Source organism: Leptodactylus fuscus, chromosome 4, assembly GCF_031893055.1.
Source record: "Leptodactylus fuscus isolate aLepFus1 chromosome 4, aLepFus1.hap2, whole genome shotgun sequence".
Lineage (NCBI taxonomy): Eukaryota > Metazoa > Chordata > Amphibia > Anura > Leptodactylidae > Leptodactylus > Leptodactylus fuscus.
In genome coordinates, this window is record NC_134268.1 from 93,340,445 (window position 1) to 93,412,533 (window position 72,089).

Sequence of the window (72,089 nt, forward strand, 5' to 3'; positions counted from 1 at the left end):
GGAGTCCCCGGGGAGACAAACACCTCCAGCAGGTGGACCCTTGTTCTTTCATTGGGGCCCAAAGGTTACTCTATCACATTCTAACTGGCACAAGGTAGGTAGGGGCCAGGGGCAGATTGGCCATGTATATTACTGGGAAAATTCCTGGCAGGCTGACTGGGATATGCGCTGCTGGGTCGGCAAGCTACCTGCCTGAGGCCTTACCCTTACCCAGGACTGTTGTTGCAGAATGCAGCCTGGTGTCCTCTATTCCTTCAGAGCGGAGGCCTCCAGGCAGCACTGAGAGTTATGTGTTGGATGAATCTCATGAGATTCAGTCCTAACTGAAACTTTCATTATACACCTCGGTCTGTTCTGACCTCAGAGTATAAGGGTGCATTCACACTGAGTAAACGCTAGCTTATTCTGAACGTAAAACACGTTCAGAATAAGCGGCGTCTAAAGCAGCTCCATTCATTTCTATGGGAGCGGGGATACGAGCGCTCCCCATAGAAATGAATGGGCTGCTTCTTTCACTCCGTGCAGTCCCATTGAAGTGAATGGGGAGTGCCGGCGTGTACGCTCCGGCATGAGCAGAGCTTGCCGTATACGCCGGCACTCCCCATTCACTTCAATGGGACTGCATGGAGTGAAAGAAGCAGCCCATTCATTTCTATGGGGAGCGCTCGTATCCCCGCTCCCATAGAAATGAATGGAGCTGCTTTAGACGCCGCTTATTCTGAACGTGTTTTACGTTCAGAATAAGCTAGCGTTTACTCAGTGTGAATTCACCCTTATATGGTGAGGCCCAGGGGAGGTGACAAACATAATAAAGTGTTACTCAGGCTGCGCCAGTGTGTTTCTATTTTTATGTTATACCTGCACCCAGCCCCTTTGGAGTTTGTCCAGATCCTGAAAGATGATAGATGTCTAGCAGTTTAATGGCCACCCTGACCCCACTGACTATAACTTTGCTTACATAGGACTGCTGCCTTTACATATAAAGCAGGCAGCCCTGTGTAGCAGAAATGTCTGATTTACATGGAGTGAGAGGCAGCAGTCCTGTGTAAGCTACAGTTTGTCTGACATGGTAACTTACATAGGACTACTGTCTCTGTCTCCATATAAAGCAGTCCCGTGCAAAATTCCTTTACACAGGACTGCTTTAAATGAAGCGGCTACTTGACTCTGCCTACTTGCACTAAACCGGCTTATGGGGCCACTTTTAAACTTTTTTCCAGGGTCACTTTTAGGTCCCAATCTGACCCTGTTAGGGGCCCTATTACAGATTTTGGACTGGGGCCAGGAGCTTTAAGTTATGTATCTGCTTTGGAAATGCATAAAATTCCTAGGGGGCCACTGTGATATCACATGACCAAATTGAAGACATGAATTTTTAGATAGGAAGAATAGCGAAATTATGTAGCACTAGGTGAATTATAAATTTAATGGGGGAGTAGATATACAATGAAAAAAAACCATCCTGGAGTATTTATTTAAGGACAAAAATGGGCTGCGTGCGTAAAGGGTTAAAAAGTTATCTTTGGTGCTAGATAACATCAAACACCATCCAAGGTTATGTGGAGCGCATGCCCTGATTGGTGCAAACTGATTTGGTATCATAAGGGGGAACTACACAATAATAGGCAATAGGTTTAATTGCTTAGGCTTCTATGATGGTCATAAAAAGTTGTTATTTCTAGACTGCAAATTATAATCATTGGGATATTTCAAGGATTAATGTATAAAGATAAATAGATTTTTTTTCTATGTCTGAAGTGGTTTACTGGCTCTGGCTCATATTATAGGTGGTGTGACACCTACAATTCTGAGTCGTATTGAAGTATTGTCACCTCCTCATACACTTAAAGGGATTATCCAGTGACATTTCGTTTCCACCAACGTCACCACCAACATTCCCCCTCCTCCCCATCATACTTACTTGTCTTCTTCTCCAGATATCTCTTCTGCCGACACCTGCGCAATAGTCCTGGCCTTACACTGTAGTCGTGCACTCCATCTCTACAGTGCTGGCACAGAGGCACCTCCAGCCTGCGTATGCGCCAGCAGAGTTCAAGAAGAGGTGAAGCCATACCCGCAGAGGGGAAGGTTGGAGAGGAAGACAGATAAGTATGATGGGATGGGGTGGGCTGAGTTAGTTAGTTAGTTAGTTAGTTAGTTGGGATGGGCTAGTAGTGGGCAGGATAGCTAGGGAGAATGAGAGGGAGATAGTGTGAGTCAGTCTACAACTACTATGATGCATTGCATTAGCTAAGACAGCAGGAAGCTGCAACAGGTAAACAAATGAAGAGGATGCCAGGAGCTCCCAGAGAAACCCAGAAATCAAAACACTGCTAAAAGTATTTGGGTGCACCTATTAACCCATTAATAGCACTAACAGACCTTTTTTTAAAAGGATTTTAAGATTTTTTTGCCTGGATAACCCCTTTAATGTTAGGTTCACACTTGTTCACACTCACATCGGCTTTCCAGCAGTATATGGAGCTGCCTGTGCCCAATCTGATGAAAGGTCCTCTTTAAGTCCCAATCCCTAATTACATTACCTTTAGAGATGAACAAGTACTGTTCGCATCAGCCGATCCGAACAGCGCGCTCCATAGAAATGAATGGATGCACCTGGTACTTCCACTTTGACAGCGGCCGCTTAACCCCCCACGTGACGGCTACGTTCATTCATTTCTATACGAGCGTGCTGTTCGGATCGGCTGATCCGAACAGTACTCGCTCATCTCTAATTACCTTACATCATCATCTGCAAAGATTGAAACTTTACTCTGTATGCCCATTATAGGGGTATTATTATCTATAGTAAAAAAAATAGAGGAATTAGTAGTGACCCCTAGTGCCCTACTAGTACTGGTGTTGTGACTCAAGATGTAATATGTTGCATTAATGACAATTCTTAGTATATTCCATGCTACAATCTCTGAATGCTACTGTTATGGGGTACCCCGCTCTCTGTGTAAATCTGTGCAAATCTGTCTATTTAAACTTTAGACTGTCTTGGATATTGCGAAGTAAGAATGCAACAGGATATGTATATAGTTACCAAAATATGCCATCATTTTATGTCCTGTTGAAAATAAAATGTATCCAGATAATTACTGTAGTATTTTTATGTATTTTATATCACTGTAAACAACTATATGCAAATGCTTATAGGATTAATCATCTATATACGTATGTTTTTACATTATATTTGCTGATATCATTGGAAACTGCAATACATCAGTTAATATGGCATCACCATGTAAGTGGAAATATCAAGTACCTGCTTCTCTCTATTTATGATTCTGTTTTTCACGAGATAAAAATATACCTTGCTTTTTCAATGGTTATCCTGTCTTCCCTTTTAACGTTTACAGCTATTTCAAGATATTACTTCATAGCCCCTGAGCAGGTTGCATTATTAAAATCTCATTAGGTGTGCGTGAAGATATGCCAAGATACCAGACACTGCTTGCTGTCAAGATGCGGAGGTGTACAGGAAAAACACAAGGGAACAAAATGAAGAAGTAAGTTTTGGGTGGGCGGCTTTGTTCTTTCTGTGCTGCACTTAATTCATTTTCTCAGCAGAGAAGACAAGGCAACAGGACAGTAAAATCAACTGAAAGATAGTAATTAAGCTCTAAGACTGATTTTATCTAATCTTTTTTTTAACTCTCTAGTATACGCTTATTGCTTTTGTTAGATTCTACATAATGATAGATTAGAAAGATAAAGTTGATAGTTGTGAGCTTTTAACTTGAATAAGTAAAAAATAATACAATTCTCATATTTCTGCCGAGGTGCAGAGTCCATTAGTGGGGTTGACCAGAAAAAAAAATCTATGACGGTCAAGAAAGCTTGGGAAGGTATAAGAATGATTGATCATGAATCTTACAGCTGTCCCTGTGTTTAAGGCATGTGCACAACGGTGTATTGCCAGGCCATGATTTAATGGCATGGACAGCACATGGATGACATCTTTGTGCTGCCCATGCGCCACCTGTGCCTCTGCGTTTCCATTCATAGAGGATAAATCCTGATAGTTGGGGGTCTGACCATTTAGACCCCTAAAATCCTGTGAAAGGGAGTATTTCACCCTCAATGCAGTCAGGCTGAATGTAGATGTGCTCGTGCAGGATGGGATGCATCCACACTCCCATTGAAGTGCTATCCTTCGGCTATCACCAGAGCACCCATTAAAGTGAATGGGAGCATTGATGGCTCTTATCCAGCAACCTACATTCTACACCTACATGGTCTGGCTATAGTCAGGCAGAATTCGCAATGGAGAGAAAACACCCCCTTTCTCAGTATCATTGGGCAGGAGTCCCAAATGGTTTTCAAGAGCTTGCTTGTTTATTAAATCTATAATATCAGCAAATTTATTAGCCAATTTTCAAAATGTATTAATCCAACCATCCAATAACTTGAATATAGAGACCTGTGATAAGCCATTGATTATGAAGAATACAATATAATAACACAACATTTTAGGCTAATAAAGCCCTCCAGGCAATATTTCAAGATCAAATATGCGAGTGTGGAATTGACTTTGGGTCCAAAGGAGCCCAAAATGTAGCACAGGCTCCACATTTTAGCCATCCACATTCCACAACAAGCAAGCTCTTTGGTGGCTTGGGACCCAGATTTGTTTCAGGTCAAACAAGTTCAGTTCAAGCAACACCTTAAACTGGCTTAAACACAGTATAGCACTGTTAAGGCTCCTAGGAACTTATCCATCTAGTTTCTAGCTCTCTAAGGGCTCGTTCACATCTGCGCCCGGTCTCCGTTCATACATGTTTCCATTTCCTGCATAAAACTGAGCAGGAGACGAAAAGCTGCAGGACTCTTTCATACCCATTCATTTGAATGGGTTTGAAAGATGTCCGGCCGTGAGCGCCAGTGAGCCTTTTATGCTCTCCGCTGCGAAACCATTTTTTTTAAACCGGACACAGAGTTGGACATGCAGTACTCTGTGTCTGGTTTAAAAAAAAACGGTTTTGCGGTGGAGAGCATAAAACACTCACCGGCGCTCACGGCCGGACCCGGTCTGACAGCTCAGAACGGAGTCCGGGCGCTAGTGTGAACCCAGCATAAGGCAAACACAGCCAGAGTTTTGGCTTTTCAAAAGAAAACAAAAAGTATCCCTTCATGGGATCAGATGTAATAAATTAAATGTTTTTTCTCATGCCAACACACTGGCACAAAAGTTGGGAGGGCAGCATTCCTCAATTTTAAATAGGCCAAATTTTCCAGGTTAAAAGAGTTTTCCAAGCAAAAAAGTATATATTTTTTTAAAGCTCTGTTAGTGCTATTGATAGGATAATAAGTGAAACTAAATACCTTTAGCAGTGTTTCTAATTATTTCTGTGTTTCTCTGTGAGCTCCTGACATCTTATGTATTTGTTTACATGGGCATTTTTCTGTTCAGCTTTCCTACAACTACCATGATGCCTTAGACCACTCAGAGCTGACTCACACTACCTTTCACTCCTTCCCTCTCCCTTTCTCACTCATACCCCTCTCCCTGTTTCCTTAACTATCCTGCCCACTACTAGACCTTCCTAACTAACTCAATTCCTCCCACCCCATACTGCCTTCGGATTTGGACCTTCTGGGCACAGGATGTCACTTCTTGGCATCGGCACTCTGACTCTATTGCTCAGGCATGGGTGGCCAGCAGATGTCAAGAAGAGGAGGAACATCACCAGAAAATCGGAAAATGTGCCTGGGGCGGTCAGTACGTGGTGGTGATGGTAGGGGGGGGTATAGCTTAGATTATAAAGATCAGTTTATCCCAGACAACCCCTTTAAGAGCTGTACTTCATGACAAAGACTGGAAGCAGCTATTGTCAAATAGTGATACAGAAGTTAAGTGGAAAACATATAAAGAGATCTTATCATTCAAACTAATTTTTTTGTCACTAACACGTCGGAACTGCCTTAAGAAAGGCTAAGGACTCGTTCACATCTGCGCCCGGTCTCCGTTCTGCAGGTTTCCGTTTCCTGCATAAAACAGAACAGGAGACGGAAACCTGCAGGAGTCTTTCTCACCCATTCATTTGAATGGGTGAGAAAGATGTCCGGCCGTGAGCGGCGGTGAGCGTTTTAGGATCTCCGCCGCGAAACCGGGTTTTATAATCCGGACACAGAGTCGGACATGCAGTACTCTGTGTCCGGATTAAAAAATCCGATTTCGCAGCGGAGAGCATAAAACGCTCACATGCTCACATGCTCACACGCTCGGCATGCAGAAGACGGAAAGCTCAGAACGGACAGATGAACGCAGGTGTGAACCTAGCGATATCTTCTCCTACCTTTTGATGTCTTTTCCGTGCCGCCGTTCGCTTTTGGTGTCCCCAATGCTATGAGAGAACTCTCTCCAGCACTGTCTCCATCTTCTTCAGCAACAGCCTCTTCTTTCGTCTTCTTCCGATGCGAGGGGGGGTCAAAATTCAACACATGCGCAAGTCGGCTCTGCCAGAGCTGACTTCACATGCTGGCGGCCATTTTTTTGTGGCCGTTTACGCGAGCAGGCGCAGTACGCTCAGTACGCTATAAAACTACAGGAGCGTACTGCACCTGCTCGCGTAAGCGACCACAAAAGCGGCCTCATACCAGCAAGTCCAAGGACGGGGACCTTTTATATGCTTCCAAAACCGCACAAATCTTGGAACCCAGGGAGACCAAGCATTTCATGTGTTGGCACCTTCACTGAACAGATTTCTGGGTGAGTGTAGGGTACCTAAACCCTTAGTGAAGGATACAGCCAGCTACCTTCAGGACACCACAGACCTATTAAATAAACTATCCACTATAGGCCTTCTCCCAGAGGGAACCATCTTGGCCACCATGGATGTAGAATCCTTGTACTCCAACATCTCACACCGGAACGGTGTAAATGCCTGCCAATTTTTCATGGAAAAGCGAGGTATGAACGCTGAATCGGTGGTGAAACTCACAAAATTCATACTCATCCACAATTACTTTTCTTTTGGTGACTGTATCTATCTACAGCAGACTGGCACCGCAATGGGGAGTAAAATGGCGCCACAGTACGCTAATCTTTTCATGGCCAAGCTTGAGAGTGACTTCCTATCCACCTGCACTACCAGACCACGGGCCTACTATCTAGTCTAGCATTATCCTATCCAAGACACAGATATTATGTGCAGAGAGAACATCACAAACATGGTCAATGGTTGTAACCCTAGGCAACTAACTTCAAACAATGAATGTGAAGAGGGAAAAATATCTGACAGGCTATATAATCAACATCAGAAATATCTCTAGGTACATTTGTGTATAATGGAGGTATCTATAGATAAGGTAAACTAAGATAAGATAATCCTTTAATAGTCCCACCATGGGGAAATTTAGCGTGTTACAGCATCATGGATAATACAGCAATATACTACAAGAAAGAACACATACAAGCTCATAGCAGATAGAGAAAGATACTAGGAGTCATAGCAAAGAAAAAGAAAGAGTCAGAATTAGAGATGAGCGAACAGTGTTCTATCGAACTCATGTTCGATCGGATATTAGGCTGTTCGGCATGTTCGAATCGAATCGAACACCGCGTGGTAAAGTGCGCCATTACTCGATTCCCCTCCCACCTTCCCTGGCGCCTTTTTTGCTCCAATAACAGCGCAGGGTAGGTGGGACAGGAACTACGACACCGGTGACGTTGAGAAAAGTAGGCAAAACCCATTGGCTGCCGAAAACATGTGACCTCTAATTTAAAAGAACAGCGCCGCCCAGGTTCGCGTCATTCTGAGCTTGCAATTCACCGAGGACGGAGGTTTCCGTCCAGCTAGCTAGGGCTTAGATTCTGGGTAGGCAGGGACAGGCTAGGATAGGAAGGAGAAGACAACCACAACAGCTCTTGTAAGAGCTAAATTCCAGGGAGAAGCTTGTCAGTGTAACGTGGCACTGACGGGCTCAATCGCCGCAACCCAGCTTTCCCAGGATCCTGAATGGAATACACTGTCAGTGTATTCCCGTATACCCGATATATACCCCCGATACCCGTTCCAACGGTGTGCCCCCCCACCTTCACCCCAGAAATACCCTGCAAGTCCCCTAGCAATAGAATTGGGGCTATATACACCCACTATTTTTGCTACTGCCATATAGTGCCATTGTCTGACTGGGAATTCAAAGAATATATTGGGGTTACGTGCACCCACAATTTTTACTACTGGTATACAGTGCCAGTTTCTGACTGGGAATTCAAAGAATATATTGGGGTTATAAATACCCTCATTTCTTGCTACTGCCATATAGTGCCAGTTTCTGACTGGTAATTCAAAGAATATATTGGGGTTATAAATACCCTCATTTCTTGCTACTGGTATATAGTGCCATTGTCTGACTGGGAATTCAAAGAATATATTGGGGTTACGTGCACCCACAATTTTTACTACTGGTATACAGTGCCATTGTCTGACTGGGAATTCAAAGAATATATTGGGGTTATAAATACCCTCATTTCTTGCTACTGGTATATAGTGCCATTGTCTGACTGGGAATTCAAAGAATATATTGGGGTTACGTGCACCCACAATTTTTATTACTGGTATACAGTGCCAGTTTCTGACTGGGAATTCAAAGAATATATTGGGGTTATAAATACCCTCATTTCTTGCTACTGGTATATAGTGCCATTGTCTGACTGGGAATTCAAAGAATATATTGGGGTTACGTGCACCCACAATTTTTATTACTGGTATACAGTGCCAGTTTCTGACTGGTAATTCAAAGAATATATTGGGGTTACGTGCACCCACAATTTTTACTACTGGTATACAGTGCCAGTTTCTGACTGGGAATTCAAAGAATATATTGGGGTTACAAATACCCTCATTTCTTGCTACTGCCATATAGTGCCAGTTTCTGACTGGTAATTCAAAGAATATATTAGGGTTATAAATACCCTCATTTCTTGCTACTGGTATATAGTGCCATTGTCTGACTGGGAATTCAAAGAATATATTGGGGTTACGTGCACCCACAATTTTTACTACTGGTATACAGTGCCAGTTTCTGACTGGGAATTCAAAGAATATATTGGGGTTACAAATACCCTCATTTCTTGCTACTGCCATATAGTGCCAGTTTCTGACTGGTAATTCAAAGAATATATTGGGGTTACGTGCACCCACAATTTTTACTACTGGTATACAGTGCCATTGTCTGACTGGGAATTCAAAGAATATATTGGGGTTATAAATACCCTCATTTCTTGCTACTGCCATATAGTGCCAGTTTCTGACTGGGAATTCAAAGAATATATTGGGGTTATAAATACCCTCATTTCTTGCTACTGGTATATAGTGCCAGTTTCTGACTGGTAATTCAAAGAATATATTGGGGTTATAAATACCCTCATTTCTTGCTACTGGTATATAGTGCCATTGTCTGACTGGGAATTCAAAGAATATATTGGGGTTACGTGCACCCACAATTTTTACTACTGGTATACAGTGCCAGTTTCTGACTGGGAATTCAAAGAATATATTGGGGTTACAAATACCCTCATTTCTTGCTACTGCCATATAGTGCCAGTTTCTGACTGGTAATTCAAAGAATATATTCGGGTTACGTGCACCCACAATTTTTACTACTGGTATACAGTGCCATTGTCTGACTGGGAATTCAAAGAATATATTGGGGTTATAAATACCCTCATTTCTTGCTACTGCCATATAGTGCCAGTTTCTGACTGGGAATTCAAAGAATATATTGGGGTTATAAATACCCTCATTTCTTGCTACTGGTATATAGTGCCATTGTCTGACTGGGAATTCAAAGAATATATTGGGGTTACGTGCACCCACAATTTTTACTACTGGTATACAGTGCCAGTTTCTGACTGGGAATTCAAAGAATATATTGGGGTTACAAATACCCTCATTTCTTGCTACTGCCATATAGTGCCAGTTTCTGACTGGTAATTCAAAGAATATATTGGGGTTACGTGCACCCACAATTTTTACTACTGGTATACAGTGCCAGTTTCTGACTGGGAATTCAAAGAATATATTGGGGTTACAAATACCCTCATTTCTTGCTACTGCCATATAGTGCCAGTTTCTGACTGGTAATTCAAAGAATATATTGGGGTTATAAATACCCTCATTTCTTGCTACTGGTATATAGTGCCATTGTCTGACTGGGAATTCAAAGAATATATTGGGGTTACGTGCACCCACAATTTTTACTACTGGTATACAGTGCCATTGTCTGACTGGGAATTCAAAGAATATATTGGGGTTATAAATACCCTCATTTCTTGCTACTGGTATATAGTGCCATTGTCTGACTGGGAATTCAAAGAATATATTGGGGTTACGTGCACCCACAATTTTTACTACTGGTATACAGTGCCAGTTTCTGACTGGGAATTCAAAGAATATATTGGGGTTACAAATACCCTCATTTCTTGCTACTGCCATATAGTGCCAGTTTCTGACTGGTAATTCAAAGAATATATTGGGGTTACGTGCACCCACAATTTTTACTACTGGTATACAGTGCCAGTTTCTGACTGGGAATTCAAAGAATATATTGGGGTTACAAATACCCTCATTTCTTGCTACTGCCATATAGTGCCAGTTTCTGACTGGTAATTCAAAGAATATATTGGGGTTATAAATACCCTCATTTCTTGCTACTGGTATATAGTGCCATTGTCTGACTGGGAATTCAAAGAATATATTGGGGTTACGTGCACCCACAATTTTTACTACTGGTATACAGTGCCAGTTTCTGACTGGGAATTCAAAGAATATATTGGGGTTACAAATACCCTCATTTCTTGCTACTGCCATATAGTGCCAGTTTCTGACTGGTAATTCAAAGAATATATTGGGGTTACGTGCACCCACAATTTTTACTACTGGTATACAGTGCCATTGTCTGACTGGGAATTCAAAGAATATATTGGGGTTATAAATACCCTCATTTCTTGCTACTGCCATATAGTGCCAGTTTCTGACTGGGAATTCAAAGAATATATTGGGGTTATAAATACCCTCATTTCTTGCTACTGGTATATAGTGCCATTGTCTGACTGGGAATTCAAAGAATATATTGGGGTTACGTGCACCCACAATTTTTACTACTGGTATACAGTGCCAGTTTCTGACTGGGAATTCAAAGAATATATTGGGGTTACAAATACCCTCATTTCTTGCTACTGCCATATAGTGCCAGTTTCTGACTGGTAATTCAAAGAATATATTGGGGTTACGTGCACCCACAATTTTTACTACTGGTATACAGTGCCAGTTTCTGACTGGGAATTCAAAGAATATATTGGGGTTACAAATACCCTCATTTCTTGCTACTGCCATATAGTGCCAGTTTCTGACTGGTAATTCAAAGAATATATTGGGGTTATAAATACCCTCATTTCTTGCTACTGGTATATAGTGCCATTGTCTGACTGGGAATTCAAAGAATATATTGGGGTTACGTGCACCCACAATTTTTACTACTGGTATACAGTGCCAGTTTCTGACTGGGAATTCAAAGAATATATTGGGGTTACAAATACCCTCATTTCTTGCTACTGCCATATAGTGCCAGTTTCTGACTGGTAATTCAAAGAATATATTGGGGTTACAAATACCCTCATTTCTTGCTACTGCCATATAGTGCCAGTTTCTGACTGGTAATTCAAAGAATATATTGGGTTTACGTGCACCCACAATTTTTACTACTGGTATACAGTGCCATTGTCTGACTGGGAATTCAAAGAATATATTGGGGTTATAAATACCCTCATTTCTTGCTACTGCCATATAGTGCCAGTTTCTGACTGGGAATTCAAAGAATATATTGGGGTTATAAATACCCTCATTTCTTGCTACTGGTATATAGTGCCATTGTCTGACTGGGAATTCAAAGAATATATTGGGGTTACGTGCACCCACAATTTTTACTACTGGTATACAGTGCCAGTTTCTGACTGGGAATTCAAAGAATATATTGGGGTTACAAATACCCTCATTTCTTGCTACTGCCATATAGTGCCAGTTTCTGACTGGTAATTCAAAGAATATATTGGGGTTACGTGCACCCACAATTTTTACTACTGGTATACAGTGCCATTGTCTGACTGGGAATTCAAAGAATATATTGGGGTTATAAATACCCTCATTTCTTGCTACTGCCATATAGTGCCAGTTTCTGACTGGTAATTCAAAGAATATATTGGGGTTATAAATACCCTCATTTCTTGCTACTGGTATATAGTGCCATTGTCTGACTGGGAATTCAAAGAATATATTGGGGTTACGTGCACCCACAATTTTTGCTACTGGTATATAGTGCCAATTTCTAACTGGGAATTCAAAATGCGCAAGGCTCCCGGAAAGGGACGTGGACGAGGCCGTGGGCGAGGTCGGGGGAATGGTTCTGGGGAGCAAGGTAGCAGTGAAGCCACAGGGCGTCCCGTGCCTACTCCTGTGGGGCAGCAAGCATTGCGCCACTCCACAGTGCCAGGGTTGCTTGCCACATTAACTAAACTGCAGGGTACAAACCTTAGTAGGCCCGAGAACCAGGAACAGGTCTTGCAATGGCTGTCAGAGAACGCTTACAGCACATTGTCCAGCAGCCAGTCAGACTCTGCCTCCTCTCCTCCTATTACCCAACAGTCTTGTCCTCCTTCCTCCCAAAATTCCCAAGCTTCACAGAACAATAACCCCAACTGTCCCTGCTCCCCAGAGCTGTTCTCCGCTCCTTTCATTGTCCCTCAACCTGCCTCTCCACGTCACGATTCCACGAACCTAACAGAGGAGCATCTGTGTCCAGATGCTCAAACACTAGAGTCTCCTCCATCTCCGTTCGATTTGGTGGTGGATGACCAGCAACCCACCCTCATCGACGATGATGTGACGCAGTTGCCGTCAGGGCATCCAGTTGACCGGCGCATTGTGCGGGAGGAGGAGATGAGACAGGAGTTGGAAGAGGAAGTGGTGGATGATGAGGACACTGACCCGACCTGGACAGGGGGGATGTCAAGCGGGGAAAGTAGTGTGGATGTTGAGGCAAGTGCAGCACCAAAAAGGGTAGCTAGAGGCAGAGGCAGAGGTCAGCAGCTTAGGCGAAGCCAGGCCACACCCGGAATCTCCCAAGATGTTCCAGTTCGTACCCAGCCCCGAAAAACTCCCACCTCAAGGGCACGTTTCTCGAAGGTGTGGAGTTTTTTCAAGGAATGCGCCGAGGACAGATATAGTGTTGTCTGCACAATTTGCCTCTCGAAATTGATTAGGGGCTCTGAGAAGAGCAACCTGTCCACCACTTCAATGCGCCGTCATTTGGAATCCAAGCACTGGAATCAGTGGCAGGCAGCAACGGCAGGACAAAGGCCGCCTGCCGTTCACGCCACTGCCACTGCCTCTGCCACTGCCACTGCTGACTGTGCTGGCGATGCACTCCAGAGGACGAGCCAGGACACCACTTCATCTGCCTCCGCCACTTTGTTGACTTCTCCCTCATCCTCCCCTGTTCCTGTCTTATCTCCTTCTCCTGCACTATCAAAGGCACCATCAGGCGCTTCTTTACAACAACCCACCATCTCTCAGACATTGGAGCGGCGGCAGAAATACACTGCTAACCACCCACACGCGCAAGCCTTGAACGCCAACATCGCTAAACTGCTGGCCCAGGAGATGTTGGCGTTCCGGCTTGTTGAAACTCCCGCCTTCCTGGACCTGATGGCAACTGCAGCACCTCGCTATGCCGTCCCTAGCCGTCACTACTTCTCCCGGTGTGCCGTCCCCGCCTTGCACCAGCACGTGTCACTCAACATCAGGCGGGCCCTTAGTTCCGCGCTTTGCACAAAGGTCCACTTGACCACCGACGCGTGGACAAATGCATGCGGACAGGGACGCTACATTTCACTGACGGCACACTGGGTGAATGTAGTTGAGGCTGGGACTGCTTCCCAAACTGGCCTGGTGTACCTCGTCTCCCCGCCTAACATTCCTGGCAGGGACACGAGAAGAACACCCCCCTCCTCCTCCTCCTCTACCGCCTCCTCCTCCGCCACCGCCTCCTCCTCCGCCACCGCCTCCTCCTCCGCTGTTAGATTGACCCCAGCTACGAGTTGGAAACGTTGCAGCACTGGCGTTGGTAGACGTCAGCAGGCTGTGCTGAAGCTGATCAGCTTGGGGGACAGACAGCACACTGCCTCCGAGGTGAGGGATGCCCTCCTCGATGAGACGGCAATATGGTTTGAGCCGCTGCACCTGGGCCCAGGCATGGTCGTTTGTGATAACGGCCGGAACCTGGTAGCAGCTCTGGAGCTTGCCGGACTCCAACATGTTCCATGCCTGGCCCACGTCTTCAACCTAGTGGTGCAACGTTTCCTAAAGAGCTACCCCAATGTTCCAGAGCTACTGGTGAAAGTGCGGCGCATGTGCGCCCACTTTCGCAAGTCAACAGTAGCCGCTGCTAGCTTAAAATCTCTCCAGCAACGCCTGCATGTGCCACAACACCGGCTTTTGTGCGACGTCCCCACACGCTGGAACTCAACGTTTCAGATGTTGAATAGAGTGGTTGAGCAGCAGAGACCTTTGATGGAATACCAGCTCCAAAACCCTAGGGTGCCACAAAGTCAGCTGCCTCAGTTTCTCATCCATGAGTGGCCATGGATGAGAGACCTTTGTGACATCCTACGGGTGTTTGAGGAGTCCACAAGGAGGGTGAGCTCTGAGGATGCGATGGTGAGCCTTACAATCCCGCTCTTGTGTGTTCTGAGAGAATCCCTGATTGACATCAGGGATAACTCAGATCACACAGTGGAGTCAGGGATAGCATCCGATCCGTCACAGCTGGAGAGTAGGTCCACACATCTGTCCGCTTCATCGCGTTTAATGGAGGAGGAGGAGGAGGAGGAAGAAGAGTTGTCCGATGATGTGATGGTGATACAGGAGGCTTCCGGGCAACTTCGAATCGTCCCATTGTTGCAACGCGGATGGGTAGACATGGAGGATGAGGAGGAAATGGAGATTGAACTTTCCGGTGGGGCCAGAGGAGTCATGCCAACTAACACTGTGGCAGACATGGCTGAGTTCATGTTGGGGTGCTTTACAACCGACAAGCGTATTGTCAAAATCATGGAGGACAACCAGTACTGGATCTTTGCTATCCTTGACCCCCGGTATAAAAACAACATCTCGTCTTTTATTCCGGTAGAGGGGAGGGCCAATCGCATCAATGCTTGCCACAGGCAATTGGTGCAGAATATGATGGAGATGTTTCCAGCATGTGACGTTGGCGGCAGGGAGGACAGTTCCTCCAGTAGGCAACCAAGTTCTCACCGGTCCACACAAACGAGGGGCACACTGTCTAAGGTCTGGGACACCTTGATGGCACCCCCTCGCCAAAGTGCCGCCACAGAGGGTCCAAGTGTCACCAGGCGTGAGAAGTATAGGCGCATGTTGCGGGAATACCTTTCCGACCACAGCCCTGTCCTCTCCGACCCCTCTGCGCCCTACACGTATTGGGTGTCGAAGTTGGACCTGTGGCTTGAACTTGCCCTATATGCCTTGGAGGTGCTGTCCTGTCCTGCCGCCAGCGTCCTATCTGAGAGGGTGTTCAGTGCAGCCGGTGGCATCATCACTGACAAGCGCACCCGTCTGTCAGCTGAGAGTGCCGACCGGCTCACTTTGATAAAAATGAACCACCACTGGATAGAGCCTTAATTTTTGTGCCCACCTGTGTAAAGCACCCCAACATGAAACTCCATGTCTGTACTCAACCTCTCCAATTCCTCCGCATCCTCATACTCATCCACCATAAGCGTTGCACAATTCTGCTAATACTAGGCTCCCTCCAACATGATTTCCCCCAACTCTGCTGGTTAGAGGCTCCCTCCACCCTGATTTCCACCAACTCTGCTGGTTAGAGGCTCCCTCCACCCTGCTTTCCCACAACTCTGCTGGTTAGAGGCTCCCTCCACCATGAATTGGTCCAAACTGGGGTTTTTAGAGGCTCCCTCCACCATGAATTGGTCCAAACTGGGGTTTTTAGAGGCTCCCTCCACCATGAATTGGTCCAAACTGGGCTGTTTAGAGGCTCCCTCCACCATGAATTGGTCCAAATTGGGGTTTTTAGAGGCTCCCTCCACCATGAATTTGCCCAAACTGGGCTGGTTAGAGGCTCCCTCCACCATGAATTGGTCCAAACTGGGCTGTTTAGAGGCTCCCTCCACCATGAATTGGTCCAAATTGGGGTTTTTAGAGGCTCCCTCCACCATGAATTGGTCCAAACTGGGCTGTTTAGAGGCTCCCTCCACCATGAATTGGTCCAAACTGGGGTTTTTAGAGGCTCCCTCCACCATGAATTGGTCCAAACTGGGCTGGTTAGAGGCTCCCTCCACCATGAATTGGTCCAAACTGGGTTTTTTAGAGGCTCCCTCCACCATGAATTGGTCCAAACTGGGGTTTTTAGAGGCTCCCTCCACCATGAATTGGTCCAAACTGGGGTTTTTAGAGGCTCCCTCCACCATGAATTGGTCCAAACTGGGGTTTTTAGAGGCTCCCTCCACCATGAATTTGCCCAAACTGGGCTGTTTAGAGGCTCCCTCCACCATGAATTGGTCCAAACTGGGTTTTTTAGAGGCTCCCTCCACCATGAATTGGTCCAAACTGGGGTTTTTAGAGGCTCCCTCCACCATGAATTGGTCCAAACTGGGGTTTTTAGAGGCTCCCTCCACCATGAATTTGCCCAAACTGGGCTGTTTAGAGGCTCCCTCCACCATGAATTGGTCCATATTGGGGTTTTTAGAGGCTCCCTCCACCATGAATCGGTCCAAACTGGGGTTTTTAGAGGCTCCCTCCACCATGAATTTGCCCAAACTGGGCTGTTTAGAGGCTCCCTCCAGCATGAATTGGTCCAAACTGGGGTTTTTAGAGGCTCCCTCCACCATGAATTGGTCCAAACTGGGGTTTTTAGAGGCTCCCTCCACCATGAATTGGTCCAAACTGGGGTTTTTAGAGGCTCCCTCCACCATGAATTGGTCCAAACTGGGCTGGTTAGAGGCTCCCTCCACCATGAATTTGCCCAAACTGGGCTGTTTAGAGGCTCCCTCCACCATGAATTGGTCCAAACTGGGCTGGTTAGAGGCTCCCTCCACCATGAATTGGTCCAAACTGGGTTTTTTAGAGGCTCCCTCCACCATGAATTGGTCCAAACTGGGGTTTTTAGAGGCTCCCTCCACCATGAATTGGTCCAAACTGGGGTTTTTAGAGGCTCCCTCCACCATGAATTGGTCCAAACTGGGGTTTTTAGAGGCTCCCTCCACCATGAATTTGCCCAAACTGGGCTGTTTAGAGGCTCCCTCCACCATGAATTGGTCCAAACTGGGTTTTTTAGAGGCTCCCTCCACCATGAATTGGTCCAAACTGGGGTTTTTAGAGGCTCCCTCCACCATGAATTGGTCCAAACTGGGGTTTTTAGAGGCTCCCTCCACCATGAATTTGCCCAAACTGGGCTGTTTAGAGGCTCCCTCCACCATGAATTGGTCCAAATTGGGGTTTTTAGAGGCTCCCTCCACCATGAATTTGCCCAAACTGGGCTGGTTAGAGGCTCCCTCCACCATGAATTGGTCCAAACTGGGCTGGTTAGAGGCTCCCTCCACCATGAATTGGTCCAAATTGGGGTTTTTAGAGGCTCCCTCCACCATGAATTGGTCCAAACTGGGCTGTTTAGAGGCTCCCTCCACCATGAATTGGTCCAAACTGGGGTTTTTAGAGGCTCCCTCCACCATGAATTGGTCCAAACTGGGCTGGTTAGAGGCTCCCTCCACCATGAATTGGTCCAAACTGGGTTTTTTAGAGGCTCCCTCCACCATGAATTGGTCCAAACTGGGGTTTTTAGAGGCTCCCTCCACCATGAATTGGTCCAAACTGGGGTTTTTAGAGGCTCCCTCCACCATGAATTGGTCCAAACTGGGGTTTTTAGAGGCTCCCTCCACCATGAATTTGCCCAAACTGGGCTGTTTAGAGGCTCCCTCCACCATGAATTGGTCCAAACTGGGTTTTTTAGAGGCTCCCTCCACCATGAATTGGTCCAAACTGGGGTTTTTAGAGGCTCCCTCCACCATGAATTGGTCCAAACTGGGGTTTTTAGAGGCTCCCTCCACCATGAATTTGCCCAAACTGGGCTGTTTAGAGGCTCCCTCCACCATGAATTGGTCCAAATTGGGGTTTTTAGAGGCTCCCTCCACCATGAATTGGTCCAAACTGGGGTTTTTAGAGGCTCCCTCCACCATGAATTTGCCCAAACTGGGCTGTTTAGAGGCTCCCTCCAGCATGAATTGGTCCAAACTGGGGTTTTTAGAGGCTCCCTCCACCATGAATTGGTCCAAACTGGGGTTTTTAGAGGCTCCCTCCACCATGAATTGGTCCAAACTGGGGTTTTTAGAGGCTCCCTCCACCATGAATTGGTCCAAACTGGGCTGGTTAGAGGCTCCCTCCACCATGAATTTGCCCAAACTGGGCTGTTTAGAGGCTCCCTCCACCATGAATTGGTCCAAACGGGGGTTTTTAGAGGCTCCCTCCACCATGAATTTGCCCAAACTGGGCTGGTTAGAGGCTCCCTCCACCATGAATTTGCCCAAACTGGGCTGTTTAGAGGCTCCCTCCACCATGAATTGGTCCAAACTGGGCTGTTTAGAGGCTCCCTCCACCATGAATTGGTCCAAACTGGGTTTTTTAGAGGCTCCCTCCACCATGAATTGGTCCAAACTGGGGTTTTTAGAGGCTCCCTCCACCATGAATTGGTCCAAACTGGGGTTTTTAGAGGCTCCCTCCACCATGAATTTGCCCAAACTCTGCTGGTTAGAGGCTCAATCCACCCTGATTTTCAAAACAAATGTTGGTGCCAACCTCAACTTACTACAAGGGCCAAATTCACTGCTGGTGACAAGCTCTCCTCACTGCAAGTGCCAAATACACATGTTTCAAGGTGTTTTCCTACTGTCAGAGAGGTGGTATTGAGTGTGTAAAGTGTGTAGTTGTTAGGCTGTGATGTTGGGGTAATAGAGGGTCTTTGGTGTGTTAGATGCCCCCAGACATGCTTCCCCTGCTGTCCCAGTGTCATTCCAGAGGTGTTGGCATCATTTCCTGTGGTGTCATAGTGGACTTGGTGACCCTCCAGACACGGATTTGGGTTTCCCCCTTAACGAGTATATGTTCCCCATAGACTATAATGGGGTTCGAAACCCGTTCGAACACACGAACAGTGAGCGGCTGTTCGATTCGAATTTCGAACCTCGAACATTTTAGTGTTCGCTCATCTCTAGTCAGAATCATTTAGTTATCTGTGCGGCGTGATCTCCGCTTAGCCTGATGTTGATTATACAGCCTGGCTGCGGTTGGGAGGAAGGATCTCCGATAGTGCTCCTTCTCACACTTGGGGTGAAGCAGTTGGTCACTGACAATGCTGCCCAGTGCTGTCAAGGTCCCATACATGGGCTGGGGGTTGTTCTCCAGCATGGAGCTCACCATGAACAGTATCCTTCTGTCACCCACAACCTGTACTTGGTCTAGGGAGCTCCCCAGAACAGAGCTGGCCCTTCTAACCAACATGTCAAGTCTATTTCTGTCCCTATAGATTTAATGATGTGTTTCATATGAAACATGTTTGCCTATATGAGAAAAAATAATTATTTAACTGCAACTTTTCCCTGTCTTTCCATGCAAGAAAACTATGCTCTGTCTTTTCTAGAGACCACTCAAGCTCCACTTATCCAGATCATTGACTAGACTGTATGTATAGTCTGCTTTCCTATATGTTATATGAAGAAAAGATAATTATAAGTTACCTGCCTGCTGGGCTTTTATTTAGACTGTTTTCCTGTTCCTTCTGCTAATGTGTATTAAAGAAACTGTGCAACCAGTTTCCTATCCAGAAGCTCGGTGTCTGTGGGTGGGAAATTCATTCAGTAACAAATTCTATTTTATGCAACATGTACGACTCATCGCTAAAAATACACTGTACATGCCTGTAAAAAAAAATCAATGACATTAGAAGTTCAGAATAGACCTATGGTTTCTTGTTAGCTATTCTGTAAATAAATTTTTATGCTTATATTATTGACCATGTCAAGCTGCCACGTCTTCATATCTTTATTCGTAGTGGTTATGGAATGCTTAGAAAAGACAATCATATTTGTCATTAGGAATGCACAATAGTTAGAGAGCCGCTTAATAATTCACTAAGAAAGAAAAATGTCAATTGGAAATATATGTAATAATGTGATCAGAGAGACAGTTTTTTTTCCAGATTCAGGCAACTACCAGCTTTATATGAAGAACAAAGTAAATGTCAAAGTTAAAGTCATTACAGTGAAGCCACTTTTGAGGCAGTATCTCTCTCATACAGGTCAAGTGATGTCAATGCTCATTATACATAATTTGGCAAAGTAAAGTTACAATAAATCTAGTTGCATTCAAAATCAAAGCTTTGACTCTTTTCCTGCACAGTGGCGCTCCCGTCTATGCCGTGAATGGCAAACTCCAAATTAATGGGATTATAGTGCAGTTTCCTGTTCACTGGGTGAATGGGAGTGTTGTTGTGCAGTATAGGGACATTATACTGTGTGGAGGGGCCACTATGTAACATTATACTGTATGGATGGGTTGCTATGAGATATTATTCTGTGTGGAGGGGCCGATATAGGACATTATACTGTGTGGAGGGGCCACTATGGGATATTACACTGTGTGCAGGGGCCACAATAGGACATTATACTGTGTGGAGAAGCCAATAAGATAAGATAATCCTTTAATAGTCCCACCATGGGGACATTAAGTGTGTTACAGCAGCATGGATAATACAGTAATATATTACAAGAAAGAACACATACAAGCTCAGAACAGCAGATAGAAAAGATACTAGGAGTCATAGCAACTAAAGAGAAAGGAAGGACTTCAGATCATTTAGCTCTCTGTGCGGAGTGATCTTCGCTTTGCCTGATGTTGATTATACAGCCTGACCGCGGTTGGGAGGAAGGATCATTAATAACGCTCCTTCTCACACTTGGGGTGAAGCAGTCAGTCACTGACAGTACTGCCCAGTGCTGTCTCACACATGGAATGGGAGTTGTTCTCCAGCATGGAGCTTATCATGCACAGTATCTTTCTGTCACCAAAAACCTTATTGGGTCAAGGGGGCTCCCCAGGACAAAGCTGGCCCTTCTAACCAGCCTGTCAAGTCTATTTCTGTCTCTGGCTGGTATATTTCTCCCCCTGCAGGCCACTCCGAAGAAGATGGCTGATGCTATGACAGAGTTGAAAAAGGCCCTAAGAAGTGCCACCTGGACTCCAAAGGCGCTCAACTTCTGAGCAGTTAGAGTCTGCTGTGGCCCTTTCTGTACAGTGCATGCAGTCCAGCTTATTATTGAGGAGCACACCCAGGTACTTATATGTCTTGACTATCTTAATGCCTGTCCCCAGGATGTCTACCAGATTCAGGGCATTCCTCCCCTTACTAAAGTCCACCACCATCTTCCCAGCATTAATTCTGAGGTAGTTCTGCTGACACCATTCCATAAAGTCCCGGTTTAAGTCTCTGTACTCCCTGTCGTCTCCATCTGTGATGAGGTCTACAATTGCAGAGTCATCAGAATACTTTTGCAAGTAACAGTTAGATGAGTTGCACCTAAAGTTAGCAGTGTACAGTGTGAAGACGAAGGGGGCAAAGACTGCACCTTGAGGTGCCCCCGTACTACAGATCACAGTGTCTGACGTACAGCCCCGGGCTCTCACATACTGAGGGCGGTTTGTCAGGTAGTCTAGGATCCAGTTGGACAGGTGATGGTCCACTCCAACAAAGTCCAGCTTGTCCCTCAGTAGCCCTGGCTGTATGGTGTTAAAAACACTTGAGAAATCAAAGAACATTATTCTCACAGTGTTACCAGGTTTCTCCAGGTGAGACAGAGCTCTGTGAAGAAGATGGATGATGGCTTCATCCACCCCAATACCCGGCCGATAGGCAAACTGGAGGGGGTCCATAGCAGAACTCACTAGAGGTCGGAGATGTATCAGGAGGGGGAAGGAGCCGCCCTGCAGGCTGCAAAGAGATGATAAATTATGATCATCATCTGTGCATAACCTGTATGTGACCCAATCCCTGTCCTGTGCATACCTGATCTTTCTAGAGTAAAATAGGCTTCTCTCGCGATATCTGTTACATGCTAAAATAATAGCAATAATGATTATCACTAGAGATGAGCGAACACTAAAATGTTCGAGGTTCGAAATTCGATTCGAACAGCCGCTCACTGTTCGAGTGTTTGAATGGGTTTTGAACCCCATTATAGTCTATGGGGAACATATACTCGTTAAGGGGGAAACCCAAATCCGTGTCTGGAGGGTCACCAAGTCCACTATGACACCCCAGGAAATGATACCAACACCCTGGAATGACACTGGGACAGCAGGGGAAGCATGTCTGGGGGCATAAAAGTCACTTTATTTCATGGAAATCCCTGTCAGTTTGCGATTTTCGCAAGCTAACTTTTCCCCATAGAAATGCATTGGCCAGTTCTGATTGGCCAGAGTACGGAACTCGACCAATCAGCGCTGGCTCTGCTGGAGGAGGCGGAGTCTAAGATCGCTCCACACCAGTCTTCATTCAGGTCCGACCTTAGACTCCGCCTCCTCCGGCAGAGCCAGCGCTGATTGGCCGAAGGCTGGCCAATGCATTCCTATGCGAATGCAGAGACTTAGCAGTGCTGAGCCAGTTCTGCTCAACTACACATCTGATGCACACTCGGCACTGCTACATCAGATGTAGCAATCTGATGTAGCAGAGCCGAGGGTGCACTAGAACCCCTGTGCAAACTCAGTTCACGCTAATAGAATGCATTGGCCAGCGCTGATTGGCCAATGCATTCTATTAGCCCGATGAAGTAGAGCTGAATGTGTGTGCTTAGCACACACATTCAGCTCTACTTCATCGGGCTAATAGAATGCATTGGCCAGCGCTGATTGGCCAGAGTACGGAACTCGACCAATCAGCACTGGCTCTGCTGGAGGAGGCGGAGTCTAAGATCGCTCCACACCAGTCTCCATTCTGGTCCGACCTTAGACTCCGCCTCCTCCAGCAGAGCCAGCGCTGATTGGCTGAATTCCGTACTCTGGCCAATCAGTGCTGGCCAATGCATTCTATTGGCGTGATGAAGCAGTGCTGAATGTGTGTGTTTAGCTCAACTACACCGGTGGAGTAGTTGAGCTAAGCACACAGATTCAGCTCTGCTTCAATCAGCGCTGGCCAATGCATTCTATTAGCTTGATGAAGCAGAGTGTGCACAAGGGTTCAAGCGCACCCTCGGCTCTGATGTAGCAGAGCCGAGGGTGCACTTGAACCCTTGTGCACCCTCGGCTCTGCTACATCTGTGCACCCTCGGCTCTGCTACATCAGAGCCGAGGGTGCGCTTGAACCCTTGTGCAGCCTCGGCTCTGCTACATCTGTGCACCCTCGGCTCTGCTACATCAGAGCCGAGGGTGCGCTTGAACCCTTGTGCAGCCTCGGCTCTGCTACATCTGTGCACCCTCAGCTCTGCTACATCAGAGCCGAGGGTGCGCTTGAACCCTTGTGCAGCCTTGGCTCTGCTACATCAGAGCCGAGGGTGCGCTTGAACCCTTGTGCAGCCTCGGCTCTGCTACATCAGAGCCGAGGGTGCGCTTGAACCCTTGTGCACACTCTGCTTCATCAAGCTAATAGAATGCATTGGCCAGCGCTGATTGAAGCAGAGCTGAATCTGTGTGCTTAGCTCAACTACTCCACCAGTGTAGTTGAGCGAAAACACACACATTCAGCACTGCTTCATCACGCCAATACAATGCATTAGCCAGTGCTGATTGGCCAGAGTATGGAATTCGGCCAATCAGTGCTGGCTCGGCTGGAGGAGGCGGAGTCTAAGGTCGGACCAGAATGGAGACTGGTGTGGAGCAATCTTAGACTCTGCCTCCTCCAGCAGAGCCAGCGCTGATTGGCCGAATTCCGTACTCTGGCCAATCAGCGCTGGCCAGTGCATTCTATTGGCGTGATGAAGCAGTGCTGAATGTGTGTGTTTAGCTCAACTACGCCGGTGGAGTAGTTGAACTAAGCACACAGATTCAGCTCTGCTTCAATCAGTGCTGGCCAATGCATTCTATTGGCGTGATGAAGCAGTGCTGAATGTGTGTGTTTAGCTCAACTACGCCGGTGGAGTAGTTGAACTAAGCACACAGATTCAGCTCTGCTTCAATCAGCACTAGCCAATGCATTCTATTGGCGTGATGAAGTAGTGCTGAATGTGTGTGTTTAGCTCAACTACGCCGGTGGAGTAGTTGAACTAAGCACACAGATTCAGCTCTGCTTCAATCAGCACTGGCCAATGCATTCTATTGGCGTGATGAAGCAGTGCTGAATGTGTGTGTTTAGCTCAACTACGCCAGTGGAGTAGTTGAACTAAGCACACAGATTCAGCTCTGCTTCAATCAGCACTGGCCAATGCATTCTATTGGCGTGATGAAGCAGTGCTGAATGTGTGTGTTTAGCTCAACTACGCCGGTGGAGTAGTTGAACTAAGCACACAGATTCAGCTCTGCTTCAATCAGCACTGGCCAATGCATTCTATTGGCGTGATGAAGCAGTGCTGAATGTGTGTGTTTAGCTCAACTACGCCGGTGGAGTAGTTGAACTAAGCACACAGATTCAGCTCTGCTTCAATCAGCACTGGCCAATGCATTCTATTGGCGTGATGAAGCAGTGCTGAATGTGTGTGTTTATCTCAACTACTCCACCGGTGTAGTTGAGCTAAACACACAAGTTCAGCACTGCTTCATCACGCCAATAGAATGCATTGGCCAGCACTGATTGGCCAGAGTACAGAATTCGGCCAATCAGCGCTGGCTCTGCTGGAGGAGGCGGAGTCTAAGGTCGGACCAGAATGGAGACTGGTGTGGAGCGATCTTAGACTCCGCCTCCTCCAGCAGAGCCAGCGCTGATTGGCCAAAGTACGGAATTCGGCCAATCAGCGCTGGCCAATGCATCCCTATGGGAAAAAGTTTATCTCACAAAAATCACAATTACACACCCGATAGAGCCCCAAAAAGTTATTTTTAATAACATTCCCCCCTAAATAAAGGTTCTCCCTAGCTATCCCTGCCTGTACAGCTATCCCTGTCTCATAGTCACAAAGTTCACATTCTCATATGACCCGGATTTGAAATCCACTATTCGTCTAAAATGGAGGTCACCTGATTTCGGCAGCCAATGACTTTTTCCAATTTTTTTCAATGCCCCCGGTGTCGTAGTTCCTGTCCCACCTCCCCTGCGCTGTTATTGGTGCAAAAAAGGCGCCAGGGAAGGTGGGAGGGGAATCGAATTTTGGCGCACTTTACCACGCGGTGTTCGATTCGATTCGAACATGGCGAACACCCTGATATCCGATCGAACATGTGTTCGATAGAACACTGTTCGCTCATCTCTAATTATCACTAGAGATGAGCGAATAGTATTCGATCGAATACCTCACTACCATAGGAATGCATGTAAGAGGCCGAACACCAAGGGGTTAAGAGCAGTGAATATTTGATGCGCTTAACCCCTTGGTGTTCGGCCGCTTATACGCATTCCTATGGGGGTGAGGTACTCCATCGAATACTATTTGCTCAACACTAATTATCACTAAAGATGAAAATATAAAATTGCTAGTTTTTATAGGGGGATAGAAAATTACATTTTTATGTAAACGCCTATTTAATTTGCATGCACAAAATTGGTTGGCACTTCCTGCAATTTTGGCACTTCTTTAACACCCACACCTGTAAATATATATTTGTGTGGTATGTATGAATTCATCACATCTCGCAGTTTTTTGGAAAGTACATTTTGCTTGCAGAAAGGGATTGCTTGATCTCGCACTCTACAGTAGTGACAAATTGGAATTTTTGTGCAATTTTTGCTTGTATTCTCTGTTTGCTGCAAAGGTGGTTGTATGCAGAATATGAAATATTAAGTTGTGTTTTTATATATGGTATGCTGTGCAATCTCAAAAAAGTTAGATTTTGGTGTGACAGTCACAGTTTGCTAGGTACAGTATAGATTTTTAACGCAGTGAATAACAGCAAAATCTTGCTTGTCTTCTGTATCAGTGTTTTTGAGAGTCCAGGCTCTCGCTATAGTTGATGTTTGAAGTATATATAAATGGTGTATACCTTGATTTATTATTTTATATTTGTTTTGTGTGTGAATGTAATATTGAATAGGAGTTTTAGATGCAAATATACATTTTAGTGCATATTTTCAAAAAATTATTTGTGTTTGTCACAAAGTTACGCGGCTATTGGCTATGGATAACCCATTGAGACACATATAATCTCTAGGTTTTCTCTAGGGGTGCACTTTCAATGGTGTATAATCCCTACATTTTATAGGATGATACTTTTTTTAATATTTCCAGCTTCAAACCAATTTTTTGTTCCTTCCAGTTCTGGTGATTTTCTGAAGATATGTGCATGCAGGTGTAAGCCATAGTGATATGAATGAACTCTGCACATGTTGAACTCTTATTTTAGGAGGTTTGGTGCATATAACCTTTTGCTTCGTTTCCACTTCTAGCAACTGATATACATTTATTTGCATTTTTTTTTTTTTATAAAACATTCACTTTAAATCAAAATTGCATGAAGGCACCTGTTCGTATAGAGTACCAAGTGGCACTGTGGCAATGCTGCATGTGTCTACTTTAAGGAAATATATAGGTATGATGGTAGCATGATTTTTTTAATTTTACAATTTAGATTTTATTTGTCCATTTCAAAACTGAGACCCTTGGCTGCATTTACATGGCCAAGTTTCTAACCTTGAAACTTGGTCTGTGTGTTGACCAGATTTACCAGATTGAACGGTATGCCTGAAGAGGAACCCCTAGCAATAAAGTTATCTATGATGCTTGGAATCCCTGCCTCCCAGAAACATACTGTTCCATCCAATTATAGTACAGGACAGTGGTATCATAGATAACTGAACTGCTAGCAGTCTTTCTCCTGGTATACTGTTCAGGATGGTAAATCTAGCCAATACATGGGCCATGTTTCACAGCTGAAACTTAATAGTGTTAATAGTGTGGGGTTAGACATGAATTTAACCCTTCTTTACTTACTTTCAGTACTTCATCACCACTTAACTCTTGCTTCAGACACCTTAGCAGAATCATAATGGATATATTTGAAAATACATCACTTTGAAATCCTTTATCGATTGAAAAAAAAAATTGCTCCAGCACAAGATGTGCACAAATGTAGCAGAAATGTGCGCTTACACAAGATTGTAGTTCATGTATAATTGACTAGTAATCTAGTATTATCCTGACTCTGCATCCTAAGAAAATATTGCCTCTGGTAAATGACTGGAGCCACACATGAAAATCTCCTTACTTAAGTACACTTGTATATGAGAATAATGAGTTCACAAAACACAATATACAGTAGTTTTCTATGGATGAAGATTTAGGCTTTGACTGTTTCTTTGTTCTTTAATAGACCAATTTCACATACTGTCAGTTATGACTGATGGCTACTGAACTATACATTACAGAAAAGGGATATGTTAACAGGACCGTTCTCTTCTCTCCCTGAAGGGTTCGGCTTATGAGGGAAGGTTACATTTTCACTTTCTTGTTTTGTATTTCACCTGCTTAGATGAGAAGAAAAAAAGATACTATTAATGTACATCTGTAGAATGACTTCAGCATCCCTCCCACTACACTCTATACAAAGGATGACAAGGACTAAGTAACAACCCACTGCTGCCATTGTTTGTAAGAAATGGGTCACAAACTCTGCTGAATAAATTCTTGACATATCTTTATAGCGATCTGACCCTGTTTTTTTCTATTATGAAGTTTAAAATCCTCTGTATTCACATATAAGCCCTTGTAGTGTTGACACATATTAGGGTATACTAGATAAGTGGCCAGCAAAACTGTATATACTGACATATAGCACACAGAGAACCAACCCCCAGAGAAACTACAGTTTTACTGCCCACTTGGCTATTAAACCCTAACTAAAGGAGCTTTAAACTTTAGAATAACAATGAATTTGGGTAAATAAAATACCAAATTGTTTAGGGTGAGAGTGGTACACTCATAGCACATGGACCCATAGTAGTATGAAATCCATGTAACCATGGGACCATGTTCTACTTTAGAGAATAATTGTCTCCAACAACCTTATGGTCCATCTTGTTGAAGGTACAGATCCAACACACACATATATGTTGTGTTGGGTCTGCTGCACTATTTTGTCTGGTAACGTGAGGGACAGCATGGGGAAAACCTGATGGACCCTATTATAGTCCTAGGGTCTGCTGGGCTCTGCTGGATGAATATGGGATTTCTTGTTTTTTATGGAACAGAAAAATTGAAATAGCAACATACAAAGCCTAAGGGTCGGTTCACATCTGTGCATGTATTCTGTCCGGTTAGAGTCCGCATGGAGACCCCCCGGACGGAATACAACCGCAATTGCAAGCGCTGTGCTGTAAAAGCACACGGACCCCATAGAATATAATGGGGTCCATGTGCTTGCCGCGCACTGCCCACAATGTGAATCAGGGGTTAGAATGTCAGCTGCCCCACAGCTTGTCACTATATGGTTGCTGTTGGATTAGCCTTCACATCATAGAATTATAGTAGTTACTGTATTTTTACACCAGCTTAAAATCTATGACAAGGAATTATGCACTACAAATAAACCTTAATTTAGTGTTTTTTATTAAAAAAAAAAAAAGTTTATAAAAAATGCTGGAGATTTCAAAATATTTACCAGTCAACTGTGTCACAGATTACAAAAAAAGAGAGTTAAGAATATGTTGATATAATGCTGTAAAAACATTGCAAAACTTATGAACAAAGAAGAATCTAATGTTACTTGTGCATTCTCATCCAGTGTCTTATTTGTGTCAATCAATCTCCATTAACCAAACATAAAATTCAGCTCAGCTTTTAAACATAATTCACATTGAAATTTATCTTTCAATTTCTGGTGGTTTACTTTTTCTGTTTAGGTTAATTTGACTCCTTCTCTGGATATCATTATTATTATTATTATTATTATTTATTTATTTATATATATAGCATCATTAATTCCATGGTGCTTTACATTATATTAATTCCATGGTGCTTTACATTTGAGGGTTTACATACAGTACACAAAATATACAAAACAAATACAATACTAACAATGGCTGACTGGCTCATATCCCAGTTCACATCCCATCTCATAACATAACTTGCGTTCTGTGCTACAGAGAGGTGGTCCTTAATGTACTCCCTTTAATATAAGGCCTTTGGTTAAAATCTGAAAATTAGACTACTGTTGTGTTTGAGATTAAAAATGTCATGTTTTTAACTTACTTTGGAACCATTTTATATTATTTGCTGTACTCAAATTTTTCTTATTGTAAAACATAACTGGAAAACTCAAGGAGTTTTAAAACATTTGACCAGTAATGTAATTTGCCCCAGCTTTGAAGTAAAAAGAAGTTAATGAATAATTTTCATGAATGATTTTCCTTAGGCCTCAACTGAGCAGATTTCCAAAATTATTTTGCAATTGCCATGATAAAAAGTCATGTATGACCCAAACACCTCTCAGGCTAAACCATAGAAATGGTTACTGTATCTCAGGGATAGGGAACCTTCGGCTCTCCTGCTGCTTTGAAACTACAACTCCCATCATTCTCCATTCACTTTCATGGGAGTTCCAAGAACAGCAGAGCAAGTTTGCATGCGGGGAGTTGTAGTTTTGCAACAGCTGGAGAGCCGTACGTTCCCTACCCCTGCTGTATCTGGTTGATGCTAGTTTACTGCATACTGTGAATAATATGACATACTTCATTCATTCAGCAAATTAGGACCAGACTCTCCAAAGAGAAGTACAGAGGCAGCGCTCACCCAAAAAGACTTTATTTGGTAACAGCACAACACGTTTCGAGCCAATCTTGCTCTTTCTCAAGTGCATATAGATAACCTTCCCACAGTGGATACTGGGTACCCAGTATCCACTGTGGGAAGGTTATCTATATGCACTTGAGAGAGAGCAAGATTGGCTCGAAACGCGTTGTGCTGTTACCAAATAAAGTCTTTTTGGGTGAGCGCTGCCTCTGTACTTCTCTTTGGAGAGTCTGGTCCTAATTTGCTGAATTCCTCACGTCTTCCTGACGGCCTTTTCAGCTGCTGCCCTCCTGAATGTTCCATTTGATTGTGCCTATAGGTTGTTGTGTTTCACACAACCTGCCAAGGTGAGAGGCCATCCTGTTTTCATCTTATATTTCCATTCCATTTATTGAAATTACTGCACTAGGGTCGGCTCGGCGCCCTGTCTTTCTTTTTATACTTCATTCATTGGAAAACTTACCCCATACTAGATAGTTGAGTGTTTCTCCAACAATATACACAGAGGCTGCCAATATGTGACTACTTAATAAAAATATCAGAAATCCCAGAGGGGAAAGTAACCCAAGAAATGGATAAACCCAGTTTCCATCAGCAAAGTAAATCCACATTATCCTGAAAGATATTAAATCAATGTATTAGTTATTGCTGAAAGAAATGTAAGTGTAAAATATGCTCAAATATAAGTGGGAACTTACTGTAGACAAATTGGGGCAAATTTACTAATAATATTTAAAAGTAAGTTTTTGACAATGCAAACTAAGACAAGACACTCTGTTAAATTTGTTGTATCTGTAGCCTGTATTGTCTAACTTTACATTTATTAGTTAGCTTTCTGTCAGACATAAAATTTTCTTCCACCCCACTTGGTGGACATGGAGAAGAAAGTGCAACAAAAACAAAGGGTTTTTTTTTAATACTGATATCCCATCCATGTAATACAGCTATATAAGGAGCACGGTATCCCCACAGAACAGATGTCAAAAGGGTACTCTTTTGACTTAACCCTTCCCGTTGGAGGCATTCTTTGATTTTCAATTTTCGTTGTTGACTTCCCACCTTACAAACCCCATAACTTTTTTAATTTTCCATTCAAAGAGCCATATGAGGGCTTAATGTTTGCAGGACAAATTGTTCCTCTCAATGGTACCATTTAATGTTCTGTAGAATATACTGGGAAGTTGGAAAAAAATTCAGAATGAGGTAGAATTGTAGAAAAAGGCGTTTGCTATGCAACAAAAATGACATGTCCCCTGTATTCTATGTTTTTGTACTGTATGATTCCGGGGAGAAATTTTTTTTATAGTTTTATTTACACTTTAACCCATTGCCAAAAATTCAAAACTTTGCCAAAATTTTTTTTTTAAAGTCGCCATATTGTGACACATCTGACATTTTTATATTTCCATGTACATGGATGCATAGAGCGTCTTTTTTTTGCAGGGTCAGGTGTAAGTTTTAGTTATATCATTTTGGGAAATATCTATGGTTTTGATCACTTTTGATTAAATTTTTTTTTCACAAAATGCAAAAACAGCGGTTTGGTACTTTAGTTATTTTTTTCCCTGCTATAGCATTCACCCTGTGACAAAAAATATTTTTATAATTTTGCAGATTGGGCACTTTCGGACACAGGGATTCCTAATATTTATGTGTTTCACAGTATTTAAGTATTTTAATATGTGTGCTAGGGAAAGGGGGTGATTTTAATTTTTTTTTAGTTTTTGTTGTTTTTTTTTTTTGCATAATGCAACTGTCAATAGGCTCCCATATGCAATGGCAACAGAAAGCTAGCCATGGATCTCGTTCTGGGTGTCAGTGACCCTAACCCAAATGGTGGCGTTCATGAGCTTCTTGGCAAATGGCACCTCGGTCAGCTTTGACAGAGGCTGACAATGATGCCAGGGGTTCTTAATGGCCACAATCAGTGAAGGCACTGATAACAGGCATAAGCGCTGAGTCTCTGCTGCTTCTGAGCATCCATCAAATTTACATAACTGTCGCAAAGGGCTTAAATAGTACATGAATTTTCATGAAAAGATGAAATATGTGCAGGATCTTGCTGGACTGCCTGTTCTGGGCCAGGGGTATAACTAGCAAAGACTGGGCACCATAGCAAACGTTTGACTTGGACCCCCCACATAGCATAGTGCCCCCTTCCCTGGTTTCGCCTTTACTGGCCCCACATGATTATGATTCCACATTTACACACAGTATAATCTCCCATAGTGGCCTCCATACCGTATAATGTCCCAAAGTGGCCTCCATATAGTATAAAGTCCCATAGTGGCCCCTCCACACAGTATAATGTCCCACAGTAGCCCATCCACACAATATAGTATTCCTTAGTGGTCCTTCACACAGTATAATGTCCCTAAGTAGCTCCTAGGGTGCTCGTTACAAATATTACTTTCAGGTTTGGCTGAACTGTAATTTTTGAATTCACCATCCAAAAATTTTATTATACTCTGTTGACTCTTTAGACCCCAGAGTATAATGAGCAGAGGCCTAGGAAGGATGATCAAAAATTTAAAAAAAAAAGTGTTACACACCTCACCTGGTTCCGGTCTGGGTTTTCGGGCCTCTTCAATGACATCACAGATGTCACAAGGGTTACGCTGGCACCATTATACATCGTGATGCAAAGACCAGCACCAAAGCTGAGGATAGGTCAGGAACACTGTTTTTATGCTTTGTCACTTCCCATGAACCTCCAGTCATTATACTCTGAGGGTCTGAAGAAACCCCAGAATATAATAGTAACAGTTTATTTTCGGATGTGTTCGATCTAACTGAAATCCCCAGCTGAACCTTGTGAAATAAATCTTGCAAGATTCACCCAAATACTTTAAGTGCAGCGGCCTTACTTCCATGCCCACGGCTTTTACCACTTCCCTTTTAACCTCCAGGAGGACCCGTGCTCTGCACTGAATAGCATCAGTGACATGATAAGGGTGCACATGGCCCCCTGGATGGCTGAAGGGGAAGCTGAATCGGCCCTGGGCAAGAACAGGACCAGTATATAAATAGCAGTCCAGCAGGTAAGGGCCCATTAAAAACAAAGTAAAAAAAAGCTTCGGGGGCACACCGGCCCCATAGCCTGTAGTTCTGCCACTGTCTTTGACTAATTGATTTTTCTTATTTTGGTCAAGTGGAAACACAATTCTTGTTTTTTTTTATTTTGACATAGTTGATTGTTACAGATGTAACAGTCACAGGTATATCCCTCACAGTTATCATATCACAGTAATATATTACTATAATTTTGTTTATTAGGAATTACCTAACAGGTTATTTCTTCTTGTGAAATCTTGCAGTTTTGTGCTGACAATAAAATCTAGATTATTAGACTTTATGGACTGCTCCAGACTGGATTTTAGTGTATACTGCGTCCTCAATTGTTCAGATGTGACATAAGGTCACCATATAATGGTAATTATATGGTGAATGGTTTTGACTTTACATTGCTGTCTTTAGGTAATTTTGGTCATTTTTGGGAATACATAAAAAGCAGAGAAACAACCTCAATTCCATGCCCAAAATAGGAAAGTTTAGTCTCTCCTGAACACAAAATTACAGCTATCATGTGTACTAGGAAATTGATCTGACACATAGAGAACTGATAGCAAAATAATGACTTTGTATAATCGGTCAGAGTAAGCATGAAATAGTAGCTGCTGTGTTTCAGATTGTAAGATATTATTTTTGCCATTTAGAAATATATGAACTGTCAGAAGTTTAAAAATACGAAAAACACTCTTTTTGTGCACATGGATTTCTACCTCTAAGCAAACAGGACAACAAAACAGATTGCAAAATACTTCCTTTAGCTTTCAGGATACTTCCCTTAAATGATCTTACTACAGTTTATTACAAACTAAGTTTTATTATATAAAGACGCAAATGGAGCAGCACTGAAAATCCAAGGTCAAGTGCAAAGCCTCTGAAGGAGCAATCTTTCCTCATCAAGCTGACAGAAAAAACGGCATTCCAAAAAAATATTAAAAAGTTGTTTTATTGAACCAATGGACAATCAATATTTTAATCTCCACAACGGAGATATTTTCAGATCATTAGAAACTATGTTTTATTATATTGCATATGCTATACCATAATACTGTAGTCTAAGGGTGTATTCACACGGAGTAACGTGCCGCGGCGTATACGATCCAGGCTCTCATTGAAATCAATGGGAGCGTATACGGCCCGCAAAATCTCACACGGCGTATACGTGCCACATCACGCGGCACTTTACTCCGTGTGAACTCACCCTAAGAGGACAATGAGAAGTTGAAACCCCCTAATCCACAGATGCAAATATTATGTCATATCATTCTTAGGCCAGGTTCACATCTGCACTGGACTCAGTCATTCAGGTTGACAGAACAGCTGGACAGCTAAACCAGTGGTTATTGTTCATCTGGACTGTGAAGCTTCGTCCAATCAATCTTGCTGCATTTGTTTAATCTGAGAAGAAAGTATATCCCGGTACACTTCAGAATTTTTTTTTTCACTGCCCCCGACTGATTTAAAAGTTAAAGGGATTGTCCGATTTTGTCTAGACAACCCCTTTAAGGAATATGGAGCATGCTACATTAATTTCATAAATGACATACAGCTTCTCAGCATTAGTATATCTTCTCACTGTGTGTATCTTGGCTTATAAAAGACATAATTCAGAACTGCCCTGCATTTCATGACAGATTCTATCATAAATATGGTACACACCATGTGCCAATATTGTAAATGTATTACCATATCTGTTTTCTTTACAAAATCCCCCACCCTACCTTTCTGCTGCGTGTGCATAGCCCATTTTACAATATGGATATGCATGACTAATCACTGTAATGTGAATGTGCAAGAAATCAGTCTGAATTTACAATGCAAATGCCTCTAACGTCAAGAAAACTTGCTAAACTGGTGATACAAGAGGTAGCTATTTACACAGGTAACACAGTGTACCAAGATGTAACATTCAAGAAACAAGGTAGACAGACAATGTACAAGAATGGAGAAATATCTTAGTGACACAATACATTAATCATAATGTCAGGGTCACTCAATAACATTGCTTGTATTATATTCTGTTGGGGACAACCATGCATGTTGCCATTTAATAGTTGAGGATTAGCATCTGTATAGGTCACATAGCTTTGAATAATCTCCATGTTGTAGATGGAAATACATCTTTTTGTACCGTGTTAGCCAGTGGATATGAAATATAAAAGAAAAAAAACTAACCTGAGGAAGGGATACCCCGAAAGTTTGTAATCTGTCATCATTATTAGTTAGCCATTAAAAAAGATATCAACTACTAAAGACTCTCAAGTTTTTTCCTTTTATATTTCATGTTGTAGTTATAAATAAATATATATATATATATATATATATATATATATATAAAGCTACATTTACGCTATGCATTATGTAAGCTATTATGATGTAAACGTGTTTCATTCCACAACAGATGTGTGATTCAGAAAACCTAGCAACTCCGTAGCATAAACTTATTTCAATGCTGTAGCTCCTTGCAAGTAAAGGATTTGGTACAAAACCTGCATACATAATACTTTGACTATTTATTGCTATTCCCACAAGCTGTTCCTGTTTACTTACCAGCTTATATATGATACTGAACAAATTCCCAAGAGGATGAGTCCCTTTCTCTTCGGAGGATAGTGATGTGGAGATGTTACAACTTCTAAGACTGCGATGGGAAACACAGCTGTGTGCTGAAAAACAAATAAGCTCACATTTCTATTGCATCAGATAACCTGATACTTTGTTACCTATTGCAGCATGTACAATGATATACAATGTCATTTATTATTTGGGGTCTTTTAAAATAATTCATACAAAATGATGGCGCTACAAATCAATAAGTATATATTCTTGTAATATGAGACTGGTTTTACAGGTTTTACAAAGCAAGGCATTCTCTAATAGCAGCCAACCTAATAACTAGTAGTCATGTGCTTGCTTCTGAAACGCCAAGTGATCAACTGTTACACCAAGGGAGGGGTAGTGTTATGTGCCAGTTATACAAATTTATTATATATATGGATCAGGAATTACATTATTGAGTGTCTCTTAGCTTAGAACAGAACCCCATCTATGATGATCATATGCCCACTGACACCTTAGGGGGCCCAGACGATACTCTGCTGCTTTTTTTTTTTTCTAATAGGCCATAGCTGCTATTTACTTACCAATCCCTGCTCCTGCCCACCTGCCACCACAGTGACCTCTGCCTCCACTTCACTTTCGGCCTCCAATAAGTCCTGTGCTCCACAACTCATCAGCGACTTTATACCATGGGGGCTTAATACCATGTGGCGGCCATAAAAAAGGTGTTATACCATCAGAGAGCAAGGAAGGGAGACCCCTGGAAGGCTGATGGAGAAGTGGAGGGGACCATGGGCAGGAGCAGGGATCTGTACGTTAATAGCTGCCATCACCTGCTGGAATCACTATGGGGAGTAATGCATGGGGCCTGCTTGGTTGTTTTTTTTTTTTTTTTGTTTTTTTTTAGGAAAAAGGGTATTCTTAGTTGTAAATACATGGCTTTCTACATGCCACCTTCAGAAAAGTCAAACAGTCGGAGATTTTTTACAACAAAGTGTGACCCATTTAAAGGCAGTTTTACAACTTTCATGGATCATCATTACCAATTGGGAAAGTACAGTATATGTACTTTTGAAAACATAAAAAGACATAAACTGAGCTGGACGGATAACTGCATGGCTACATGACAAACATTACCTGGGATTTTCAGTTTTGTGTAAACTGAACTGTTTTCAACAAAAAACACTATAATTCTCACACATTTTTTGGTGCACAGTCCAGCCAATATTCACTAGTTGTACTATAGAAAGCCACTACCTGGTGTATATCATGGAGATTCAACATGGACACCAAGCCCTTTGCTGGGTTCACCATTGTGTTCAGCTCTCCATTGTTAGCGTCCACATGGGGACCCGAAAGACAGAGGCAATTAATTTTCCCATGGGGCCGCATAAGAAATTGAAACTATTCTAGAGGGCCATGCACGCCATGGCAAATTTAGCTCCACCCACTTCTATGTTGACTCCGCCCATTCTCAATCATCTTTTCATGTGCCCCCACAAAGTATAATCCTCCTACAGTCACCTGTACATTATATGTCCCCACATTATAATGTTCCCTTCCAACTGCCCCACAGTATTAAGTCCCTCTCCTAGTGCTCTAGTTTAAACTGGTGGAAACTAGAGGGGGACATTAAACTCGGGCAGCTGGAAGTAACAATTAAACCATAGGGGAGCTGGAGGGTGACATTAAACTGGGGGCAACTAGAAGCAGACAGGTCCCCCTCCAGCTACCCGCACGGTTTAATGCCCCCTTCAGTTGTCCCCAGTTTATTGTCCCCCAGTTTAAGTGCCCCCTTCATCTACCCCCAGTTTCATGTTCCCTCCTCCATTTCTCTACCAGTTTCATATCCCCCTTCATCTGCCCCATTTCATGTCCCCTCTCCATCTCTCCCCCAGTTTCATGTCCCCCCTCCATCTCTGCCCCAGTATAACATTCCCCCTCCATCTCTGCCCCCAGTATAACATTCTCCTTACATATCTTCCCCCAGTATAACATTCCCCTTCCATCTCTGCCTCTAGGTTACTGAGACACAGACACACACACTCTTTACCCTGCATCTCACATCCCCCCTCCCCTCTCAGTACCTTAGGACACACACCACACGTCTCCATCTTCTTGCACTGTCCTGCCGGCACTAAGACACTGCAACTGCATTTTCCTGTTCCAATGTCCTGCCGACACTGTTGCCCCTATTTGCACTTTTTTTTTGTGTGTAAATAGAGCCTTTTTGAGGTCTTTATCTGCCCTGCATTAGCACCTTTTATTCCAGATGTTATGCTGCCCTAACCACATTTTCCTTTTGTTGAAAAAAAAAAAGGGACATGGCCTACATGGAGATCCTTTTCATACTGTATTTATGACTTGTGCCTTTCTAAAAAGGGTGCAAATACACTCTAGTATATGGGTGGCATAAAAGAGCCTGTCAGATCAGAAAGCATTCAAACGGGGCAAGTGCGCTATTTTTTAGCAAGAAAGGGGCAGTGCACATGGCTTATAAAGGCGAATCTAAACTAAGGGTCGGTTCACACTAGCGTATGTATTCCGTCTAGTTAGAGTCCGCATGGAGTCCTCCGGACAGAATACAATCGCAATTTCAAGCGCCGTGCTGTAAAAGCACGCGGACCCCATACACTATAATGGAGTCTGTGTGCTTGCTGCACACTGCCTGCATGGACCACCAGTGTGTATGGAGGAATCTGTGAAAATGGACAAAAAAAACACATGACCTATATTTTGATGGTCCGTGCTCAATCCACTCTTGGCTTTGGCTAAAAAAAAAACACATCAAAATCTGCTTTTCCACAACGTGGGCCCTTAGCCTTAGACTGACTGGCCGTTTTACATCTGAGGGGGGCCTGTTTGCACAGGTGAAAATAGGACATGACCTTTTTTTGATGGTCCTCTAAAACAGTCTGAGGAAAAATGTCTTTTTTGCCCAAAATAGTCATTTGCAATTAAATTTTTCAGGAGCAGAATAGAAAATGAAAGCATCACTGCAATTGGTAGTTATGGGCAACTAAGACAATTTTGTGTTTAGACAGTTTTAACCCCTTCTCCTACATTGCAAGCTATATCCAAAAAACACTGCAGGAAAAACCGTGGTGGAAACATAGCGCGTTTTTTCCCGCAGCACTTTTCACAGAAAGTCCACAGAGTTTTTCTGGATCTGGCACAGTCTGGAGTGACTTGGTTGCAGCTCAGTCTGGTCAGGGGCCTAACTCATTCTCTCTTCTTCCTCACTCTGTTAAGGCTAAAAGAAGACCCCTCCTTTCCAGAAAGAACTTCACGGTCGTACCAAACTCTGAGCCATCACATACAGTGGTACAATCCATTTGAGGGGGAAAACATTACATGTAATCTATAAACAAATTGCAATAAGCACAGTATATACAATATAAATTATTCACACTTTTCAGTACTCCCAGTGTGATGCTGCAAACCTGAACAGTTAGTCCTTTACTACTGTCAGTGTATCCTGGCAGTCTCTTTTGATTTGTTCTGCAGCATCAGAGCAGTACTGACAGTTCTCTAGTCAGGGGTCAGGAAGAAAAAAAAAAGGGGGTCTCGCCACTGCCAGTACCCACCATTTGTGCTGTTGCACATCTTATTCAATAGAATTCATAATGGGAGGATAAATGCCATTAACTTGAAGGTCCTGGGCCCCCATGATAAATACTATTAACTTGCATCTGTGACAGTGCAAATGTCAATCCACCACACCACCAATGGGTCCACCAGTTAATCCATCAGGGTCTTCCTCCATTGTTAGTATAGAGGCAGGGCTGAAGTGGGCAATCCCATGCTCATCTAGCATCATGTTTCCTGTTAGTCTTCTTCTCCTCCACATCAACATAACGCTCATGCGTAGTGTCATACGTGGTGACTGGACAAGATCCCATTTAAAAAGCATACCAAAGAAAAAATATGAAAAAAAAATAACAATTATACTTACCATCCCTCACCTTTCCTGGGTCTGGGCTTGGCGTGTCCCTTGTAACTGCTAAGGTCACATCACAGACTTTAGTAGTGACCCTGGACACATGACGTCACCATAAGCCTGGAAGAGCCCCCGGAACGAGATGAGGACACATCAAGGTGGCCCAGAAGAGGTGAGGGAAGGTGAGTATTGTTGTTTGTTATTTTGCTACACCTTCCATGGGCCTCCATCTTTGCTCTTTCACTTGCTGATTATTCACATCCCTCAATGACTGTACTTTATGTGCCGCTTACACAGTAGCACTTATTCACTTGAATAGATTTCTCTAAATGTCACAATATAGAGCTATAGCTGTAGAAAATGTACTCTCATTTGTCTTAGTGATAGATATTTATTTTAAAGATAGACACAAGCACTCTCCATTAAAATGTAAAATCCAGGATTTGTGGTAGTGTTTATCTAGTGTGGAGGAATTAAAGAGATGGAAGTTAAAATTACATGTGCATTTAGATGTAACTTCTAGCTTTACTTCACCACTTTAATTTAAAGAACATCCATTTTTCACAATGCATCCTACAATATCTGCACTTTTGTTAAATTATGAACCACAGCATCAGTACACCCTCAATAATTCTATGTATATGTCATCTGACCTAGTTTTGGACAATCTGTTAAAATGGACAATCAAAGACTCATTTTTAGTGAATTTAATTCTGATTTTCACTGTCGTGTGAATGTAGGCTACCCCATTAAATCCACCCCCATTTATTCTAATGCGAAGGGCTACTATAACAATCTGATATGAGCATATATGGGATATATTGACATTTTATCAGATTCCCCATATCAACGATATGTCCTAGATAAAAATAAAAATAAAAAAGAAACAGTAACGCTTTTATCCTCGGAATGTGTTTGGTGTTACAGCTCTGCTTTAGGCTATATTCAGGATACCAAATCCATTTCAAATATGTTGTATCTGTTCTGAGTCCGCCTGTCTATTTTTGATGTCTGAGCAGCATCCATTTTGCATCACTTTTTAATGGACTTTAAAAATGGCTATATTTCATTGATATTTTTTTCACCAACCAAATGACCCATTTTTAACCCCTTCTTACTTCCATACTATTACGTCATGTATATAAATCTGCACTATCCAGAAATAAATGTATTTATGTTATACAGCGAACGGCGTAAAAATATTTACCACAATGTCAAATTAATGTATTTTGGCCACCTCAAAAATATTAATAAAATATAATCAATAAAAGTAAGCAAAAGGTCATACACACCAAAAAGTGGTACCGTTAAAAACTACGACTTGCCCCACAAATAAAGAGCCCTTATATGTCTCCATCAACTAAACAATAATAAAGTTATAGGCATCAGAATACAGGGACCCCAAGAAAATAATTTTAGAAAAATGACATTTTATTAGTAAATGCAGTAATACTGTAACATCTCTGTCTGTTCGGGCCTCTGCGCCACCCTCAGCTCGCATGCTGCGGCGCAGGAGGCGCGTGCAGTTTGACAATCTGCTTAAGGTTTTTAGTTGCACTGTGTGAACACGGCTCTAGTCCTTAATTGGATTTGCACCACACCCGTCTTCTGCCAAGGTTGCCTCTGTTCATTAAGTGGTTAATCTGTCTTGCCTGTGATTGACAGCTTTTTCTTCCTGTCAGGTTCTGGGCGGGTTTTTCCTTCCCTATTTAGTCTTGGCTCACAGTCACGCTGGTGCCGGTTATTGCCTCTAGCTTTCTGGTATCTCTTGCTGTTATTTACTTGTATGCTAATCCTTGACCTCTGGCTTTCCTACTGACTATTCTCTTGACTCCGATTTGGCACTGCATCGCTCTCTTGTTACCGAACCCTGGCTACCTGACCTCCCTTTGTTGTTGTACGTCTTGTCTGCGTTTTGTGTTTCACGTATTCAGGGAGGGATTGTCGTCGTGGTTGTCGCCTATTACCTAGGATAGGATCTGGCAATAGGAAGGGCAAGCGGGGGGCTTCAGTTTAGGGCTCACTGTCCCTTGTGCCCCTCCCTCCAGGGTTCACCAGCAGCTTCTGGGGAATTATCATCTGGCTATTCCCTAACAAATACATAACAAAACCGAAAAGCGTAAAATTTGCTGAATGTTTCTGACTTACCACAGCATGATTAAGCCATTGTGGAATGACCTTATCTAGACCCTCAGGGTACACCAATTGTCTGTCATAAGAATACAAAGCCCAGAAGGACAGAAACACAAACTATAACATAAGAGAAATATTGAATGAGATTACAACAGTAATATTTCAACAACCTATTCATTTATAATACATCATGAAAAAAATGAATATATACAGTCCTATGAAAAAGTTTGGGCACCCCTATTAATATTAATCATTTTTAGTTCTAAATATTTTGGTATTTGCAACAGCCATTTCAGTTTGATATATCTAATAACTGATGGACACAGTAATATTTCAGGATTGAAATGAGGTTTATTGTACTAACAGAAAATGTGCAATATGCATTAAACCAAAATTTGACCGGTGCAAAAGTATGGGCACCTCAACAGAAAAGTGACATTAATATTTAGTAGATCCTCCTTTTGCAAAGATAACAGACTCTAGTCGCTTCCTGTAGCTTTTAATCAGTTCCTGGATCCTGGATAAAGGTATTTTGGACAAACAATTCAAGTTCAGTTAAGTTAGATGGTCGCCGAGCATGGACAGCCCGCTTCAAATCATCCCACAGATGTTCAATGATATTCAGGTCTGGGGACTGGGATGGCCATTCCAGAACATTGTAATTGTTCCTCTGCATGAATGCCTGAGGATTTGGAGCGGTGTTTTGGATCATTGTCTTGCTGAAATATCCATCCCCGGCGTAACTTCAACTTCGTCACTGATTCTTGAACATTATTCTCAAGAATCTGCTGATACTGAGTGGAATCCATGCGACTCTCAACTTTAACAAGATTCCCGATGCCGGCATTGGTCACACAGCCCCAAAGCATGATGGAACCTCCACCAAATTTTACAGTGGGTAGCATGTGTTTTTCTTGGAATGCTGTTTCTTTTTGGACGCCATGCATAACGCCTTTTTTTATAACCAAACAACTCAATTTTTGTTTCCAAAATGAAGCTGCCTTGTCCAAATGTGCTTTTTCATACCTCAGGCAACTCTATTTGTGGCGTACGTGCAGAAACGGCTTCTTTCTCATCACTCTCCCATACAGCTTCTCCTTGTGCAAAGTGCGCTGTATAGTTGACCGATGCACAGTGACACCATCTGCAGCAAGATGATGCTGCAGCTCTTTGGAGGTGGTCTGTGGATTGTCCTTGACTGTTCTCACCATTCTTCTTCTCTGCCTTTCTGATATTTTTCTTGGCTTGCCACTTCTGGACTTAACAAGAACTGTCCCTGTGGTCTTCCATTTCCTTACTATGTTCCTCACAGTGGAAACTGACAGGTTAAATCTCTGAGACAACGTTTTGTATCCTTCCCCTGAACAACTATGTTGAACAGTCTTTGTTTTCAGATCATTTGAGAGCGGGCTGTCCATGTTCGGCGACCATCAAACTTAACTGAACTTGAATTGTTTTGTAGAAAGAAATGGTCCAAAATACCTTCATCCAGGATCCAGGAACTGATTAAAAGCTACAGGAAGCGACTAGAGGCTGTTATCTTTGCAAAAGGAGGATGTACTAAATATTAATGTCACTTTTCTGTTGAGGTGCCCATATTTTTGCACCGGTCAAATTTTGGTTTAATGCATATTGCGCATTTTCTGTTAGTACAATAAACCTCATTTCAATCCTGAAATATTACTGTGTCCATCAGTTATTAGATATATCAAACTGAAATGGCTGTTGCAAACACCAAAATATTTAGAACTAAAAATGATTAAGATTAATAGGGGTGCCCAAACTTTTTCATAGGACTGTATATAGTTTACCGTAGAGCAGTGGTCGCCAACTGTAGGCTACTTAGCTGATACAACACTACAACCTACAGCAGGAACTGACAGAGGAATCTGAGAATTTTAGTCCTCAACACTTGAAGAATATTGTGTGTAGACCCCAAACTTGTAGTTTTTCTTTATGTAATATTCAATGCCATGTAAATAGTGAAAAGGTTACATTACCAGGGTCCCTTCGAACAGCTGATCAGCAGAGGTCCCAGGTGTAAGACTTCCACTGATCTCTTACTGATGATCTATCCTTTGGATGAGTCAACAATAGCGAGGAGCTGGAATCCCATTAAAGGGGTCACCTACTATTTAAAAAAAATGATGGCCTACTACTAAGATAAGTCATCAATTTTAGATTGGCAAAAATCTGACTGGACTGTCATGACTACCCCCAGATCAGCTGTTTCCCAGACCGTGTACCTCACACAGGCATAGAGGGGGCGGATTATGGCGCGTAATCCACGTCATAATCCGCCCCCTCACAATGGTGGTCTATGGAGACCGCCAGGCTACTTTTTTCGAAGCAGGCTGCCCTTTCTTCAGGCGGATTCCATGGCTCGCTGACCCGCGGTGTCCGCCTCTTGGCAGCAACCTCCAGCCTAGGCCCATTCATTTGAGCCTACTCCAGAGGGGGAAGCTGTGACTGTCACAAGCTGCGACAGTCGTGGCAGGAGGATTTTGACCCAAGAGAGACGCATCACTCTCAGTGCCAAAATTCGCCTCACCCCCCCCCCGTGTGAACTTAACTCACCATTTGCTTGAGTGACAGTTGTGGATACTAAAGCTGTTTAACTCTCAAATCTATAGGACACCGCTGCAGCACCCATAACTGCTGCTATTAAGAACATGCTGTAGGGATGGGGTAGGGGTCCCTGTTCATAGTTTGCATCAGAGCCCACAGAACTTTAGTTATACTATACGCCATTTATACACGTCTGCTCTATCTGAATGCGCCCGGCACTGGATTGCCATATAGCACAATTAATATATTCTAGCTTTACACAATGCTAGCATTCGTATGCTCCTTTCTTGTTGTGTTACTGGAAAACTTCAGCAGTAATCCATACCTTTAAGTATGAGGCCTTAAACAAGAAGCTCTCAGTGACAAATGAAGATATCAATATGGTAGCACTACTACTACATTATGACTGACACTGATGGCAGTCCCAGGAGGAGATCGTTTTACACATTATATTTTATAGGAATGAACTTACGGTTGCTGCTGGAAAAGCCAGAACGGAGAAGAGAAGGTCTCTGCAATATATAATACACTTTACTAACTTAATCCCTCTGATTGGAAGAAGCAGATCCGTCAGAAAAGTGACAGCATAGAATAAAGTCTGCAAAACCTATAAAAAATGAATATTTTACACTAGTAGCGTATATGATAAAGCATTGTGGAAATTTACAATTCCTTATACAATATACAATTGGAAGTACTTTATATCGTAAAACACCATTATGTTATTTTGTGTATATACTTTATTAGACAGTTTGGTATTTTCACAAATGAGTAGGACTGAGTTGCAGAACGGTGCGGATTCTAACCTTTAGGGGACTGTCTGCACTTTTAATTTCTTAACCCTTTCACCATGTATGGTCATTAGTGAATTAATGCTTGGTGATTTTTTTTCATATTTTCCATCTTGGCCTTCAAAAAATCATAACCTATTTTTATGTTGACAGGATTATGTAAGGGCTTATTCTTTGTGTGATGAGTTATACTTTCATTTGACATTTTTCATTTCATTTTTGGTTTATATAATGTTTTGATTAGTTTTTATTAACATTTTTGTGGGGTCTGTATGGAAAAACCTACAACGCTATTATTATATTGTGCATTTTATTTTTACGGCTTTCACTCTGCATTAAAAATGGCACAGCATTACAACAATACCATATTTATGTTGTTTTTATTATGTTTTATGTAATTTTTCCAAAATGAACAATATGCCTGGGTCACCATATTCAGATGTCTACAATTTTTTCTTGTTTTGTTAATGGAGCTATCAGGGGGCTCTTTATTTGTTGGGTAAGGTGAAGTTTTTATTGGTACAAACTTTTGGCATTTTATATGCACATGGCAATACCTAACATGTTTGTTTTTTCTTTATTTTCCTCACATTACACATTTTTTATTATGTTTATTGTGCATTTTTTATGTAAATAATGTTTTATTGAATTTTTAAAATGACAACAATGAACATATATATCGTTAATAACAATAAGTTTGGCAATACAGACACAGATAAAAAATTCAAAAGTGTTTGTAAATAACAACTGCAGATTGAGCAATGAAAGACACAACATGAAATAGAACGTGGGGAAGGAAAGGGAAAGACAATGAGTGCTAGGGGTAGGAGTCAAAGGGTCTGAAAAGATAAATATCCTAATCAACCAGGGGGTTCCAACAGGTGCGCCCAGGTGGGGTCCTTTGAGAAGGTATACCATGGCGACCACATAGAGCTGAACTTCTGGTGAGTGTGAAGTTCAAAGTGGGAGAGTTCCTCCATACAGGCTACTTGAGAAACTTTCAGTAGAAAGTGAGATACTGTGGGAGGGGATTCGGATGCCCAGTATAAGGGGATCAAGGACTTAGCAATACATAGAAGTTGAAGCCAGAGTTGCTTGGGAGACTTAGGGGGAAAGGAGGGCCATGAATTCAAAAATATGTCAACTGGGCTCAGGGGTTCGGAGAGTCCACAAATCTGGTTCAGAACCCACTGAACGAGTGACCAGTAGGGGGATATCTTTTCGCATTCCCACCATATATGCAAATAGGAGCCTGCGGCCTTATGGCAGCGCCAACACAAAGGGGAGGCCTCAGGATAGAACTTATGGATTACAATGAGCGTTTTATATCACCTGGTGATCAATTTAAAGCACGATTCTTGCAAGTGTACACATCTAGAAGAACCCATGGAGTGTTTGAGGACAAAGGATCTTTCTTCAGGGGTGAGGGACATTTTAAGTTCTGCCTCCCATCTTTGCATATATGAGGGAAGCTTGGTGCCCAGGTCATGCAGAAGGTTGGCGTAAAGAGTAGACAGAGGTCTTGACGTACTTTGCTTCTGGAGTAGAAGCTGCTCTAGCCATGAAATAGTGTGAGTGTGAGATTCCCACCTCAGCGCTCCCAGGTATAGTGCCTTAATAGATTGATAGGTTAGAAAGTTATTCTGGAAGGAGAGGGGGTGTTGTGTGAACTCAGGGTAAGAAGGGAAAGCCCCATCAATTAGTAAGGAGTCATAAAGTAGCTGCCCAACATGTTTTGGCACAATTGGAGCAGAGTCCAAAAACTTTGATTCCTTTAGGATCAAGTCTTGAATGGACATGAGAGGGGAGAGTCCTGGCGGTATAGAAAGTAGTCGCCACACTCACTGCCATGAGTCATAGACTGCTGATGTTAATACATTAGAAGCGAGGACTTGCTTAGCCATGTGGCGGGGGAGCCATAATATTGCTGTAAGGGGGAAATCTATAGTGGCTTTCTCTAATGACACATGCAGCTTCGGATTCCCCCTCTGGAAACAGTCAAGGGTCCTCGCAAGTTGTGCTGCATGATATGTTTTGATATCTGGTAGTCCCATACCACCCAACTTCCTAGGTCTGGTAAAAGTGTGGAACGCCACCAGGGGTGAACCTGCCCATTTCGCCGCCCGAAGTGAACGACAGAAAGCCGCCCCCCCCTCGGGGAGGAGGGGGTGTGGCGGAGCGGAGGGGGTGGGGTTTAGAGAAGGGGGCGGGGCTTAGCACCGTTCGCAGGCAGAGAGCAGGCACGGAGAAGACCTGCTCTCTGCCTGAGCGTGAGGGGAGGCTGCTGGAGCAGCGCTGCTCCAGTGGCTTCCCCAATCCACCGCTCCGTGCTAAGCCAGTCCAGGACAGCTTGTCCTGGACTGGCTTAGGTAAGAAAAAATGCCGCCCTCCCTGGGGCCCTGGCATAGTGCCGCCTGAATCGGTCGCTTCAGGTCGCCTCATGGGAGGTGCGGCGCTGAACGCCACTCTAGGGCATGAGTTATGCCAGACAAACTTCGAAAACAATTTGCATAGGGAGGAGAAGAAAGCTAAGGGAAGAGGGATAGGGAGAGTTTGAAATAGGTAAAATATTTTGGGCAGGACCATCATTTCTAGTAAATTTGTTCTACCTGTCTATGAAAAATATATTTTTTAAACTATTAAAAGATTTTGTTTTTTTACACTTCCTTTTTTAATTTATAAAAAAAATTTTAAGTTTTTTTTCCTGTCCCATAAGGAGACTTGAACCTATTATCTCCTGATCTCCAGGGCACATAGTATCCTTATGTGAAATAGGGGCAGGTTTTGGAAATTGCAGCATGTATGTGCTGCAGTTTTAACCACAAAGTGGGCATGGGATTCACATGAATCCCATCCACTTTGCCTATACTGTATAACTCTGTGATTCTGACGTTTCTGTATATATATATAAATATATATATATATATATATATATATATATATATATATATATATTAAGGCCTAGTTCACATCTCTGTTTAGTATTCTATTCGGGGAGTCCGCTTGGGGACCCCCGGAACTGAATACCGAACACATTAAAGCGGTGAGCAATGACACCACACGGACCCCATAGAGTATAATGGGGTCCGTGTGTGTTCTGCGCAGTGTCCGCACAAGTCACATGGAGAAAAAAGTACTTCATGAACTACTTTTCTCTCTGCATAATTCGTGTGGACACTGTGCGGAAAACACACGGAGCCCATTATAATCTATAGGGTCCTTGTGCTTTAATTGCCTTTTAATGCGTTCGGTATTCCATTTGGGGGGTCCACAGTCAAACTCCCAGAACGGAATACCGAACGCAGATGTGAACCAGATCTAACACTATACATGTAAAATAGGACAGAGCAAAGCAAATTCTGCAAACATGCCACAAACCAGAAAAAAGGTAATGAAATATTTTCTTTCATTCTACATAAAAATACTACAAAAGTTTTTAAAGGAAATTTCTGAATGCAGATGTCCAAATGACTGAACCTCCTGTGGGAAATTTACACATGAAAAATTTTGGCTAGTAATGAATAGAGAAGGCTAAACTATAAAGCATTTACATTAAACGAGTAAGAAAATTGTGTTTACAAGAAGCTGCTTTCCTAGGTGATACTCTTTACAGGAACACTACATCCTCTATGTTAATATATAAGGATACTATATGATCAGCAATTTCCTGATATTATAAGTCACTCCCTTAACAAGCAATTTTTTTCAGGTTATAGGGGAGAGCAGTGGCAGGGACATAAGTGGTGGCTCCTGCTCTGTCTCCATTTACTGAATATTCTATTGTACGTTGTTGCTATATTTTAAGAAGTATATTTTACGTAGCAGCCTATAATGTAATGGTTTACTAGAATGCTTGAGTAATCCATGTAAGACTAGAAACACATGTGTAACGTGGCGCTGATTCTGGCACTATAACTCGCGTAATAATCAGCGCTGTAAAACAGTATCCCAGTATCCCAACACATTGAAATCAATGGTAAGTTTTTTGATTTCAATGTGTTCCGCACATTAAACGGAACCCATTGAAGTCAATGGGATTCTGTTTTGCAGCGCTGATTCTTACGCGAGTTATTGTACCAGAATCAGCGCCGGTTTACTCCGTGTAAAAGCTCCCTTAATGCTCTAACTTGAGCCATACAATGAAGTAGCCTTAACACCTGTGATTGGCTAAAAATGCACAAAAAACTGCATGTGTAAATACAGCTTGATATAGACACAAGTAGTACATTTATGTTGGATATATAAGCATTTTGAATGTAATGTAATACTTACCACATTAAGGACTGTTAAATATTTCCACTGCCCACCATACAAGAAAACTCCAGCCGGCTGTTCTGTTGTACTGACTGTTAAAAGAGAGTATGCGAGGAAAAAGTACCAGATAAAAACAGAACAATGGTACAAAAGAAGAGCAGCAGTGGCCATGATCCAGTAACCTATTAAAGAGGTCTAGTGACTACTCTACAGCTGTCCCTTCTTGCTGTACTGAAGGCTACTGAGCTTCTGATTAAAATTCGGCTTTGGAACAAATTGTTTCGCCTGTGTTGCACCCCAGAAAGTTTCCTTCAATCTGAGCATTTTAAAGCTTCATGGAAGATTAGAAAAGATTAAAGTTACATAAATCATCAGAGACAAATGAGATCTTTGTTTGGATTCTGTTACGTTAAAAGGAGCAAAGATCTTTCTTAGAATTTCTCTCTTAGAGATTTTACATTTTGTTGAATAAGTTGTTATTTAAAACAGTTCATTCATTTACAGTTTCACAATCTTCCTCCTCCATGCTCCGTGTAGAGTAAGTGAATGTTCACACTGTAGGCTGCCATTTAAAAAAAATTCTAAAAAAAACTGTACATAATGAAAAATAAATGGTGCTTTAGCTGTATTTTCAGCCATGTAATGTATATTAAGAATCTTATAAACTACGGTAATAACAAAAGTAATACTCACCTTAGGGAGCCTTCACACAATGTAACGCTGCGCTCATTCTGATCGTAAAAACACATTCAGAATGAGCGCGTAAAAAGCAGCGCATAATACATTGAAAGCATAGGGAAAAAAGCCTCCCATTGATTTCAATGGGGAGTGCACGTATGCCGGCTCTCATTCAAGTCAATGGGAGCTGCTTTTTACGCGCTCATTCTGAACGTGTTTTTATGATCAGAATGAGCGCAGCGTTACATCGTGTGAAGGCTCCCTTACAGATCCCTTGCAGCAATGACTTCACTGGTGTTGCCAGGTTGCTGCTGCGACAGTGACTTGTGGTAGTGGTAACATATCTATATCAGGGCAACAACATTAGGGTACCTAGACTGGCAGGGTATTGGAAAGTATCAGAACCGAAGCAGCGAAAAACAGTCAAGCAAGTAATACTACTTTCATTACTTTACAACCTCCTAAGCTTTTCTTAAGCTACATGACTGTATCACCTTGGTAATTTTCACTACATTCTCAATTTTGCTTCTTGTCAGAGAAAGATGGGCCCATCCGCAGAGGTTTCAAGGTTTCTTTTTTTTTTTTTTTTTTTTTTTTTTTTTTTAAATTGTAATTTTTATTGAGGTTTTAAACATGTATAACAATACAAACAAAGATCAAGGCAAGTAAAAGCCAAGACCATGAGGGAATGGCTAAACTGCCAGACCCCAAAGAGAGTAAAACCAAAAATGGCATACAATATAGCATCGAAATAACAGAAAGGGGGAGGACAACAGACAGACAGAAACAAGAGGAAGGGGGGGGAGGAAATAGGGAAGAAGGTCCTAGATGAAAGGCCACGTAGCGCACAGTGAGCATCCCAGGGAGACCATATAGATTGGAAGTTGTCCAGGGTGTTATTAAAGCTAGCAGTTAGAAACTCGAGATTCCTCACATCCTTGATACGAGCCAGAAGTTCAGTGCCCGAGGGAGGGTTCCCGCTCCTCCAATGTCTGGCAATAAGGGTTTTTGCAGCCATACAAAGGTATAGGAGGAGTCTGGAAGTCTTGCTACCTAGGTGTCTGGGAGGGAGGTTCAGTAGATACAGGAGGGGATCTAAAGGGACCCCCTGTATAAAGATGGCATCTGCCAGGGCTTTCACCACCCCCCAGAAACTCAGGACAAGAGGACAAGACCAAAAAATATGAAATAATGTACGCACAGCAGCATTACAATGCCAGCATCTTGACGGAAGTGTAGGGTTCAGAGCATGAAGAAGAGCTGGGGTATGATGCCAGTGCATTAGGAGTTTATATTGCATTTCCCTAAAAGTTATACACTGGAATGGTTTTTGAGCACGAGACCAGACAATCTGCCACTTGAGAAATGGGGGTACCCAACACCTCTTCCCATTTAGACATATATCGATGCCGAATAGGAGAACCAGTCATCTGAGAGACAAGAAGCTGGTACACGGATGATATGAGGCCCCTCGTGGAAGTGCCAGCACGGAAAATCCTTTCAAATGACGTGGGAAGAGAGACTCTTGAAGAGCCATGGGGAGAGCGGACAAAGTGGACTACCTGAGAGTAATGGAGCCACTCAGCCTGAGGGAGACCCAAGTTAGCCACTAAATAGTCGAAGGGCCTGAGCTCTATCATCACAGGGTCAGTCATATCAGCAATCCGGAAGAGGCCTGCCGAGGACCACACTCGAACCATGGTGAGAGAAAGACTATCGGGTAGGAGAGGGTTGTACAGAATGGATACCATGGACGAGGGCGGGGATGCCAGAGAGAATTTAGCATTAGAATTAGAATTTAACATAGACCATATAGAGCGAGTAAAGCGAATAGGGACAAGTAGATAGGGAGACGGAGGAGTGGGGGGTGAGACAACCAATAAGAAGGCGTTGGGGTGCATGGGAACCAGCCAAAGCTTTTCTATCTCCACCCACCTGGTGTATGCCTGGGCAGAGGCCCAAAACGGGATACAGCATAGATGGGTCGCTCAGTAATAGTGTAGAAGATCTGGGACAGCCAAACCCCCAGACTCCCTCCTGGACAACATAACCGATCGAGGGATACGGTAACGTCTGTCCCGCCATATAAATCTAAAGATAGCTTTTTGTAGAACTCGAAGGTCATTTTGCAAGACCACAACGGGGAGCGTCTTGAAATAGTATAGTAGTTTTGGAAGAAGGGTCATTTTAACCGCTGCGATCCTCCCCAGTAGGGAGATCGGCAGGGGCTGACATTTGTCTAAGAGAGCCCTTAAGTCGCGAAACAGCCGTGGGTATATTGCTGAATAAAGGGTATGATGGGAGGTAGAAATCTGAATCCCTAGATAACGAATGGAAGACGTTCGCCACTGAAAGTCAAAATTGGAATGAAGAAGTGTAAGGACATCATGTGGGATGTTAAGAGGGAGCGCCTCGGTTTTCGAGGGATTCACCTTATACCCTGAGAGGTCGTCAGAAGACGCAAGAGATTAGGGAGAGTAGTGTGGGGTGAGGAGAGGGTAAGGAGAACATCGTCAGCGAAAAAAGAAACTTTAAATTCTCTGTCCCGAACTTGTATTCCTTTGACATCAGGGTCGCGGCGGATTTTGGCCACCAAGGACTCAATGCACAGGGCGAAGATCAAAGGGGAAAGGGGACACCCCTGGCGAGTGGTTTCAAGGATTCTAACTTTTATTAATGATGATGTGCCTTGATACCATTCTTGAACCTGTCAACTCTGATGTACTGCTATTGTATGTTTTATACATGGCTGTGGAATCGCTAGGGAAAATCACAAACTCTGACGCCTCTATTTTTCCAAAGCCCAACTCCAACTCAGATTTTTGCTTCATCTTCTTGACAACCATGGTCAAATAGAAGCTGGTTCTCTATATCAGATAAAAAGCTAGTGATTGAACGCCTATGAAATTAAATATACAACAAATTAAGCATCTAATTAAATTAATCAATATCGATAAATGTATAGTCGAATTAAAAATAACTAATCATTTTATTAGCCGGAGTTATAGTCAATAAGTTATTTCCACCTCCAAGCCATGGAAAACTGTCCCTCATTAACATTTCACAGCCTTGGTTTTATGGATAACTAGTAGAGATGAGCGAGTAGTATTCGATCGAATACCTCACCGCCATAGGAATGCATGGAAGCGGCTGAACACCAAGGGGTTAAGCACATAGAATATTCGATGCGCTTAACCCCTTGGTGTTCGGCCGCTTACACACATTCCTATGGCAGCAAGGTATTCAATCAAATACTACTCGCTCATCTCTAATAACTAGGTGATTTTAATATACTGTATTTATTAGTATTTGGAAAAGATCGGATTCTGATCGTCGATCGAGAAAAATTCCGAGCACGATCTTTTCCGGCGGGATCGAGGTCGGAGGTTAAGTTCCCACAATGCTTGGCTACTGGCCAATCATTGTGGGAGTCTTTCCTGCTGGACTACTGGGTGTCAAAGATGGAAATGTGGCCTGAACTTGCCCAGTATGCCCTGGGGTTACATTCCTGTCCAGCAGCTAGTGTCTTCTCAGAATGACTGTTCAGCACTGCAGGTGGTGTTTTCACAGAGCTTCGGACAAGACTCTCTGCTGTCTATGTCGATCGCCTGAGTTTTATAAAGATGAACGAGTCGTGGATTGAGAAGGGCTATAACACACCATTGGCATTATATAGACTTTGGCTTTTGCAGTAAATTAGGAAATGTAATTTAGAAAAAAGTACAGATACAAAAGGGTAAAAAATACACAGATAACAAATTCCCCTAGTATATATATACCAAAATGGTGCCATTTTAAAAATACAACTTGCCTGAAAAAAAAACGCCCTCAGCTGGCTATATTCACAGAAAATTAGGGGGCAACACGGTGCATAGTAGTTAGCACTGCAGCCTTGCAGCGCTGGAGTCCTAGGTTTGAAAAACATCTGCAAGAAGTTTGTATGTTCTCCCCGTGTTTGCATGGATTTCCTCCCATACTCCAAAGACATACTAAAAAATGTACATTGTGAGCTCTATATGGGGCTCAAAATCAACATTAAAAAAAAAGAAAATTAGGGAATGTGACCAAAAAAGCTAAAAATATTGCCTTAAAGAAGACTGGACCCTAAGGTCCCCCATTATCTGCTGTTGAAAAAAACAAACAAGAAAAGTCTATCATAAACAATTTGATAAATGTGCTGCAAAGTTTTAGGCTAAGGCCACATGTAGCGGCTGTAGCAAAAATCGCTGTGGGTTTAGCTGAGAAAGCAACGCATTTTGGCTTTTCACGCAGCAATGTTCACAGAGGTTTCCGCTGCATACTTTCTACTTCCATTATATCTATAGGGAAACCACCAGTGTTGCAATGACTGTAAAACTCTGAGGCCAAGCCACAGCGTTCACGTCACGTGAGGTGATCCGGCCTTAAGGTATAAAGGTGCCTTGTATCCAACTACAACTGAATTGGTCACAGATATCGTTGATCTGCCCCTGAACCCAACCATTTATTTATTCTGCTGATGGCAGGAGTGCTGTCTCTTACATAATAACCCCTACTGTCACATATTACCACTTTTATATGGTTGTACACCAGGCATGCTTTAAAGCTTTTGAATTCTAGCTGTTGGGACAGTGGTTAGAGGGATACCCTTGGGCAATAGCTCGTTTTGCTTTCCTTAAGTTACAATATAACCCTGTTCTTTTAAATTGATAAAAAGCTATAAAATAATAAACCAAGACATGGATTGTGATAAGATATTATACACAAGAAAGTATTTCGCTTTAGGGTTTCAGATATTCATGGAATATTAAATCAAAACAGTTTTTCATTTGTGCGCTGACTTCATATAGCACATAAATATTACATGGTATGAAGAATAATTCAGTGCTAACAACAATGATTAGAAACATTCTGAATACAGCAAAAAAGAACATCAGACTTCAACAATCTTTTCAGTTGTTGTCCAGCTTTGGAGAAACTCCATCTTCCACCTTCTGTCTAGAGCTCGAGACCCATGGGTTGGAGACCACTATATTCAATACATATGTTATTTAGAATGTAGAACATTATTGTTGACCAAGATGAAATCTGTTGATAGACAATTCTTTATTTGTTCTCAAGCACCTCTAGCTATACATCCTCATGGTAGGTATTAAAGGGATTCTACCATTAAAACCTCTTTTTTTGTAGATAAGACGTCAGAATAGCCTTTAGAAAGGTTATTTGTCTCTTACCTTTAGATGTGATCTCTGCCGTGCCGTTCCTTAGAAATACCAGTTTTTACCGGTATGCAAATTAGTTATCTGGCAGCAATGGGGGAGGGCCCCAGTGCTGAAAATGCGATGGGGGCGTCCCCACTGCAGCTGGAGAACACGATCCTGCGACGCCTCTACCTTCGGCTGGATCGTCCCCTTCTCTGTCGTCTTCCTCCTGCGTCGGAGGTGACTAATGTCTCACTGGTAGAGCCAACTGTGCAGGCGTCAGAGGTGACGCAGGAGGAAGACGACAGAGAAGGGGAGGATCCAGCCGAAGATAGAGGCGTTGCAGGATCGTGTTCTCGAGCAGCAGTGGGGACACCCCCATCGCATTTTCAGCGCTGGAGATCACATCTAAAGGTAAGAGATGAATAGCTTTTCTAAAGCTTATTCCGACGTCTTACCCACAAAAAAAGAGGTTTTAATGGTAGAATCCCTTTAATAAATCATCAGATGTACTAATCACTTTGGGGTCACATCTTACTATAATATAGGTTACTATAAGCTTCTGTTTATTAATTTATTGATGAACTTCTTATTTTTGTTAGGCTTTATTCAGACAGGACACAATCCCACTGATGTCTAATGGATAATGTAGATGCCGGTTTTTTTCGCAGTTTGGACTTCTGGTCTCTGGAAAAGAAGCACAGACTTTTTCTATTTTACACAATGAAAAAAAAAATCTAGCACCAGAAAAATCGTAAGTAAAAGGAAAACACTTGGTGTTTGCATTTGGTTTTATTGTCGGTACTATGCTGTGATTTTCATGCTATGATATCGCATACATGATAGCGTTAGCAGAGTTGTATGTGTGGATTTTCCACTAATTTTATGCCATTTCTGTTCAAGAATTATCAGTAAATGTTTTAATTTTATTTACGATATTTCAGGAGTTGTATTCTTTTCTAATTTTTCAAATTGCTGTGTTTGTCTCCCACTGAAGGTTTTTTTTCCTTGCACCGCTATATCGGTTGGTGATATCTGTATGGGACTTTGCACACGGGACTGGGCTGTGTTAAACGTATCTTCTTTTCTTTATTTTGGCCTCTTTTGAAGATCAATGATGCCCATTTCAGTCTATGGGTCTGCTTCAATCACAGACAGCACTTGAATGCTCAGCACAGTTAGCACTGTTGTCCAGTTCTGGCATCTTAGGTTTGGATCCGGTGTATGCTCAAAAAACACATACAACAAAATGGCAAAAAAAGGCCAAACAAATGTTTAACAATACATGTGTTTTGCATGTTTTTTTAAAGTAAAAAATACCTGTCCAACCAGGCTCAGAATGGCCCACCGAGGTACCCCATGCCTTCAGTGGGCCCTACTGGATCCCCACTGCTGTTTTCAATAAGCAGTAGAATTTCAGTAAAGGCCTCTATTAACCTACCTATGCCAGCTCCTAATATCCTTTGGAAGTCACATCAAAGTGTGTTGGGCATTGGGGGGAATATTAAAGGGTTTGTCTTTGATTAATACATGACAATATGGGGACATGCTTTTTGGTTTTACACTTCCCGGCCGCCACATGGGTTGTTCCAATTCCTGGACAACCCCTTTTAAGGGTTTATCAATCTTTCTGTTATTGATAGCCTGTCCTTGGGATCTGCAGGAGTCCAACAGCAAGGACCTCTGCAGATAACCTTTACCAAGACAGTACAGCTACAGGTAATAAATAATAATAACTTTATACAGCACCAACATATTCCGCAGCAGTTTAAAATCAAAGGACATATAAACAGACATTATGAGACAATACAATGTGACAAAGAAATAAACATACTAAACAGTAGGAGTGAGGGTCCTGCTCACAAGAGCTTACATTCTATGAGGAGATAGGGGGACACAAGAGGTCAGAGGGCTTGTTTGCTACCATGGTCCAGGGATTCTATCATTGGCTATAGTGATTTTTAACTAAACATACAGTATATTTGCATAGCCTTTAGAAATGCTATTCCTGACATACCTTTTACTCAGTAATCCTCTCAGCCATTTTTTAATTAGCCCGCTTTTATTGATATGCTAATTAGCCTCCACCATGCACCCGGAAGTGTCTGTGATGGTCTCTGAGCACTGTGTAATCTGTTTAAAGAGGAGGAGGTGAGAGCAGGTGTTGAAACCATGCCTGTCCTGTAACTGTGAGGGTATGTCAGTACTAAAAACTATTTCTAGACTGTGCCCTTTGACATTGGAAACATTGACTCAGTGTGCCATGACAACTATTGTATTGTCCTGAGGATTTTTTTTCTAGGGGTGCCCTGAGTCTGAAAAGGTGGGGAAACAATGCTCTATTTTTCAAAATGTTGGCCACTTTCTTTTATTTCACCAAAGGTGTGGAAACACCATAGACACTAATATATAGTTATTACCAGTTCGACATCAATGTCCTCTTGTGAATAGCACTACTCCCACTACACTCTTTTGCACTGTTTACATGACAATCCCTATGTGAACACTGCCACTGATTGAGGGACATGTAACCAGACCAGACCACCATCACTTTCTCTCTACATGCTCTCTTTTACCATGCATAGTGCTTTCTAACAGAGGAGGTCTTCTTTGTCCGCTCTGTGTTACCAATTACACAAAGCCATGTTGGCCACTAATCTTCTCTGAAGTCCAGTGAAAGTCCCTGCGTGATCTGATCCAATGCCAGCAGGGCCCTTATGGTAAATCTATCACTGACATGTGGATGTTTAAGTGGACTTCAAGTCATCTCCATGTGCAAATGACCTCAAGAAACTTTTAACCAATCAGACAGCTAATGTTTGTTGGATTTCCAGTGGATTTCTTCACCTTTTTATGTATATAGTAATCTGTAACACACTGTACAGGTTTATTGTTTAAAAGTAAAACCCAGTAATTTATTCGCTAATGCAAAATGTGATCTGTATGGGAACAAACTGTTTATGTATGATATGCTTGCTTTAATAATTCATTCCACCCACTACCACCCACATGGAATGTACAGGTTATTTTATCATCCGAAAACAGCTGCTCTAGAGGAGCCAGTGGAAAGACAATTTATTATAAAGGAAAATAATGCGTGATACTGTAGCAAAGAATCTCTACACGTGAGACATGATCTGCCCTCTAACCATCCAAACAAGATCCGCATATAAGATTGGATATACAGTATATGAATTCTGGACCATGAACCAGGAAGTAGAAACTGTACAAGCATTGGTGCAACCTTGTTTTAGGAATATATTTGGGGTATATCTTAGATAACTTTTTCAGATTTCCTTTGTGGTAAAACATTTTTCAGTTTAGCCATGTGTTTTATTTGTTTACAAGCAGTCATCATGAGCTCAAACCAGGCATATATTATAGAAGAATTTACGTAACAAACAAAAATGTTCCATGCATACTGTAACAAATGTTATATTTTGCACTCATGACATTTCTATTATTTGGCACTATCACTCACATTTTTAAATAAGAACATATTTTGCACCACTACAATCACACGATTCCTGTAACTGTCAAAGAGACTTCTGCTCCTCTCAACAGGTATTTTGGCCCACTCCTCATGAGCAAACTGTTCCAGTTGTCTCGGGTTTGAAGGTTGCCTTTTCCAGACGGTATGTTTCAGCTCCTTCCAAAGATGCTCAATAGGATTTAGGTCAGGGCTCATAGAAGGTCACTTCAGAATAGGCCAATGTTTTCCTCTTAGCCATTCTTGGGTATTTTTAGCTGTGTGTTTTTGATCATTATCCTGTTGCAAGACCCATGACCTGCGACTGAGACCAAGCTTTCTGACACTGGGCAACACATTTCTCTCTAGAATCCCTTGATAGTCTTGAGATTTCATTGTATTCTACACAGATTCAAGACACCCTCTGCCAGAAGCAGCAAAGCAGCCCCAGAACATAACAGAGTCTCCTCCATGTTTCACAGTAGGGACAATGTTTTTTTCAAGACATGCATCATTTTTCTGTCTGTGAACATAGAGCTGATGTGCCTTACCAAAAAATTAGATTTGTGTCTCATCTGTCCATAGGATATTCTCCCAGAAGCTGTGTGGCTTGTCAACATGTAGTTTGGCAAATTCTAGTCTGGCTTTTTTATGATTTTTTTTTCAACAAGTCCTCCTTGGTTGTCTCCCATTAAGACCACTTTGGGTCAAAAAATTAGAGATGGTGCGATCTGACACTGATGTTCCTTGAACTTGAAGTTCACCTTTAATATCTTTAGACGTTTTTCTGGGCTCTTTTATTATTACCATTCGTATTATCCATCTCTTTGATTTGTCATCAATTTACCTCCTGCAGCCACATCCTAGGAGGTTGGCTACAGTCCCAGGGATCTTAAATTTCTGAATAATATGTGCAACTGTAGTCACAGGAACATCAAACTGCTTCAAGATGGTCTTTTCTATAATTTTCTTTCTAAGCTCCTGAGACAACTTTATCCTTCGCTTTCTCTGGTCCATGTTGAGTGTGGTACACACCATGTCACCAAACAGCACAGTGAGTATCTGTAGCCCTATATACAGGCCACTGACTTATTACAAGATTGTAGAGACCTGTGATGCTAATTAGTGGACACTCCCTGATGTTACATTATTTTCAGGGATACCATAATTTCTGTCCAGCCCTGTTTCATGAGTGCTATGTTTTGTTTAAATATTCTGTTGAAGTATGGTTTTAAAGCAATAATAATTTGTTCATTTTCATAGAATTTTTATTTATTATTACTTTTGTCAGATTCAAGTTGTTTCTGTGACCATTGTGGGTCTATCTTTCATTAAACGAGGGGTACTAACAATTTGTTTTTTATTTAAATGTAGATTGTGAGCCCCATATAGGGATCACAATGTACTTTTTTTTTTTCTCATTTAAGCATGTCTTTGTAGAATGGGAGGACATCCATGCAAACACAGGGAGAACATACAAACTTATATACAAATACAGGTAATGTTGAAATGGTTAACTCACCATACAGCTTTGGAATGCTTCGGAGTGTGAGACCCTGGCTTTGGGACTTGCAAGGCTTGGTTAATCATGAAGAAAGTAGTAGGAGTCTTCTACACCCGGCTTCCATAAAACTTAGCTTTTATTCCATTCACAAGTTAAAAATATAGATTACGGTGCAAAAGAAGAAAAGAAGAAAGATACATCGTGGACAGGCAATAAAAATCGCAGCTCTCAGCCTGTCCACGATGTATCTTTCTTCTTTTCTTCTTTTGCACCGTAATCTATATTTTTAACTTGTGAATGGAATAAAAGCTAAGTTTTATGGAAGCCGGGTGTAGAAGACTCCTACTACTTTCTTCAAGAACATACAAACTCCTTGTAGATGTTGCTCCTAGCAGGATTCGAACCCAGGACACAAGTGCTGCAAGGCTGTAGTGCTAACCACTGAGCCACCGTGTTGCTCCAGGTACTAACATTTTTGTCCACGTGTGTATAGGGTTTCCATAGTTATAACTGACATGCTGCGATTTCCAAAAACGCAACGGTTTTAGAAATCGCAGCATTTCCACTACGGGTATTTTTCAGCAATGTGTGGATGGGATTCGCTAGAATCTTGGCTTTTCTATTTCTTTTTCTCTATGCTCTGTTACCAATTCTATGACACATCAGCACAGCGTCACATGAGCAGTCTAGACTGTACCTGTTGGGAGCAGTGTAAACTTTTTTCTATAGACAGTTTTAGTAAATATGTCCCAATAAGCATACAGTCAAGGAGCCTGAGCTGTGAACTTCTTCATTATACTTGTGTGATAGGAACTGTCTACTCTTCAGTAGTTAGTGACAGAAGTTTCTGTCTCTCTGCAGAGCCTGTGTGGAACAGACCATCATACAAGTAGTCACATACTAATTGTGACATCCCCCTTATGATTGCTTGTCAATCAGTTATACATATAAAAGCTTGCTAGAATTGGCGGTCCTCACCCATAGAAGAAGCCTGCACTCATTACACACCTTTAGACAAGCAAAATCAGAACAATGACACCTTAAAGAGGTTGTCCAGGATACATTTTTTTAATATTTATATTAGGCCCAGGAAGTTGAAAAAAAACCAAAACATATTCACCTGTCCCAGGTGCTGCGGTATTTCTCAGCATAGTCTGGTCCTGCTACTCCAGTGTTTCCTTCCAGTGGAAGTCCCTGCCGTGCTTTGATGTGCCGAGCACCTTTCCTTAGGCCATGGTATGCCTCAAATATGTACTTCCAGTGGAAGAAAACACAGGACACTGACACCTTTGGCTTTTCTTGTGACTATTCTCTTGGATTTTGATTCTGTACTACACTGCTCGACTGGTTCTGACCTCTTGGCTAGCTGACCTCCTATTTGTTGTTTGTCTAGTCTTCGTTCTATGTTATTACCTATACCAAGAAGGGACCACTGCACAGTTGTCCCCGGCCGCCTAGGGCAGTGAGGCAAGTAGGCAGGGACAGGGGATGGGCTCAGCTTAGGACTCAGTGTGTTGTTGTTCCCTCCCTCTCAGGGTTCACCAGCAGGTACTGGGGAATTGCTCTTCCAGCAAATCCCTTACATTATTATTATTTATTTATCTTGATTTTATTATTTATCAATAGATAGATGCCCATATTACATTAAGGGCACCACACTGGAGATGACGAATGGCATATGAAATGTCTGTATTGGAAAAAAAAACAGTAGTACATTATAGAATAAGTTTACAAGGGTCATAAATCTTCTCTAGCCATTGTTGATTTGTTTCAAATATCTATTCTGTGTCCATTACCAAAGATTTAAGAATGGAGGAAAAAGCTAAATTCCCCAGCACATTTGGAATTTCTATTTTTGCCTCTGGTTAGAAAGATCCATTCATAGACTCTGTACAGAAGATATGAATGATTAATGGGTATATCTCCCAGAGGTGTATCCAAATGAAAATAGTTCATGAATTCTTCCAAGCCTACTCTGTTTACTGCTCACGTATATCATATTTTTAGACTTCCCTCAAACTTTTTCTGAATGTCTATGTGAATCAGCAATGGCGTTTAAAAAGCTACACATATAGAACACTAAAGCTAGGTATAAACACAAATAGATAAAAAATATTTACATTCTAAATCTTCATTGTGATGTCAGTCAAGGTATTGCTTAGCAAGTGTATAGAGTTATTGCTATAGAGTTGTTGTTGTTGCGATACTGTACAGGACTGCAAATCTATGTTCACATCTGCATCGGAGTCTCCATAGGACACAGTGTATACCTGAAATCGGTGGATGAAAAATTCCTGTACACACAGTTTTTTCACCTTTTCAGTTTAAAAACAATAGACATCTCATAGACCCTATTATTGTCAATAGGGTCCCTTCCAGCTCTGCATGTAACTGCTATTTTAGTGGTGCACCAGTCTGTTGTACTGATCCTCCAACGGACCAGAACAGCAGACAGTCCGACACATATGTGAACTGACCCTCATGTGTTTAGGGGTACTATTGTGAAAACACTACATGCAGTAACAATTTCAAAGAACACCAATGAACACCTATAGTCAGAAAGTGCAGAGGGGCTTATTTATGAAAACCAGTATATTTAACAAGGAAGAAAAATTTTAAAAGTTGCAATTATTGTACTTGCACACAAGCCAGGGATAAATCAGTCCCATACTGTTTAAGGCTCTATTCACACTCCATTTTAGGCTCCATTCACACTTGTGTGCAAGAGTTCAAGTCTCCTGTTTGGACTTACCATAAATGGAAATAAAAAATAAGGAGCAGTCTGCCCCTCCCCCATCCATTGCTGATAATGTTCTGCCATTCTGCAAGAAGTAACTCTGCAATTGCAAACAAATACTTGAGAAAAGATCAAGTGATCACAATATAGGAGATTCAGAAACAATGGACTGTAAATACAGAATGAATACATTGCAAATACATGCAAACAAGCAGATGAAACACAAGAAAAAATACAATCTATAAGTACAGTCAGTGAATAATATCCCATCTGCAGTGGCATAACTAGCAAAAACTGGGCCCTCCAGCAAACTTTTGACTTGGACCCCACGGCATAGTACCCCCCTTTCCTGGCGTCACATGAGCCAGGCTGGCATCGCAACGCATAATGATGCAGCCTGGTCCATGTGACATCTGTGACATCACCAAATAGGCCAGAAGATGCCTGGAGGATGCCGGAGCGCAGGAGAGGTGAGTAACAGTGTTTTTTCTATTCCCTCCTCTGAAAAGACCCCAAAGTAATGATAGCAGTGTTTGTTGGGGTTCGCGGGCCTGCGGTCTCATTTACCAATGACCACTCCTGATTACAGCCACCTCTTCTTCCCCTTTGTCCTATAAGGGGCCCCAACGACCTGATATGGGAAACAGAAGGGGAAGCGGAGGCGGCTGTGATCAGGAGCGAGAATCAGTAAGTAAATAGGGCCCATTACCTGCTGAAGAAACTCCAGCAAGTAACGGCCTATTAAAAAAAAAAAAAAACATCAGGGACCCACTGGGCCCCCTAAGGTCCCGGGCCCTGTGGCAGCCGCTACAGGTAAGTAGGTAAAAGTACATAGAATACTTTTTTTACATAGGAAGCTGCGAGATTTGCAGGATCCTCAGTCTTTTGCACACAGCAACAGTTTGCAGACATATCTGTGCAGGCTGTGATGAGAATAAACCCCTCCCCTCTTTATTCACTGTGTGAAAAGAGAAAAAGACCGCACTCTTCACTGATAAGCAGGATAGAATAGCATGTATGTAGGGACTTCCCTGGTAAAGAAGTCAACTCTAAATGATCTAGAAGGGAGACACCGAGTGCCAGGAACTTTAGAAAGGTTTTTTAAGGCAGAAAGCAGCTACAATTTTAATTGAAGTACATTACATTTTGTTCCAGAATCACATGCTGTATGAAATCAGACTAAGCTGTCTGAAAGTTAGTGACCATTTAACCATCCTGCAGCCTACCTAGAAAGGCTTAAATTTACTAAAAGTTAGACAGTATAAACTTCACCAGCAACTGATGCTGGTTGGTAAATCTGAAAAATCTGTCTGACTGTCTAAGTTTATACCACCTGTGAGGTTGAGAAAGGTACAGTCTGGGAGAGTCACCCAAGAATGTTGCTGTATGCTCCGGCATTTATTTTTTAGGTCCCAGACTGGAATAGGAGTTCAGGCCAGTCCTGCAGGGCAGTCTACTTCAGGCGTGAGAACAAACCTGCAAGATAGTGTAAGTAGCACAGGTGTGTGCTGGTTTAGGAAAAGGGACTAAACACTGGAACAGTAAGCCAGTGTGATAGAGAAGTCTGCTACAGAGGAAGCCATTGAACCCAATTTGTGGAAGCTGCATTTGCCTGCAAGTTCTGTTTTCTTCTTTTCTCTCCGACTAGAAAGGGACTGAATGGTTTGTTTCGTTGCTGGAGAGGCGTAGGTCTTTATTTTCTGTTTATTTGGCATTTCCTACATGGCATAAAACTGTACACTTATCTTTGTACGCTACAATAAAGACAAGCTTGCAAAAGAAAGCCTGAGCTAATTCCCCCGCACACTACATACCTTTTAGTTGACTTACTTTGAGCCACAATATTTTGTCGTTTCTATGCACTGGTTACTAGTTGCTTTCCTAAAAGCTCTGATATTGCATCATCCTCCATTTCTGATTTCATATAAATAACATACATTGTTTCCTACTTAGAAATAAATATCTATAATTTACATACAGCACTGTTTATTTAACTATAACAATTTTTATAATGATAACCTGGTCAAAGCATAAATCTCACCCATTAGCAAAGGTGTAACATGAAGTTCCTGCGCCCCAATGTAAAATCTGTTCCAGGCACCCCAGCTGTCAGTTATGTATTGTTTATAGTATTGGTGTCCTTAGATTGGAAAGAAACACCCTATGGGCCCCAAGAGACTACTGAGGCCAATTGTGACTGCACCTTCTGGACCAACTCAATTTATGTCCTATCATAAATGTTTCAGAAATTGACTTGTCAGTGGCCAGCAGTATACAAAGAAAGCAAGTAAATATACAAATATGAATGAAATATGTCAGTGTTTGGAATGATACAGTACTGTCCAATATATTAGCCAGGTATGCAAAAATTCTGCAAAATAGAAATGCTTTCAGCAATAGACATTTTAATATTTTTTGCCAAGCAACAAAATTAAGTGAATGAACTAATCAGAGTTATAAATGAAATCAGTATTTGCTGTGACCACCCTTTGGAGGAGACATAAAAGTGATGACATGGCCTCACACAGCCATGATTTCACTATGATCAAGTCTTTCAGGGATTATATGAAAAGACAAAAGGATTTGAGCAAGTCTACATCCACAGAAGATCTGTGCTTAGTTCTCCAAGATGTCTGTAACAACCTCCTGGTCCAATTCCTTTAAAAGATGTGTGCAAGTGTACCTAGAAAAATTGATACTGTTTTGAAGGTAAAGAGTGGTCACACCAAATATTGATTTGATTTAGATTTCTCTTTTTTTTATTCACTTATTCACTTTTGTGAATACTGTCCCATACCAGTTACAGTACAGGACAGTATGTCGCAGGGAGACAGGGATTAGGAGTTTCTAGGAGTCCTGTTCCCAGTAGGAGGTTCAAGCTCGTAAATCTGGCTAACACACAGACTGAGTTTCATGGGTGAAACACGGTCGTGTGCTGCTACCCTAAGCCCCAGGGGTTTATATTTTTAATACACTGGGGATATTCTTTATTTGGGTAAATTCACATACTTCAGTTTTTTTTTGTTTTTTTTTGCTGGACTGTCCCATTAATCTGGATCGGTTTGCAAAAATCTATGCACATGCAGCAGATATAACCCCAATTCAGATACATGTAACTGCTTTTGAGTAGCAGAAAATTCTGCAACAAGTCTGTTCCTTAAAGGCCCCACGTGCCCTAAATCTAGTGAGTCCCATCCATACATTGCAGAAAAATACATGCAGCAGAAATGCTACGATTTGTAAAACCGTTGCATTTTTGGAAATCGCAGCATGTCAATTATACCTAAGAGAAACGCTGGTGGTTTCCCTCTAGGTATAATGGAAGCAGAAAGTCCACCGGGTTTTTTTTGGTTGCAGTCTGCTACTGTAGGTCTTGACTATCTCAATGCCCGTCCCCTGGATGTGCATATCTTCGCTTACTAAAATCCACCATCATCTCCTTGGTCTTCCCAACATTAATCCTGAGGTGGTTCTGCTGACACCATTCCACAAAGTCCTGGTTTACATCTCTGTATTTCCTGTCATCTCCGTCTGTGATGAGGCCTACTATTGCAGAGTCATCAGAATACTTTTGCAGGTAAAAGCTAGATGAGTTGCACCTAAAGTCAGCAGTATACAGTATGAAGAGGAAAGGAGCAAGAACTGTACCTTGTGGTGCCCCCGTACTACAGATCACGGTGTCTGAAACACAGTCCTGGTCTCTCACATACTGAGGTCGGTTTGTGAGGCAATCTAGGATCCAGTTGGACAGGTGATGGTCCACTCCAACAGGTCCAGTTTGTCTCTCAATAGCCCTGCCTGTATCGTGTTAAAAAGCACTGGAAAAATCAAAGAACAGTATTCTCCCCGCAGCCTCAATGATTCTGGTGCAGTTAGAATATTTGCTTTCAACCCTACCAATCAGTGCTGTTAGTTTTGGTGCCTGATATGCTATTTAGGATCTGTACTATCTGGAGGGCGGTGTCAGGCAGGAGCAGACAAGGGGTGTGATTCTGAGCTCTGACACTGGCTGCCTCTGAATCTCTGAATTATGCCCCTTTGCCTGACACTGTCCTTCTGACATTACAGAGCTTAAATAGCACATCGGGCATCATAACTAACAGCACTGATTGCTCAAGAACGATGGAACTAGAGAGAACATTTCAACTGCACTGGAATCCGATGCTGAAAACTTGAATTGGTGGAGGGGGTGATAGGTCCTCTTTAATAATCTCACTTATAGCATGTCAAGGTGTATAACTGTCTGTATTTCTTTGCATGATGCTCATACGCAATACTGAAGATACTGAGATGTTTTGAATATTTTTGTTCACATTTTTTATTGTTTGCTTATTATTATCATGTCTATTGATCCTATGATTTTTTTCTTAGGGTTGCAATTTCAATATTGAGGAGTGTATTTTTTTCTTATTGTATAGGTAATGAAGTCTGCTTCACTTTCTTATACAGAGGAATAATGTTTAAAAACATATACCACATAGGCTATGGTCACACTAGTGTTGTGTGACTATTCAGGGACTCTGTCCCCCATTCCAATTAAAATATGCAAGCAAGACTTTTCTCTCTGCCAATTTTCTGCGGAAACCCGTTATAGTCTATGGGGTCAGTGGATTTGCGCGGGTAATCGCTTTTTAAGCAGATGAGGACCCAAAAAACGTAAATCCTAAGAGGAACCGAAAAACAAACCTGAATGCTAATGTGAACCTAGAGATAGTAAGTTACCTGAGATACCAAGATTCTCTATTGCTTCTTTTTTAAGACTAAATTCATTATGTATTTTGTGATCATCATTGAGTGACAGCAACCAGTAAATGTGTTTTTTTTATGAAATAAGGAACATTTAAATACTGTGAATTCCCTTGACTGCATTTGCTGAACACTTTGCTAGCACATTAATACTAATAATACACTGCCGAGGGATTATTTTTATAAGAGTCCTCCTCGCACTTGGGAAATTGTATAGCGAAACAAGTATTACATGCTTTTTTAAACTACTGAGAGTACAGAAAAGAAAAAAATTTGTGAAGCGGAAATAAAGATCATTGAAATGGACTGACACATAGCAGCTAGTGAAGGGTCACAGCACTACATAGTGAAGGATATGCCTATGTTTCATCTTCCTTAATCAATTCTCCTATTCTTGGAAAGCCGTGTAAAGGGATTATCTTAGTCATCAATCTAGTCACTTTAAACAGTTTGTGTGGGTGGTGAATGTGAATTGTACAACAGATCCTCAGTTCTTCCATTTTTTTCTACTGCTGTGATAATGTACAGTTTCTATATATTCTTTTATATTGTTTAGGAATCTATACTTAGCTACCAGTATCTACCGAACCAGTATGATTTTAAATTAAAGGATTTTAAGGATTATCTGGTACAATATCCAAGCCAGAATTAACTTTTTCTTAGATGAAATACAGAGATCCCAACTGTTCATCACCCAATAATCTATTTTTGTTAAAGAGGACCTTTCACCGATTTGGGCACAGGCAGTTCTATATACTGCTAGAAAGCTGACAGTGTGCTGAATTCAGTGCACTATCGGCTTTCCCGATATCTGCCCCGGGTGAAGTGCTATCAGTCCCGGTACCGTAGCGCTTTACAGTCAGAAGGGCGTTTCTAACAGTTAGCCAAGGACGCCCTTTCTCCACAGCAGCGCCTATCGCGCTGTGCTGTGTGAGCGGGGAGGATCCTTGAGTAAAGTGCTATAATTTGTTTGTAGAATGGCTGCTTCATTTTTCTGCAAAGCTTTTTATTACTATAAAAAAAAGCCAAGAGTACATTGGGGAATGTCTTGGGGTGGCTGAGCATCACAGTAAGATATTCCTCTTGCTTGGGTGGAGATGGGGGAAAGTTCCAATTAAGTCAGTGTTGTTGGAAGGGGTGTTGAGCAACAGAAAGATCCTTTTTTTTAATGTAGATTTTGGGCCCCACATAGGGCTCCCAATGTACATTTGTCCCTATCAGTATGTCTTTGGAGTATGGGATGGAAATCCACGCAAACACAGGGAGAACATGCAAACTCTATAAGGTACTAGCTGGTTTAATGTTTTTGGTGCTGACAAACTCCCTTCAATATTGTGTATTGAAGCTGGAAAAAAAATTGAAATGTAGTGGAATTAGAAAAAAAACTACACTTGTGCCATTTTGGGCTAAGGTTCTATGGAGCGAGACACAGCGAAAAAAAACGTGGCACAAATGCATTGAGTTTTTTTTCCACAGCGTTTTTCACAGAAAGTCCTCAGTTTTCTGCTGCAGATTTTCTGCCCCTATCATACCTATACAGAAAATGCCAGTGTTTCATAGGAATAATTGACATGCTGCATTTTTCAAAAATGTGAATAGCGTTTCCACTGCAGATTTTTTGCAGCAATGTGTAGATGGAATTAGCCAGAATCCTATCCACGTGCCTGTACTGCACTATGTTGAGATGTATTTTCAGTAACTAAGGATCGCCTACCTCTGTATGGAGTTGTTAAAAAAACTGCCAAAATATATATCCTGTGTAATCTGCAGGCAGCATATTGTAGAGCAGATGTGATGAGCAGATTGATGTATAGGTTTGCGGGAAAAGATTCAATATAACTTGTCATAACTTTATCCATTTATTTCTCTGGTGTTTGTATGCTTACCCAATGGGCAAGTTTACAAGTGGGGCCCTAAATTCCAAGGAGTGGAATACTATACAGTACTTTTCTCTCCACATGATTTGTGCACACACCACACGGAAAACACACGGATCCCTTTTTTTTTTTTTTTTTCAAATTTTTTATTGAAAATTCAAAATTTGTACAATGAATAATAGTACAAGAGAAAATAAGAAATAAATGTAAATTGGTTGAACGATAATAAGGAGCTAATACACATTGAAAGAAAGGCCGTGGCCTAGCAATAACATAACATCGAATAGGTTAGATCAAGTGAGAAAAACATATAGATGTTCATTTGATGTGCAGGCAAGCTACAGGACTGCAGAGAATATTGAGCATAATCACTGGAGCGGTCTGGTGGTAGAAAGAAGGATAGGGTAGGTGGGATAGACAAGGTAAAGAAAGGGTGAATGTCGCGATAGAGAAGCAGGTAATATGTAAAGCGAGAGTGAGGGATAAGGCTGGAGGGGGCAAGAAGATTGGGGAAGGGAGGAGGAAGAGATAGGGGCAAGGGATAGAAATTAGAGTATAGGTATAGTGTAAAAAGAAAGAGGGGCAAAGGGTAAAGGAGACAGAAAGCAAGTGATTCTGGTAGACTGTCAACTTCATGACTTTGTAACTCCTGATGAGCATAATCAGTGAAATAGATTTCTCCAAGGGGACCATATTTTGACAAATTTATCATGGGTGCGAGTTTTCCAACTTGATATTTCCTCAAAGCGGGCTATCTGGTTAACCTTACTTATCCAGTCCAATTTTGACGGGGGTTCAGGGTTTAGCCATTTGACAGGGATTAAAGAGTTTGCTGCAGATAGTAAGAACGAGATCAGATTAGTTTTGGAAGGTTGATAGTCCGGAGAGCCAAGAGATAACAAAACCATTTGTGGGGTGAGTGTGAATGAGGGAGTGGTTAGTGTTCTAATTGTCGACTGCACCTCTTGCCAGAAAGCTGCGATAGCCGGGCAAGACCACCAGATGTGACAGATAGAGCCTATGTCTGCGTTGCATCTCCAACATAATTCCGTAGGAGCGAGTTTCATTCTGTGCAACCATTGTGGTGTTCTATACCATCGTGTCAACAACTTATAGTGAGTTTCTTGGAGACGGACACAGCGTGAAAACCCTTGGGAGTGCGATAAGATCTGAGTCAATTGGTCATCGGAGAAGGAGCAGTGCAATTCTATTTCCCAGGATGTGATAAATGCGGGTTTGCACGGTTTAGGTGGGTTTACAAATGTGGGTAGTACGTATGAGGTTTTACGGAGTAGTTTCGCTTGCGCAGCTAAGGCCCGTTCAAAGGGAGTGAGTGCTGTTCGCAAAGTGTTGGCCTCAAACCATTCATTTACCGTTAAGTGCAAGTTTGCTTTGTGTAGGAAAGAGAGGGGTTTGTCTGATGCCATTGTGTCTAATTTGGCCATATCTAGGTGCATATCATCATCAAGGAGATCGAGTAAATAATGCATGGAGAGGCGGCGCCACATTGTGGAATATGCTGAGGAGGATTTCCCAAGGAGGTCAGGGAGCAAGGAAATAGGTAGGAGTGGAGAGGGATGAGGGGATAACTCATCTCTTAATAATTTCCACGTTTCACAAGCTCCAAGGAGTAATTGGTCTAGATTTTTTGGCCGATTTCCTGGCAAACCATAGAGCCACAGATTGGCCAAAGCACTATGTCCGAATGTCGCAGAGGCGGAGTGAAAAATTAGTGATGTTGGGTTTGGGAAGGTGAGTTCCATCCATCTTTTTAGTTGGACCGCTTTATAATATTCTTGTATGTCAGGGAGGCCAATCCCACCCGCGGATTTCCTTCTCATGAGGAGTTTGATTGGCAAGCGTGGGTGTTTGGAACTCCAGAGAAAACTTGAAAATATGCTACGTAAGGTTCTGAAAAATGAGGGGGGAAGGCGAATGGGAACCATGTGTAGACGATATAAAATAGTGGGGAGCACATAGGACTGGAGCAGGTTCTTCCGTCCGAACCAAGAAAAGGGCAGGGAGCGATAAGAGTCGAGTTTCGCACAAATCTCTGTCAGAAGAGACTGGAAGTTTTCCGCGTATAGGTGTCGGGGGTTTGCGGTGAGTTTGATGCCCAGATACCTTATTGAAGTGGAAGACCATTTAAAGGGAAGGCTGGTTGATAACTGTTGCCGAACATGAGTAGGTATCGTGACGTTAAGAATCTCAGACTTGTCATAGTTTATTTTGTAGTCTGAAATGAAGCTGTAAACACTTAGGATGTCGATGATCAGCGGGAGACCTTTTATGGGATTAGACACTAAAAAGAGCACGTCATCTGCGAAAGCAGCAGAGTGTATGACGTGTGACCCCAATTCCATGCCTTTGATGTCAGGGTGGGCTCTCACCGCTTGTAGGAGCGGCTCCAGCACCAAAACAAAAAGGGATGGGGACAGAGGGCATCCCTGCCTGGTTCCATTGTGTATATCAAATGTGGCTGTGAGGGTGTCATTAATTTTAAGTCTTGCGTGAGGTTTGTTGTACAATGAAAGTATGGCGTTGACAAATTGGGAGGGGAAACCAAAGCGGTGAAGAACGGCAGTCATAAATGTCCAGTTTATTCTATCAAAGGCCTTTTCGGCG

The 72,089-nt window shown here is 42.3% G+C and overlaps 1 protein-coding gene across 2 annotated transcripts; it reads right to left on the bottom strand.

Moving 5' to 3' along the window:
• Positions 1 to 27,379: 27,379 nt before the first annotated feature.
• On the bottom strand, positions 27,380 to 49,489 carry ADTRP (androgen dependent TFPI regulating protein). 2 transcript variants are annotated; one of them, XM_075270861.1, is made up of 6 exons: positions 49,292 to 49,489; positions 44,701 to 44,835; positions 41,676 to 41,777; positions 35,579 to 35,694; positions 30,423 to 30,574; positions 27,380 to 27,693 (listed from the first exon to the last, which is right to left on the bottom strand). In XM_075270861.1, exons 1-6 carry the CDS (start codon positions 49,442 to 49,444, stop codon positions 27,662 to 27,664), a joined length of 690 nt encoding a protein of 229 aa, XP_075126962.1. In that variant the 5' UTR covers positions 49,445 to 49,489; the 3' UTR covers positions 27,380 to 27,661. The 2 variants fall into 2 exon arrangements, with proteins under 2 accessions (XP_075126962.1, XP_075126961.1); XM_075270860.1 differs by having other exon boundaries at positions 27,380 to 27,696.
• Positions 49,490 to 72,089: the final 22,600 nt, after the last annotated feature.

Excerpts from the sequence above, each read along its gene's own strand:
- ADTRP (XM_075270860.1), bottom strand. The coding sequence starts at position 49,444 with ATGGCCACTGCTGCTCTTCTTTTGTACCATTGTTCTGTTTTTATCTGG. Across the intron at positions 41,778-44,700 it reads TGGCTTTTCCAGCAGCAACC|TTTGTGTTTCTGTCCTTCTG; the intron begins GTAAGTTCATTC and ends CTTATGTTATAG. Across the intron at positions 27,697-30,422 it reads ACTCAACTATCTAGTATGGG|CAGGTGAAATACAAAACAAG; the intron begins GTAAGTTTTCCA and ends TTCTCATCTAAG.